The sequence below is a fragment of the Xiphophorus hellerii genome, chromosome 8 (genome assembly GCF_003331165.1).
Source record: "Xiphophorus hellerii strain 12219 chromosome 8, Xiphophorus_hellerii-4.1, whole genome shotgun sequence".
NCBI classification, from domain to species: Eukaryota; Metazoa; Chordata; class Actinopteri; order Cyprinodontiformes; family Poeciliidae; genus Xiphophorus; species Xiphophorus hellerii.
Window position 1 is genome coordinate 27,504,924 of NC_045679.1, and position 71,740 is coordinate 27,576,663.

Sequence of the window (71,740 nt, forward strand, 5' to 3'; positions counted from 1 at the left end):
TCATTTTACAGTCAGGATTCATAAAGGTGAAAAAAGTTCATAAAGATAAAGAACAGCCCTGCTACCATCATTAGATCTCCTTTACTTAACTATTCATCTGATGATGTTTTTAAATATTAAATGATTGATGTTTTGATCAGTTCTTCAGTAGCCTTTTTTTTTTTTTTTTTTTTTTACCAAAGCCTTGTTTCAGATAAGAATATGTCGAAGTAGTGCAATTCTTATTGGGTAAAATTTCTGGCTCTTCCATCCACCTCCTGCTTCCATCCCTCATGAACGTCACGTCTTCTTGTGACGCACCTCACAGGAAACGTGGGGAACGTGACAGGAATCAGTTCCACCAACTGAAGTGAAAAAACTGTTTTATGTAAATTAAGCTCCATGGCTCAAGTGAGATTTATCCGTTTTAATGACTTCCCTATCGTGATTTATTTTATTTTTTTTAAATGTCGAGAACATGTTTTAAGTATTTTATGAAGCGCAAAGACCGAAGAAAGTTTACCGTAACTCGTGCTGTGTGGTGAAAATATCCAATTAACCATGTGTGGCTAAGATTCCACACATGAATAAACCACGAGCTGACCGCCGCGTGGAAACGGCGCGCTGTGATTGGTTCCCTCAGAACGGGCTCTGTATAAATACCCGCTGTGGAGTTGGAGGAGTCACGAAGACCGAGCATCTGGAACCAGCTGTGAACCACACACCGCCTCCTCATCCTCATCTTCATCTTCAACTTCATCAGCAGCGTAGAAGAAGAAGATGCTGCGCCGCTCCGCTCCGCTCCTCCTCCTCTGCTCCCTCTGCCTCGCCTCCGGCTTCCAGATGCCGCCGCAGGAGGCCGCTCCCCGCCGGGCACGCTTCTCCTCCAGCAGTCCGAGTGAGTGTCTGCTCTACCCGCTGCCTCTGGCTGTTCTTCCCGTTCTCCTATTGTTCACTCATTGTTTTGACATTTGTTTTAAAGTTTATATCACAGTCTGGAGAAGTTCACCTTTTACTTGTAAATAATTTTAAGAGCACTATTTTCTAATTAGGAGGACGTCGTCAGGTATGGGTCTAATAAGATGAAGCTCTGCAGTCAAATAATATCTCTTATCTTATGTTATTCTAAGAAATCTACTACATTATCTCTCTGTAATGCAGTGGAAATAATTTCAAGGTCTTATAAGATATAATATAAATAAACAACCCTCTTTACTTGATTAGTCTGCTTATTTAGAATATCCACAGTCGCTGTGGAACCACAAAGCAACCCAGACAATTTAAAGTGGAGTGTGTTTGTCATGTGAAACCTTTTCCTGTAAAACATCTCCTCTGAACGTGTCGCTGCAGCCGATGTGGCCAGATGTTTGAACGGCGCCGTGGCTGTGGGCTGTGGATTCTTCTCCTGCCTTGAAAACTCCACCTGCGACACGGACGGGATGCACGAGATCTGCGAGCTGTTCCTTCACGCTGCGGCCACCTTCAACACAGAAGTGAGTCCCTCCACCCGTTCTGCCAGTTCACCCGGCCGGGTCTCAGTCTGACTCCTGTTGCTGTTCTTCAGGGTAAAACTTTCGTGAAGAAGAGTCTGCAGTGCATTTCCCAGGGCATCTCTAACAAAGTCTTCCAGGCCATCCGCCGCTGTAACGTCTTCCAGACGATGATCGCTGAGGTTCGTAGGCCCAGAAATGTTCATGTAGATGTGAGATTGTCCTCTGAAGCATGACTCTGGTTTTTATCATCATAGGTAAATCACTGGCAGTCATACAAAATCTTACGTTTCTTTTCATTATGTTCCTCTATTTTTATTTACTTTGCTGCTTTGCTTGTAAGCTCCAGGCTGCTGGCTTTGCCACATTCGCAAGATATGTTGCCTCTTTGCTCAGCATGTTAGATATAAACTGTCACTTTTAAATTTGGATGCTGCATCTTAACCTGGTTAATAGTGGATATATCATGTCTTTAAATCCCTCCGTTTCACACGTAAATCATTCATTTATGGTCTACATAAAATAAAACTGCACTGGTGCAGTTTTTAAATGTGATTGAGACATTTAACGCACCGACTCCCCTCCAGGTCACAGAGCGGTCCACTCCACCACATTCGGCCACTTTTGTAGTTTGATAGCAGCGATATGATTATCTACCAGCAGAGAAACTTTTTATTCCAAAGTTGATCAAACATGTCAACAACAGAAGACTAGTCCATCCAACATTACATGTTGGAGCCAAAGTCTGACCCAGAGCAGGAGGATGAAGACAGCCAACCTGCAGAACCACGTATTCAGATGAAAGCATCACAGTGGAGTTATTACTATGTTGACATCCATATCAACTACCTGCAGTATGGAGTGTAGTTTAACTACAGTGTCCATGCATGTCAGATAATAATAATAAAAATAAAATTTTAATGCTATGAAGTAAACAAAGCCTCGACATAATTAAGGAGCTACTGTAGCTATGGGAACGTCAAGAAAGTCACTGCATCCATTTAGGTCATTTTTGTTCCCCAAGACAAAAATGGCAAAAACTAAACCAAATAATTATAATTACAGTTATAGTACAGTTATAACTTTAAGGAGGCAGCTAAAAGCTAGCACACCGCGCTAACAGAAGCAGAAGGCTCAATGCTGCTATCATTCTGTCCTAGTTAAAGTTTGAGTGATATTGTGGTCAATTATACAAACTCATGAATGGCATTGAAAGTCCTGAAACTATGTTGTGTTGCGACTTCAGTCATGGAACCAGGCCCATTTTTATACTTCTGTACTACAAGGGTTTTTTTTAATTACTCTGTTCCCACCTCGTCAAAGGTTCAAGAGGAATGTTACACCACTCTGGACATCTGCACTGTGGCTCGGACAAACCCCGATGCCATCGGAGAGGTGGTGCAGGTTCCCACTCACTTCCCCAACAGGTGAGCTCAGACATCCGTCAGTAAGACATAATGAAGCCACAACTGTAACAATACTGAGCAAAACTTAGTTATCTGATGTCTTACCCCAGACTTATGTAAGTCAAACAGATTCCACATGTCCATTTTTTTTATCTTCTTTTGTTGCATGACTGTCAGTTTTATTTACATTACGTAGCATTAGGAGTTACAGGAGTTTACATAAGCAGAGAGTTCTCTGACTATTCAAATGTGTGCCTGGCAACAGAAAAGACCAACTACAAAACTAAATCACACCAACACACATCTGAGGAGCTCCATTTTGGTTGTAGCCAGTTGGGGTCACTGTTTGCACAGTTTGTCTGAGCATCATACAAGATCCATATGAACAACAGACTGCAAACAACAGAACAACTCAGAGAAATATGGCAGGGGGGAATTAAACTGTGAAAAATGTAATACAATGAACATGTTTTCTACTTGACATATTTACAAAATACTTTCTGCTGTGCTTTATGCTTAAGTTTCTGCTAGTTAAGCTCACTAGCAAAAACATTTAAATGTTGTCTTTAAAGCAACATTTAAAGTTGCTTTAAACTTTAAATGTTGCTTTAAAGACAATATTTAAAGCTGCAGTGTAAAGCTTTTATAAAGAAATATATTACTGTAATTATTACTGTATTTGTTGAAACAAGTATGGTGTGAGACAGACACAATATTGACACAATATTCATATTTTCAGTTTATTCAAAAACTTTTGAAAACCAGGCATCGTGTTAGTTCCACTTCACAATTTTGCTCTACTTTATGTCGATAATAAAACGCCTGATACAGTGAAGTTCACATTTGCAACCTGACAAACTGTGGAAGAGTTGAATGGGCATGAAGACTTTTTGCAAACCACCTCGTGACCCTGAGTCTGCATTGTCTGCTGAAACCACAGGTACTACAGCACGCTGCTGCAGACGCTGCAGGCCTGCGACGAGCAGACGGTGTCAGCGGTGAGGACCGGGGTCATGACCCGCCTGGGGCCCGACATGGAGAGCTTCCTGCAGCTCGTCCAGAACAAGCCCTGCACCCCCAGCTCCGACTCCGCAGCATTCAGCAACCCGGCCAGCTGGAAGAACATGCCCGTGTTCAACATCCAGCCCGGCTTCAGGGGTCGCGACCCCACCCACCTGTTTGCCAAGAGATCAGCGGACACCCAGGGGAATGAGGGAGGGGCCCAAGCTGACGAGTAGATGGCAAAGATCAGAACAAAAAGATTGTTGTGTTGTAATTTGGGGGATTTTTTTGATTCTCTTAGGTCATCCACCAGGTAACTGATGTGATCTTGTTACATCATAATACTCTTATTACAATTGATATTTATTGTCCTAAATTAATTTATTAGGCTGCCATGGTGGTATGTTTAAATTAGACAGAGGATAAGAAGCAGGGTGAGGCGTTCATGCTGGTCATGGAGCTTTTCACTGCCTCGTTTTACTGCTCTACAAATCACTTTACAAGCTGTTTGTTATGTTGAAAAAATGTTTAAATGTCCATCAAAATGTGGGATTCAAGTTGGTTTGTTGGAAAATTAGAAATAAATGCGCTGATATAAACTAATAAATTTGACTGGATTATTTCCACTGAATGTTTTTCATAACATTCACACTGGCAAAAAAAAAAAAGAACCGTATGTTTATAAGAAGTTTATTATTTTTTCTATGTCAGCCATGTTTGGGCTAAAACAGGTTGATAAGAGCACAACGTCCACACATTTACCTGCATTTTCTAATTATACAGAATTCACACTTAAAAACATGTAGCAACTTAGTTTTACCAGAAAATGTGCAGAAATATTTCTGAATCCAGGCAGATTTACGCTCTAACAACATTCTCAGCTTTTCTTTTACTATCAAAGAAGCTAAGCTAATCTCATGTACTTGCAGACATCTGCCACCAGATGACGTACAAACTGTTTCGCTGTCAGTCATTGCACGTCCTATTCATTGTTTTGTTCTTTAAAATGAGGTATTAACAGACGTGCTGAGTTGGCAGATCTCAGTATTCTCTGTGATGAAAAAAATCACAGGTTTTAAGGCCCTGGCTGTTGGTAAATATAAATGATCTCTATAACATCTAGAGCACATGTGTCAAACTCAAGGCCCGTGGGCCAAATCCGGCCCGCCGTAGCTTTTTATGTGGCCCTCTAGATTCTAGACTAAACATTGCGTGTGCTTAAATATTATGTTTTCAATCAAATCAATGCAGTTTTTATCTGTTTACTGCCAAATTATATCAATCATGTCCCTCCAGTGTTTTGAGAATTATCATGGAAATTCACACAAAATCAACAAATCCCCACTTTTTTGTGCTAATACATAATTTGCAGATTATGTATGCCTCAGTCTTAATTTATGTCAGATATAGACCATAATCGACACAGCAAGTAATAAAAAGTCGCATTTATCGTTATAAATAAGCGCAAATATTGCAAATATTTCCAAATTAGTACCACAAACACTTTGATCTTTATTACAAAAATCACAAAAAGAATCACGGAATCCTGGAGGGACTGGAAAGATGTTCAATAATATTATTTAATTTTAAGAATTAATTGATATTTTAACAGTTTGTGTATGGGTTTTATCAATACATTCTGGCACAACAGGCCCTTTTAGAGCATTCATGATCTTGATTTGGCCCAAAACGAAAATGAGTTTGACACCGCTGATCTAGAGCAATATTAGCCTCTTGTATTAATAAAGCAAAAGTTAAACAACAATGTCTATTTTCAGGAAGGACTGATGTACAAACACATATCATTATACCTCTTCTGATTTTACGCTTCTAACATTGTTCAAGTCAACTTCCTCTGTAGAAAATTCTAAAAATATTTAATCAGAAATCACTATATATATAAATATACAAACAAATTATATGAAAGATATTTATAGAACAAAGATTAAGCCAAAGTGAAAAAAATTGATTCACTTTGGAATCACTTCATGTAGAAATGACTCAGCAACTTTTTGCTGTCTGATTTTTTTTTCATTTCTCTGTTAAAATATGTGGAGGTTCTTATTTAAGGACGCCTGTACGTCACAGACTCTGCCAGCCTTTTATTTAAACATCGTAACTGTTTTAAAAGTGTCTCTGCAGCCTGCTGGGAACACCAGAACATGCAAAAGAAATAAAATATTGTGTAAAAGTGCAATATTTTTAGCCAGTCATTTCAGAAATTGAAAATGTCATTTGATAGAGATTCATTAGAGAGTAAAATATTCCTTTTTTTTTTTCATTTTAGCGATTATGACTTACAGGTAAAGGAAACCCAAAATTCAGTGTCTCAGAAAGTAAGAATATCACATCAAACACAGAAAAATATATGTAAATGAACATTTGTAACATTTCTCACAAGTGAATTTAACCGAATCCATAAAGAAATGCAGCTGCCCTGACAGTGACGTGTGTGAAGAAGAAATATGTGACACCTCTGTCTGGGCAGGTTTGGCGCTCAACTGAAGGTGCAAACTGGCCCCACGCCGGCGCTCACTCAGCCATCGGTTGCCGTAGGCAACAACTGACCCATGATGGCTTCTCACCACCATGTTATGGCCCATTACCCCCCGCTCTTCCCTGGGGGGGCGTCCATCTTTCCTTCCATCCCTTGGGCCAGGGCTTGCTGACAGGAAGGTGGGCAGCCGCGTTTCCAGGAATCCCATCAGTGTAGCAGCAGGCTGCTCTGTGTGTTCACTGAAGCGATGGGAGCCACAGCATCACTAATGAAGCGGAGTTCAGGCTGCGGGGACGCTGAGCTGTTCCAGTTAAAGTGTAACTCAGCTCAATAGCGTCATGGAGCCAGCTAAAGCTTCCTGATTTCACTGGAATCAAAGCCTGGAGGAGACATCTCCCATTTTACTCTGACTTTCTCAGGGCAGCAGGCCCTTTAAACCTGCAGTATGTAACTTTCATAAAAATATGTTGTTTTTTCCCACATACTGTCACTACGTCCTCACCGTTTAATAAGAGATGAATAATCCGTGAAAAGTTCATTGTCCTCCACCTCCTCCCTGAGCTGCTACTGTCATCTGAAGACCAAAAGCCACCAATCAGAGCCAGGACGAGGGTCTTAGTGTTGTCGATCAATCTCATGTACTTGCTACTAAATGTGCAAATGGTGGAGAAACAACTTACTGTTACAGAAAAACCGTCGGTCTCCAAGCTAACTAGCCTGACCTCTGGGAGAAGGCAGAGGAGCTTTATTGTTAGCTTTAGTCCTTGTCTTTATTCAGGGACCACTTGCTCTCTGCCATACATGGAAACTTCATTGCTGTGAAACGTATTTGCCCACTACTGATTTTTTTTGTTTGTTTTGGGGGGTTTTGTCACTGACTGTATTTCCATTCACCATAAAATTGCACAAAGTCTGGACCTGCAGTCAGCTGACAATCCATGGCAAGTGCCAATGAAAAACCAAACAACAAAACCTACTCAACTTGCAACGTGATGAAATGTGAAAAAGTTCAAAACTTTTTCAGGGGACAAAACTATGAAACACTGTGATATTTAACAAAAATGAAATATTTATCTTATAGAGGTAAAACTAACTAGAAATTCCCATGAATAAATAAGATCTTCCCAGTTAATGCTAAGACACCTTGCTGTTGCTGTACTAGTGTTAAAACACATGGACATTGCACAAACTTCAGTCGTTAATTTCACTATTTTTACTATTTTACTCTGAATTCCTACATGTCTCAGTTTTATAGTTTGCTGAGGTTCCTGCCACAGCACTTCCTCTGGTAGTAACTCAGCCTTTCATGGCAGTCTGAGAGCTCTGAGGGATGAAATTGATGCCAGGACTGCAGCAAACAGGAAGAAGAGCTCAGCATGAGGCTGCAGCTTAACACACACAGCAGTGGACTGTCAGGCCGGGGGGCTGCAGAGGAAATAAAATGTCACAGACTGGAGCACATGATGGACGATCTCCCACGTTCCTCTTTATGGGAGAAAAGAAAGTGTGGAGCTACAAAAAGGCTACTTAACAATCATTGGGGAGAAGAAGCAGAGCAGTAGAGCAGTTAGATAAAAAAAAAAACGGACTGTGTGACAGTGGAACTCTGCTTCTTGCAATTTGCCTTCTTGGAGCCGACACACACATTGAGAGAGTTTCTGCTGAGGGTAAAAAGCCCTCAAAGTTTATTCCTGAGAATCACACCCACACTACAAATAGCAGCTGTACAACAATCATCAGTGTTTCCATCACAAACGTGCCTTCTATATTCTCACAAAAAAAACAACCACACACACACACACACGCACACGCACCCACACACACACACCCACACACACACCCACACACACACACCCCCACCCACACACACACACACACCCATAAGCTTGTTTACACAAGTCACTAAAAATCATGGCAGCGACGGATGTAAACAGTTACTTGAAATATCTTCATAATTCAGCCATGGTGCCAGCAACAAGCCCCGGCTCCTTGGGAGCTGCACTTTTTGGAAATTGTAGTCTGTGATTTTACAGAGGAATTATGGATTCAACAAGTTAGAGTGACACATAACCTTTTTATGAACTGTGAGATGCTGTGAGAGCTCTGGTGGAACCAGCTGCACGTTATCTGAATAATTAAGTAATTAAATAAATAAACAAACTATCACTTTCCTGCCATTCCTCATTGTAGTTTTCTCCAGTAGTAACATCCGGCTGTTGATCATGTGACTCCTGTAATGCAAATAAAAATGTTCCCATTGCAGTCTTGCTAAGTACATCTACTTTAATACGGCTAAAAAAAAACCCATCTCCTCCTACCACAAATCTATTATAGATGTGAGTTCTTTTTAAATTGGTGTGTTTTCATTAAGCAAACTGATTTTCGTAATGCCAATTTGAGCAATTCTATGTTTGTTTTCTGCTTGCAGGAGACACCATAATCATGGTCCAAGACTTGAGGACAAAACTTGGCTAAACCATATTGATAAAAGGAAACTTAAGCCGAAACTTACAAAAATATTCAGATGATATTCAGTCCTTATGAAAGATGGACAAGAGGCAGAGATCTGGTGGAGCGCTTTGAGTCGTGGTGCGAGATCAATCATCTCATCCTCAATGTGAAGAAAACAGGAGATGATTGTAAACTTCAAGAGAAATATAAGGAATATAAATACTGCGGTGTTCATCTGGACAACAGTCTGGACTGGACAACTGTGAAGCATCAACAAGAAGGAACAGAGCAGGCTGTACTGGGGAAACTTTAGGTGCTTCAGTGTTTGCAGCAGTTGGTGTAGCAGCAACAAGCCAGGGACGTTAGGTGCATCAACACCAGCTCTGCTCAGTCTACTTTAACCCAACTCCAGTCCGTTTGGCTGGATCCTAGTCACCATCCTGAACTCTTGTGTGGTTCGAATGCGTATGTGAACACCGTGTGATCGGTAGAGGTGGGCAAATTGATACAAAATATCGACAATACCAATACCAAGTCGGTATCGGTATCAGATCGATCCTCGCGTGGTGAGATTAATACTTTCGGTCCACGGTTTCTAATTTGTAATTTACTTTATTTTTAGTACTTTTTATCAACTCGACCTAAAAATAAAAATAAAAAAGTTTTGTTTTGATTTATTCTGTCTCACACCATACTTGTTTCTCTAACAAGAGAAATGGCTCATGATCTTTTATCAAAGACAAAAGAGAAATCCTACAACCGCTAAAATCTGACATCACTCCATTGTTGTTTACGTTTTGCAAAGGAAGTTGGGGGTCAGTGTCTTCTTCAGAGGTTTTTGTGTTGTTTCCTTCGGTGGTTTTGGTGCAGCGCCACCACAGACTGAGAGAGGAGTAACAGGTTTTCAAAGGTTTTGGTTTGTTTGATACAGGAAAGAGAACCAGAGCAGCTGGAAATGGAACAGATGTTGCACATTTAGTCTCCAGTTGAGGACAGTCTACATAAACCAGGTCAATAGACAAAAATTAAATGAAATTAAAGAAAAAAATGTTTTGGTATTTGAGAGGAAGTGACTCCAATGACTCATATTTAGCTTTAGGTTAAAACAAATGTTAGAATAATTACGTTTTGTTATCATTCTTACATAAGTAGTTACCAGTTTGTTTTTCATTTAAAGGTTTAGTATTCACACCCCAGAGAGGACGAATTTGCTTTTTCCCTAAACCTTGAAGCTGCAGCTGCTTCTTATCTTGGGTTACTCCTTAAACTGCTTGTGTGTAGAATGTCGTTCTTCCTTGTTTCAGAATAGCCATTCTTTAATTTATCACTCTCCCACATTTCACTCTCGACTCCCTTCTTTCTCCTGCTTAATAAAAAGACAGGCTCTGCTGCAGGGAGTCAGAACGCATGGTAAACACCTTGGAGAAGTGGTTTCTATGTTTTCTCCTTCTGTAGAAGCTTGGTTGAAAACTCATAAATGTTGTCTGTGGTTCTTTCTTTGTATTTAGGTAAACAAAATACCTATCAACGAACAAAAATGAAAACAAGACATGCTTTTCAACATTGGTTTGACGTCTTTTTAATATTGTTTTTAATACTGTCCTTTAGTTATTTTACATCCAACTTAAAGCTCATTGTTTAACAGTAGCAGCCCATGGAGAATAAGTGCAATATGTATTATTTTGTTTTTTACAGAAAAACAAACAGAATAAATCAAAAAAGTATGTTTCTGAGAGTATTTTATGCGTGATGAGTTATTCTGCTGAGGAGCAGGAATCCAACTGTACAAATAAAGAATAATAACTACACAGATTTATCAAAACATGTTGCTGTCCACTTTTCTATCCATTCCACTTCATGTCACTGTAACACAACCAGACAGATACTTAACATGAAACAGACTAATGTGTACAATATTCACACGAAGTACATTATTATAGACACACGGGACAAATGTCCTCCTTCAGTGTCTGAGGTACGTCTTCTCCTTCTGTCCAAGCAGGACGCTGCGTTTCCTGTCTGAGGGAGTCCAGTTCAGTCCAGCTGGTCTTTACATCACACAGCAGTGAAACGGTTCGTCTGAGCTCCGTCGGTCACTCTGCCCGGCGGCCTCATCTGAGGCTGGACCGGGCTGCACAGGAAACAGGAAGTAAACGTTCCCAGGACGACGCCGTCGAGGTACGGTGAGCCTAGGCAGAGCCACAGACCGATGTGTACTGGACCAGAGGGACGGCCAGGTCCAGGTACTCCTGCAAGAAAGAGTTAGAGCTGGCCTTCAACTTTAATAAGGTGACACATTAAAGCGCATTAGCATCATGCAAGTGGCTGGTTTACAAACGGAAAATGAGCTGCATTACATTCTGCCTTGACTGTCAGATAAACTGACCAATCAGAACAGGCTGCGTTGAAATGGATGAAGTAAAGATGAAGAAACTGAAGGTAAACATTTTAAGTTATTGTCACCACTTTGTACAGTAATACCTACAGAAAAACACTTCACCTCCACCAGGAGGAGAATGGAGAACTGTAATTTATCGACAAAAATCCATCAGTTCACAAAGCTAATAAACAGATTCATAAACACAAAAACACAGTACATAAAAAAAATATAATTTCAGTATGTTTTAGTTAGTTTTATAAATGCACAATATAGTTCCGGTTATTTATAGTTTTCCCCCATTAATTACTGTTTTTATTTATTTTACTTATTGAAAATGTTTTTAAAATTTTAGTTTTTGTTATTTTGTTAGCTATGACCAACTTTTCTAATACTAAAAAAACATCTACAGATCTCTGATCTTTGACAAGTTATTAGAACATTCCTGTCTTTGGGGCCATTGGTCGACCTGGTGACTGATATCAAACAGTTCCTGTTGTGTTTGCGAAGAGAAACGACGAGTCGCATCCAATCATGATTATCAACCATAAAGTTAAAAGTTCTTTTCCCTTATCAGGTTAAAATATTCTCTAAAACCTTTAGTGCACGTCACAAAACAATTTAGGTGAATTTATGTTCTATTTGAGGCTGCATATGTAATTTTGACCGAGTGTGGATTCAATAAAGAAAAGTTTACACCCAAGTGTTACATTTAGAAATCATTGAAACTAAATGCTGTGTAATCATCCCCATCCTGGAAAAAAGAGCCATTCAAATAAATCTGACTGCAGCTGAATATAAACAACAATTCCTCCAAAGTTGCAAGTTTGTTACCTGGTTGGCCATATTGGAAAGCGTTCGATCCAAGTCTTCTACAAGCTGCTGGAAGGTGGGCCTCCGTGCTGGAACAGCATGCCAGCATTCCCTCATCATCAGATACCTGAAATATTAAAAATCATAAAGACAGCTGTTTTAGGACATCTGCAGATGGAGTTAAGGAGGAGGGAAGTCAATGTGTGTATGCACTCACAGCTCCTGAGTGCATGCGGAGGGTTTTTCCATGCGGTGTCCCTCCTTCAGCAGCTTAAAGAGCTCCTCCACCGGCACGCCGGGGTAAGGCGAGCCTCCCAGGGTAAAAATCTCCCACAGCAGGACGCCAAAGGACCACCTGCAGCGGCAGCACATAGGATCAACGAGTAGAATGTGGAGATTGAACTGCAAACAGAAGTCCAGGTTTAGAAAAGTGTAACCCTGGAGAGAAACTATCTGATGGAAAAATAATGCTGGGCAAACATAGAATAAAACTGCATAATGACTGAATGCAATTTTAGGCATTTATCTTACTCATTTTTCTTAGTTTCTTTTAAGTAGTTACTGTGGACAGGTTTTCTTACCACATTATGTCTTGCAGGACGTATTTAGCGTGAAACAGACTATGGACCAATTCAGTCCTTTCACTCCCGTTCTTCATCGACTCAACAAGAGAATCTGAACGTTGCCTTAAGAGTGGTGGTGGTTTTTATGTCCTCCTCTTGTAATTTAACCAGTGGTGGGAGTCCATTTATTTCTGAAATTGATTTAGTTAATTACAGGGGCTAATTAATTAATCGATAAAATAAGCTAAATTTTAAATTCAAAAATCCTTTATTGTGCTAAATTATTGAATAAATAAACAATAACAACAAAGATATTTATTGTTGTTATTCATTCAGTTTTCTAGAGTTTCAGGAAGCTCTGATCATTCATGGAGCTTCTTTAGGAAAGTGGACTGTGGATGCTGACATTAGCATTAGCTGCTACACGTTTAGCATTGAGATGCTGTTTTAGGCTTGAATAGTTTTGCTGATAAGCTAGCTTTTTAGAGCAAAACTTGAACACAACTATAGGCTTTTCCAGTTTCCAATCAGACAAATATTAACCCCCAGTGGCCCAAGAGTCGTGGCTTTGCTTGTCCATCCCTGCTGTTTGCGGATGTCGCTTGTGCAGCAGAATCATGTCGTACCAGAAACACGTATACAAAGCTCTGGATTTTTGGAGGTAATAAAAAACAAAAACAAGCAGTTATTTGTGTTAACTTTTTAATGGGTGACTATCCAAGTAATGAATTAACTTAAGTTCCAACCCCAACTTTCACACAACTGTACCTTTAGAGGTCCAAGCAGTAACCAGCCTTGCAGAGATTTGCGTCAGTCTCCTGCTCAATTTTTGAGCTTTAAGAAGCTTGAAAGCACTGATACTTATGACTAACTTCAAAGATGGTATAAAACAAACAAACAAAAAACTAGTAGTAGATAACTCACACATCACTTTGGTGTGTGTATATCCGATCGAACAAGGCTTCAGGAGCCATCCATTTCACGGGTAACCGGCCCTGCAGGCACATTAGCATCCGGTCATACTGTTACTAAGTCTACAACAAGCTTCCTTAAAACAGTCAGGCTTACATTAGTGGTCTTCTTGTAGTAGTCAATGTGATGGATGTCTCGAGCCAGGCCGAAGTCGGCAATCTTCATCACGTTGTCCTCAGTGACCAGCACATTCCTGGCGGCTAAGTCTCTGTGAATACACTGAAACAAAACAGAACCAGTGAATGAATGCTGAAATTGCAAGTTTTATTTTATTATTTTAAGAAATCATTAAGGGAAAGAGAAAGTGTGATCCTTCAGAACCCGACTTTATAAGCTAAGCTCACAGGTTTGTTAGCCAACAAAGCTAACAGAGGCACAAAAACCGACAGGAAGTCGGTTCTGTCTGTCTGCTGCATTTTATCCCTTACTTTGTCTGACCAAGTTGGATGTTTTATGTAATGCAATTGTAAAAACTTGTAGGACTCTATCAATTTTTACTCAACAAAACCAAATGACGAAACATAACAGCCTACAGATTACAGCAAAAAACCGAACTAGACAAATTCTAAGGTTATTTTATTTGTTTGTTTGTGTTGTGTGATTTTCCAGTAGAGCTTTTTAGTGGTTAGACATGTACAATATCTGACACTGGGTTTTTTTTTCTGACCTTTTTTGAAGCAAGGTAAGACATTCCTCGAGCCACTTGGTAAGCAGCAGACACCAGTTCCCTGATCTCCAGACTGCCCAGACTAGCCTGCCGCAGGCCGCTCCAGTACTCCAGCCCGGCGGGCCGGCGAGCGCGCAGATACTCCCTCAGATTCCCCTGAGACGCGTACTCCACCACCACATACAGAGGGCCTGGTCCAGGACACGGTGGCACATCCGGGGGAGAACACACTGGTGAATGAGCAGAACTCTCCCCACGCAACCCAGCCGTTTAAAAACTTCAGCACTCACCGCCCTGAGTGCAGGCGCCCAGGAGGTTAATGATGTTTTTGTGTTTCCCTATCATCTTCATCATCTCCATTTCAGAGATCAGGTCAGACAAGTCCTTCTCTGTGGCGTCCGCTGAGCACAACAACGTGTCAATGATTAGAACATCTGCTGCCGCAGGGGGCAGAACAGATCAGCTGCAGGATGTAACTTTTATTGAAAAAATTTTTTTTTACATATTTGTTAAAATTATAATTATGTTTTAACACTATAATATAAAACAGACAATCTATGGAGAAAAAAAGAATTGAGCTCCTCTGCCTTTTCCCAGTGTTCCCAGTACTAACTGCACCACTCAGTGTAGTGGTGCAGTAACAACCAATCAGAGCCAGGAGGAGGGTCTTACTGCTGTCAATCACTCTCATGCTCACCCCCAGCCACTTTGCTCTCTGAGGCGTACTCCACCACCACATACAGAGGGCCTGATCCAGGGCACGGTGGTGTGCACGGTGGTGTGGTGAAGCAGCTACAGCTACAGCTGCTTCACCACAACGTACTCTGTCACAAATGCTAAGGTTAGTTAGCATGAACAACGATGAAGGAAGACAAACTGTTTTCCTTTAACAGTGAGCTCTGATTGGTTGTTTTTGGTCGGGAGCGGTGTATTTCTTCAGATGGCAATAGTAGCTCAGGGAGAAGGTAGAGGAGATCGATCTTTTCACAGATTACCTGTCTCATATTATACTGTCACAACACTGTGACAGTTTTAATAAATATAAAAAAGAACAACAACATACTTTTGTAAAAGTTACATACTGCAGCTTTAATGAACAAAAATATATAAAAAATAGCTTCTGTCATCTCTCACCTTTGAGCATCTTTACAGCCACTTTGGTTAGACGTGTGGGTTTGTTCTTGTCGACGCCGATAGCCTCAGCCAGCACCACCTGACCAAAGCAGCCCTCTCCCAACGGCTTCCCCAGGGTAAGCCTGAAACAAATGCAGATTTGCCAATAGCTTAGCAGAAAGTCATGAAAGCAAGTCCAACCCTCTGTAGACAACGGGTTGGACACCAATAAGACCTGCAGCATTTAGACTTTTTGCTACAAAGGACCAATGATGAATCTTCTCTAAGGTTGAGGATGATTCTTAAGGGTTACGGTTTTAAGGTCTAGTTCTTAAGGACATTGACTTTATTAATTACATTGTGTTCCGTCTCCATAAGTGGCTCTTCAGCCCATGTCAGTATAAGACTGGATAATGTCTAGATAATGTTTCACTTTCAACACTAAACAACCACATTTTCCAATCACAAAACCTCAATATATTTGTTTTTCTTGAACAGACCAACAGGAAGTAGAGAATAACTGTGAGTGGGAGGAGGATATAATAATTTTAAATTTGGTTTTGTAAAATGCCTCAGTTTCAGGTTGGAGCACCTGACCATCAAATTTTCCAAGTCTTTCCAAAGATCCTCAAATGGTGATCTGCAGATTTAGGTCTGGTTCAGACCTAAATCTGCAGATCACCAGCAGATCAACTCCTTCCACCTTTTTGTTTAGTCCCATACATGTGACGTGGTAAACTGCTGGTGCTTTTTGTAAAATGAAACTTTTGTGGGGTTGGACTGCTTTTGGAGACATTGGGTAAAGACATACCGTTCACGAGGCAGCTCCCATCCAGGATCGTATGGAAGTTCGTACTCCGACACTCCAGCAAGGATGGTGGTGGCAGCACTGGAGAGACGCGACTGATGCATCAAACACATTCCTGACTGCTGGGAGGTCGAGGATTCAACTGAAACCTGCAGAGATAGACGGGTCATGTGAGAGTCTTAGTATCAGATCAGGAAGACAATGAAGAGGTGATCTGAACGCTCACTGCCAGCCAGCCTCACCTGTCTCCTCAGAGGAATGCTCTTGGCTAACTTCTGCACTGCCAGCTGGCTGTTAAAGTCCCTTTTCTTCTGGGCGCAGCAGAGCCTACACATGACTGCGGAGACCGTCAGAATGATGATGACGAAAAACCCCAGGCAGTAGATGAAGATCTCCAAGTATGTCTGCGAGGGCACCGGTGAGGGCAGTAACTCTGAGGAGAGAGAAGTCATGGTGACCGGAGAGGAGATAGTCTGAATTATGGTGTGCATGGGGTTCCATGTAAACATACCATCGACCACAGTGAGCCACGCCGAGTGGTAAGACACTCCAATGGAGTTCTCTGCCAGGCAGGTGTACTCTCCAGCATCATCCAGGGAGACATTCTTCAGAGTCAAAACCTCCATTTCTTTTTCTGTGGTGTTCAAACCTGCAGCCTGACGGCAACATAGATATTAAAACTCCAGATCAGAAACAAACACAGAATGTTGTATGTCTGAAACAGACATACAAACAGCAGCATTCACAGCAGGGGTCTCAAACTCCAGTCCTCGAGGGCCGCAGTCCTGCGGTTTTTAGATGTGCCACAGGTACAAAACACTGGAATGAAATGGCTTAATTACCTCCTCCTTGTGTAGATCAGTTTTCCAGAGTCTTGCTAATGACCTAATTATTCTGTTCAGGTGTGGTGCAGCAGGGGCACATCTAAAAGTTGCAGGACTGCGGCCCTCGAGGACTGGAGTTTGAGAGCCCTGATTCACAGGGTATGCAGGTGGATGTTAACTCTTTAAATTAAAACCTACAGATTACTCAGGAACACAGACACATTTCTCAGAGTTGGTATGGTTAGCTCTACTCTGCTAAAAGAATAGTACAAATCTCAATCTTCAACTTGACTGGTAAATAAATCTTCTGTAATTGAAAAAGAGGCTGAATTGTTTCTCCTCATTATCCCACCACTTCCTACAAACCCAATCTGACTGTCTGCTGACCAGAGAAAGAAAAATGAGACCAGTGCCATGCAGCAGAAACCAGCTCGGCCACCACTACAGTAAATCATTACAGCCCACTGGCATACAAATCCTCTTCTGCACACTGACTGTAACAACAGTGTTATGCTCAGCTTCCACAGAGCGGTAAGGCATGGGCCGGTGCGGTTCGGAGTTCTATTTTATGGTCTGGAGTATTCAGGAGAGCGGCTCCAGCAGCAGTTGGACTCTCACTGGACAGACGGGGTCAAACCCAAATCCTTCAACTTGCCGTCTAATGCAACAACAAACGTGATGCATTTGTATGCCTCATGTCTGTCGAAAGCAAAACCATTTTTCCGTCCCCCAGTCAATAGAATTTGTTGTGTGACATCAGTGGCTCCACCATAACCATACAATTATCTTATAGACCTGTAGCCAGTGCTGCCAAGTCTTCTTATCATCAGCGACTGTGGGCTTGTTTTTTTTTTCCTAAAGTCATTTGCAAATTTAATGAGGTTTCTGGGTTTGTTATTTTTTGAGGGCTGGAATGTTGCAGTCCCTTGAGTAAGCCGGGTGGAGCTGGGGGTGTCATGATGACCCCCACAAGATGCCACCCTAGACAGTTGCCCATGTCACTCTGTGTAGACTCAGTGGAAAACTGAAAGCTCCATCTAACAGCTTGGTTCTCTCTTCACCTCAAGAGACCAATACAGCTTCAATAAATCCACCAAACACTTTCATTGATACACTTAGGGTATCAATGTCTTTGCTAAGCTAAGACATTGATATCCAGCTTTTTCAGTCTGATAAAGCTCAGACTGAAATTTGCTTAATGTCAATTGATGGAAACTAAATTTACAAAAAACACCACCTGTGTGCTTTGCGTACCTTGAGAACCATGACGAATGGGTGTCCGTCTGCTCCCTGTTTGCTGCCATTGACGGTTATGTGTTTGAACCACTGGATGTGAGGCTGCGGGTCACTGAACACTTTGCACACAAACTCCACATTGGTTCCAACAACAGCTGTCTGATTGGCCGGCAGGCCCGCCTGCAGTATGGGCCTGTGAGGAGAACGCTCTGCAGCAGAGACATTTGGACAAACGTCAGAAGAAGGTCAAAAGCTGCACTTAGTAGCACACTTCAAAACGTCCAGTACACTAAAGCATAAAAACTCTATTGGATATAAAAGTAAATATGCTAGGATCAGGAATGTCCTGTGTTGTATTTGCCTAAATCTTTGGAAAGGAAGGCTATTTTCACGCCTAAGGTCTTGGAGGAAGAAAAGTGGAAGATCAGAAGAGATTGGATGAAGGACAGGAGGATATGCAGAAAAGTGGTGTGACACAGGAGGGCACTCGGTACAGAAGGGTCATTCTGATGCCCAGAACATCAACATATCTCACCGATTACGTCCAGAAGGAAGGTGTGTTTCAGGCTGCCATGTACATTCTCCACCACACAGGTGTAGTTCCCTCTATCAGAAGGAACCACTGACTCCATTATGAGCATGTGTTCTCTGAACTGTTAAAGAGCATAAGATTTAATATATCTCTTTAAAACCAGATATACTGTTCCTACTGTAGCTGCGTTTCCATTGACTGTATAATTGCTCAATTTGACAATTTGCAAATAAGTTCGCTTAAGTTTTTTTGAAACATGCCAATTTAAAAAAAAGAGAAAAGATAAGTTTTAGTGTTAGGATGAATTTGTTTTTTGCCCTTATCAAAATTCGCTTTCTTTGCTACATGGAAGCACTTTTTTCACATCACACGAGTCACATGATCAACAACCGGATGTCGGCACTGACTCAAAACGCAAAGAAGAAGAAGACAGGAAGTAGTTGGTGGGATGATGGCGCGGCATGTTTTTTAATGACTTACCACGTGAATAAACTTTTATTGACAAAGTTTTGCGCACGTTTGCAATGGAAACGCAGCTGCTGATGTCAGACAGACCTTGAACCCTCCGATTCGCTGGTCTTTCCTGAACTCCTTCCCGTTCTTGTACCAGCGCAGGCTGGGCTGTGGGTTCCCGGTTGCTTGACAGCGGAACTTGACAGTCCTGCTGGCAGGCACAGCATGGAGCTGCTTTTCCATCTTCTCTGGCATCACCCACTGCGGCGCCAGCGCTAACGAGTAAGATACCACAACATAAACACGATAAGATCAGCCATTCACAGCTCAACTGATTTCAGGCAAAAGTTCGGGAGTCCTAACACCATTGAGGGAATTACGTTGGAGCTTTTCGTTGCTGGTTGACATTTCGTTGGACAGTTTATTTTCCTCTGAGGATGACTCTTCATCTTCTTCGTCTTCAGAAGACTTTGCTGCATCTGTTTTAAAAGAGATTTAGAATAGATTTCTTTAATGAAGAAGTAGGAGAAACAGCCATAAAGGTGTTTTAAGAGAAATAAAAGCAGCTTGAGGATCCACCTCTGACCTCAGTGCAAAGAAACTGTCAGTGCTTTTGCTCAGGCTGCTGCAGGAGACATACGGGCGCTATCGCTAAGCACAGTTACACCCCAACCACTTCACAGAGATCCTCCCCATTAATCTGGACCATAACCAACAAGCTTAAAACACACACATCCTTTCAGCCGGGGGAGAGAGGCCATGTTTTATGTTTAAGATGGTGTCAGTACTCCTTTAAATCACCTTGATGATGTTGCATGTCAGAAGAAAAGGCAAAAACTGAAATTGGAAGAAGTGTGCAAGTTGATTGGTTACCAAGCAGAAAGAATGCAGACTGGAGAACATCCTTACCCAGTTGTGTTTTGATTCATTACAGCAATGTCTTCATCATGTGGACATGGATGATGAATTTCATTGTACATTTTTAATACAAATTAAGCATAATATTATGACGTGCATGGAGTCCCTTGCACAACAGACTGTGTATCCTGACACCTTTCAGTTACCTTTTCAGACATTTGGGTTGCAGTAATGTTGGGTTGAACGCCCCTGTTCTCCTCAAGACACCTCGGCTCCCATCCTGCAGCTGGTTGTTCCTTCCTTGGGACATTTCTGAATAACTTCTGATAGATAATTGTAGCAGTAGTAACATTATAATGTATCGTCTGCAGTCATACTGGTCTGAGTAGAAACCGACTTTTCCAATTGAATTCTGACTTCAGAAGGCTTTGCCCTTAATTTTCTTCAAAGGGGGAAGTTTTATGTATTTTCCAGACACATAGTGCCATTTTATTGCACAATCAAGTAACTTTGTTTCCTTCAGTTGTTATGAAAATCTTATTTATATCAAATATGACTTAAAAGAAAATTGACTTTGCAATTTAACACCTTGAAATTATGTCTCTATTTTAAAACTCCTTCTCTTTCTGAAACTCCGCCTACAGGAACATGGCTCCTTTATTAACCCTTTAACGTTTTTACCAGTGTTGCTCTGAGAAGTATCTCCTATAATGAGCTCAGCAAATGCTCAGTTCCACCAGGTGTTTGCTAATTGCTGCTGGCTAGTCTGAAGGAGCTCTGTGAGGCAGAAGCTTGGAAGCTGCAGCTCCTGAGGAGGAGCTTTGTCCTTGAAGGCGGGGCTAGGTCCGCACAGACATTTGGACAGCTGAATGGTTGCCATGGGACATTCAGGGATTTCATAAACATGCATGAAAGAATCAAAGCAACAGTCCAGGTATGTTTGTGATGAAGGGATAACATTATAACATGAAGTAAAGCTCCAAAAAGTAGATTTTCCATAATACTGCCCTTATAATAGAAACTCTCTTTCTGAGACCAATGTGGTCAATCTCACATTGGTCTCTGCTACAGTCAGCTGGAGCCCAGATGGTCACCAACACTGACCATAGTCACAAATATGCTGCTGAGGTTCTAACACTGACCACTTTCTAGGCATGACCAGAACTTCTGTTTCCCTCTGAATTCAGAGAAGTGGTGTGATTTCAGAAAGCACGCAGCAGAGCAGAGGGAGCTGGGAAATTGAAAGCAGGCCTTGTTTATAAAAGGGGGTTGGAGCAGAGAGACGAGATCTGATGGATTCTTGACTGAGATGAAAACAAGAGTTTACAATGGTGCTACAGACAGTCAGCTGGAGCCCAGATGGTTGGTGAAACACAACCAAATACACACAGGCACGCTAGACGTATACATGCATATTCATAAACAAAGGGAGAGAGGAAGGAGCATAAATGGTGCCTGAAAGTGCAGCTTTATGCTAAGCCGGTTGGCACAGTGAGCCCATAAGAGAGAGCGACAGGGTGCATGTGTTCCTGTGTTCCTGTGTCTGGGCGGAATCTACAGACCATAACCAGCACCCACAGAGCCAAACCATGGTTACGCCATAAAAAAAAGAGAAGAAAAAAAAAGAAAGAAAAATTCCTTTAACCATTTTCAGACGCCTCTGCGCCAAAATCAGCCAAACCTAGAAAAAGTCACCATCCTGTTAAAGAATTCACTCTTTTGGAAGGTTTTTTAGCCCTTTATATAAGAGCACAAACTGGAATACATACAACCACAGCTGAGATCAGACAGGAAAACAAATGAGAGCAGGCGGGCCCTCTGAACGAGAGCCAAACGGTTCGTAAAGAAGCCGAGACCACTTTCAAAAAGAGCTGACTTCAGGACTTCAGTGAGCAGAGGAGCATGGGAAACCAGTTTCAGTGGTGTGAATCCAGAACATGAGGAGATGATTACATTCAATTTGAATTTTATTTTGTCAGACAGCAGAAAGCCGATTCAGTTTTTGTCTCAGATTAGTTTAATTGTCCGTCTCTTCCTACATACAGGTTGAATGGTCAAAGAGGTTCAGCAAAGTAGCTAACTAGTTGGTCCCTGAAATGATTATATATACTGGTAAGTTTTGAAAATCATTTATGTTGTGACACCACTCAGTTCCTTCAGGCAGTTGTGAGGTTCTGATGTCAACTATTAATGCAAATTAACTTATCAATCGCAAATGTTGCGCAAACTTGCAGTTTTCATCAGTCATGACAACTTTTCCGTAAATCTGACCAATCACCTTAACATTTTTAGTATTTTCTTATTTTCTGACCAATCACTGAAACTCAGCAGAATTTTGACCAATCCCCTTCGCCCCCTTCTAATTTAACTTCCTGTTTCACAACATCTCTTGAAAACCTGTGAGATGAAAGCATGAGTGGCGCTAAAGAGCAACATTAATCTTCATAACATTAATCTGAGATGTTCTGAAGGATTGACTTCTACTGTGTCTACAGTTCATGTTAACCTGGATGAGACAATATGGAATTATTCTTTTGCACTTTGACCTCTCCTCAGGACAGGATTTGATTTGTGTAAAGCTGCTCTGTCAAGATGGACCCTGAAAATGTTCACTTTAATCACGAACCATGTTAAAATCCTGTGTCTTTTTTGGGAAGGTCATGTGCAGCGATTTCAACTTTTTGAAAGACGGCGAAAATAAGACTTTAAAGAATTTACCACTTTGGCAAATCAGTAGTTTTAAGGCAACAACAATCACAAAAAACCATCCCGACATCCTGGAGGAACTGAGTAAGCCTAACTGTTGCTCAGCTCAGAGCCTTTATGGAGAACAACGAAGCCATGCAAAACAACTCAATTGGGACTGAATGGTTCATGGAAAAAAAAAAAAAACTCAATGGTTTACTGGTCAAGGTTTGGGACACAGTGAGCTCTGTAATGTGATGCATTTCTGCACTAGTTCCATAGAGAGAGCAGAGCAGCAGGCAGGCCGGTCATGGGAATGCTAAGCAGTAAACACAAAGTGGCCTCAGCAGCAGCGTGCTGTCTGCCAGCGTTTCAGATGCTCTAGTACCGACGTGTGCCTTCAAACAGATTTCCTCTCCTGTTGCTTTTTATGTTGCGCTGAAATGTCTCAGAACTTTAAACACGTGTTAAATCAGACAAAGAAAACCTGAGTGAAGGCAAAATTTGGTTTAAAAATGCTGAATTCTCTTATGAAGGACTGAAGCTATCCCAGCCAGCTTAGCCCTGTGCTTCTAGCTGAACGGTTTTAATTCAGTCACACTGTGCAGAGCAGCATGTCTGAGGCCATGACACAGCATCTATATCAGATTTAATTCCAGACTTCGACTAGGCCGGTCCGTAATCTCCATTTTAGTTTCACTGGTTGATTTGGGCTTCAGATGATTGTCACTAGTATCAGGTTGCTTAACTGCTGATGTCCTTTTTCTGAAATGCCGTGTTGGTGTCACACCGTCTATACATATAACAGGATGCACACCTAAAAAGAGTTCCTCTCTTGTCTCGACAGTCAACAGAATATTTTCCTAAAATACAATTTTTTGGAGAATATGAAATAAGCATTTTTGTTCTTTTGGGTCTGCAGAAATCTTCAGCCTTGGAACCCTTCTATGACTCATAAATATGAACCTTAGCAGAAGCAGTGAGGCCTGCAGAGCTTTAGATATTCTGGGTTTGTTTGTGTAGAATCATACCTTCAATATGAAACTCCTGTCTGTGTTTGGGTCCATTTCTGCCACAAACTGTGTGACAGTTTGTGGCAGAACTAACAGTTTGTACAAAACTAACTTTTCTGTGTGAAATAAAAGAAATCTGTTTTGGTAAAGCTGCAATAGGTAACATTTCTAAAAGTATTTATTTTTTACATATTTGTTCAAACTGTCCCTGTGTGTCCTGGCACCATGGTATGAGACAGATAATCGGTGAAAAGAATTGAGCTCCTGTGCCTCCTCCCTGTGGCCCTCCGGCTCAGAAACAATCATAAGGTCACAGCATAGTGACAGTTGGAACAAATATGTCAAACAAATACATACTGTATGTATTTCTGTAAAAGTGTCCTACTGCAGCTGTAACAATAGCAAGAAAGAGCTGAATGAGACTGTGACCATGTGCAAACACATGTGGTACACATGTGGTTTATGCTAGCAGCAATGCATCCAGCATGTTGTCTCATCTATCAAAACATCCCTGCAAAAGTGTTCAACAGCCTGTTAGAAAAATAAGCAGGACCTCCCAGTTACTGTTGTTTACAGAGCAGAACAAAAAACCACGAACCTGGAACTAAGAACCCGACAGAACTCTGGTTTTTATGGCCAACTTTGCTTTTCTCTGAGTTTTACCCTCAATCTTTAACTAAACTCCATCACGTCAAACAGACAGCTGAATTACTTTATCAGCTGTGGTTTCTGTGCGATAAAGCACACGAAGGCTCTGACCTGTGTCCTTGTCTTCTGTGGCTGGTCTGGACTGGACCTGAACCAGCAGCAGCACCAGGACGCACGGAAGCAGGAAGCAGCGCCGGGAACTCATCACATACGACTGCATCAACTTACTGCGACCTTTGTGCTGCAGAGAGAGGAAAGAGATGATGAAATTAGATCACAATGAGATTAAATGTTCCTACTTTCTGCAGATTTTTCCAGTCTTGAGGCGCAATGGGGTCTTTCAAAAACTTTAGGAACTCCTTTCGTTTTATGGAACAATGAAAATCTCATTTAGGTTATGCAACACACAGACTTCTTCTGATTCTTTCAAGAAACGCTCAGATGCTCAAATGTCTCTGAGTCAATTCCCAGTAAAACCATTAAAACCAGAGGGTCTGCATCCTGTAGCTCAGCTGGTGCTGGTCAAGTATAAACTAATAGTGCATCAGCTGTTCATTTAGAATTTAAGTGCAAATTCTTAATGTCATTATTTATCTGGAGTAACTGTGACCACAGCCAGTGGTTTTTGTCACTATGGAAAAAAAGTTAGTCATTCACCATCATTCACCATCAATGCAGCACAAATTTGGAACAAACTTCCAGAAAACTGTAAAACAGCTGAAACACTGACTTCCTTTAAATCTCGACTAAAAACCCACCTGTTCAGAATTGTATTTGAAACGTAATCAATTACACATTTAATGATGGAACTTGACTTAATGTCATGGTCTGATTGTTGATTCTATGTTGAAATTGCACAAAAATCCGTGAGGGACGGCGGAGTCCCAGAGCGAAATTCCGTGAAAGAGGTGTAGGAGCCTTGTGCCAGAAGCCCATTAAAATGCTGTTTACATCGTTTTAAACTGTGTGATTGTGAGTGGGAATAAAAATAGCAACAGGTATTTTGTTCCATATAACACAGTAGGAGTTTAACAGGTAAACCTTTTATGGATGCAATCTCGACTAAAAATCCACCTGTTCAGAATTGTATTTGAAACGTAATCAATTACAAATTTATTGATTGAACTTGACTTAATGCTGTGTTTTGATTATTGATTCTATGTTGCATTGTGTTTCTGTGTTTGATATGATGTAAAGCACTTTGAAATACCTTGCTGCTGAAATGTGCTATACAAATACGATTTGATTGATTGATTGATTGATTGATTGATTGATTGATTGATTGATTGATTAAAGCTGCCCGGTCCCAGTGGGCTAATGGGACACAAACACATCAATAACATCCTTTACACATAAAGGGTCCTCTCTGGAAGAGCTTCTGAAACATACTGAGCTAATTGAAACACACAATCCTCAGTTTGTCTTCATCACCAAACTAAAATAAATCTGAATAAACATCAAGAACTTTACCAAGCAACTATTTAACAAAATATATCCGTTACAGAAGTCCCAACAGAAAATGTGTTTTGTGAATCTGTGATCCGACATTTTATTAAACCTGTTCCATAATCTCACCTTATCTCCAATATATCTGACCTCACACGGTTCCCATCCACATCTCCACATAAGGCCGGTTTAGGAATGTTTCTGGTCATACTTAGGAAATAGCTCAGCACTCTGTACTGGACTTTCTCACTATAGGGTTGCTGACAATAAAAGTGGAGCATCTTACAGGATATAGTGAGACAAGACGTCATGTTGCCACGATGTTTTTTAAGGAATCGCTTTTCCTCAGGATGTCATTCTGGCATTAAAGTTTTCAAAATAAATGGTGAAAAATTCTAAAAAAAAACAACAACATCCAAACAGATGTGTGTTTTATTTGATTATTTTGACAGATGTCCTTTCAGCGTCATGAAACAAATCCCAGGGTTCACAGAGATTTTGTTCAGAACTGAAGAAATCCCAGCAGGAAACAGGCAGAGAGTGAAGAAAGCTCTGTTTACGCCGTGAACAGAGCTGGTAGAGGCTGTAGAAGGGGGACAGTGAATGACATTCATCATCTTATGAGGCTCATAAACAAAATGAGGACTGTTTGGCCGCCCTCGCCCGAGCGTCTCATTACAGCGTCTGCGCCCGGCGCGCTGCTGCGTGCATGCAGAGCACATGCATGTGGTTGAGGGTGGAGTGTGATGAGCAGAGCAGCGGAGGATGCCAGCTTCATGCAGACATAATTAATACGCTCAACACACACATACACACAGACAGACGCCTGTTTAATTACTGTTGAGTCTTTGTTGTGTCACACAGAAGATTCACAAGTGATCAGGCACCACAGCAGACGCCTTCATTCACGTATTCAGTAAATGCAACTTGCTGCCACCAACTAAATGAAATCTTAAAAGACATTATACAACCACACTATAAAAAACTGGTAAACGTACTGTAGAAATGCAAAGGAATTTTATGATTTTTTACAGGTTTTTTTTCTGTGATTTGTCCTTTACACTTTGCATCATGGGAACAAGAACCTTTAGACAACATTAGCAGCTATCGCTAACCAAAACCAGGAGCATCGACCATTTGGAGCTAGATTTAAGAGTTGGTTTAACCTTTTTGGCACATTTTTGGTAATATAAAATAAATGGCAAATTTGTTTCTGAGTAAAATATTTTGAAATACTAGTAGTTAGTTGACTTTGAGAGACTCACGTCAGCAAGTACAGTATAATATAGGAAATATTTTCCAATCTTATTTTGACAGGACTTCATGGCTCTAGTTTTGGTCTTTACTTCATGGGTCACACGCTCTTTCCACAGGACCCGTTTTTTAGTTTTTAGTTTCAGTTTTACTCAAAAAAAAGTTAGAGCTTAACATGTCATTTTAAAATGCTGTGTTTGCTCGTGGTTGTAAAAGTAAGATGCGGTGACCGCAGCATTTGTTTTTCAAACTCCAAACACCGTCTGCCGTCGTCTCATGATGAGTTACACTTGCTAGCTAGATTTTATTTGACCACCATAAGAAGAATATTTGCCACGTAACTCCCAATAATAAGAGGACTGTGTTATGGCAAAAAAAAAAAAAACTGTTCAACTGTGACCACAACATTTTGGAAAAGCTGCTGCAAAATAAGTAATTTTATGCCAAAACAATCATAAAAAAAAACGTTGAAGCATCCTGGAGGCACTGATCATCTATACCAGCAGAAGAAGATTGAATAAAAGGTCTTGTTAAAAATGCCGGGTCTTGGTAATGTATTAAAACCTAGACGATAATACATAATTTTATTCTTTTTTTTTGCACCTTTAACATCACCAATAACCTGGACATCCCAGCTTAAAACAAGCTTCAGTGTTTTATAGAAATATTTTAAAAACCCAGTGCAAATATAAGCCAGCAGATCTAGTGGATATATTCCAAGCTCCACCTTTGACCAAAAAGCCCCGTCCTCCGCTTTCTACAGCATCGGAGGGATTTCAATTTAAAGCAACATGCATATTACCAAGAACTGGATGTCCCTCCAAAACTGACAAAAAGGTACAGGAAGTGTGTAACACGCACACGCCCACGCAGCCTACCCCACATCATGTCTGGGATGTGGAGTGAGTTGGCAAGATGGAGGCGTTTCCTCAGGATGAAAACATCCAGACCCCATTAAGCTTGACATACTGTTATTTTGAAGTAAAAAGGGAAGTAGTTCCCACATTATATTGATGTTGTATGTATGACAATCTTGGAGGAAAACGTGTTAGGAGCTGAAATATTCTGAAGACTGTTGTTGGGTTCTGTTGATGGTTTCTACATGCTTTCCAGTTCAGACTTCTATATCTTTCAAGTCTTTAATGGGATTTTCTGCTGGTTTTATTGACATTCAAGTACATAACATTTGCCTTCTTTAGGTTTATTGTTGTTTATAAGTCAACAACTGAAACACTGATAGAGCTGGCTTGTGGTTTTGGTATTGGACATCTGAACCAACATGGATTCACTCAAAACTTGGACTGCATTCTGCTGGATTACATACAGATTATTCAAATCCTAGTTTATACACAGAGATGCATTTATTTCATGAAATGCCTTCATTGCATAAAAATGAATTGGAAATAGGATTTCTAATGCTATTTTCAAACCATTGAAATTCAATTTCAATGCTTTTTTGGAATCTAAATCAAATCCAGTTCATGAACCTTTGGTCCAATTGTTAAAATCTAAAAAAAATTATATATTTGTGAGTAAAAAGAAACTCATTACAATGGATGTGATCTTTGAGTGTATTAATAACTGAAAAGGCCAAAGTGATCTATAAGCTGGACAGAAACTCGAGCTGTGATGAGGCAAACTACAGATAATCATAATATACTTTTAAATCAATGTGCGTTGTGTTGACTACAAATCTCCAGGAGAATGAAAACTTTTGCACTGTATAAATGTGTCGATTTCCTGCGTGTCAGACCAAGCACAGTGACACAGCTGTCAGAGCTGCTGCCTCGGAGCCAGAAGGTCCTGGGTTGAAATGTGGGCCGGGCCGAGGCCTTTCTGGTGGACCTGATCCAACTCTCCAGACAAGCACATGAAAAGAGTCGGAGCGGAACGAAGCAATTTGGACTGAAAAGAACTTCCCCGGCTGCACAGCGCAAAAACAAAAAAACCTGCATGGAAAACCTTCTGAGGATTCAGGAGCATTACACAGGCCTAAAAATCTGACGGAGGTAAACAGAAGTCTGACCCCGTCAGTGTCTGTAGGTCCTTGTGTTTTCTCATCTGGGTCCTAAAAGTCTCCATCCTGGTGTAACTCAGTCTGAGCCGGAGCCCTCACCTACACACCAGATTCTGCAGCCGGCTGGCAGCTCCACATAGCTCTCATACTAACATACCAGCTGCTCATGGCTCTCATCCATCCAGGCTGGAAAATATACACACAAGTGCCAAACAGGAAGTGAGGCAGAAGGCTGTAAACCTTCCACAGACTTTGTTTAAACCATCACAGAGAAGAGAGCAAGTCAAGTTTAAAGGGGAACATGGTCCAGGTTTGTTTTGCTTCAGACCCAAAATTCTTTTAGAAGAAAAGTGACTCACCTGTATCATGCAAACTCCACATATTACAGTTCAGCATGAAAAGTGATGATTTAACATCCTGAAATATGGTGGAAATATGGTTATATTTATCTATGTTTAGAAACACAGCCAGTGTTAATAATCAGCTGCAGTTCTGCAGCAGTAAAGCAGGGCTGTTCAAGCATGTCGGAAACATGGACCAAAAAATAAAATAAAAAAAACATTTTTAAAAACTAAAATTTACACAAAGTTTTGAGATTTTTTTTTCTGCTCAACAATAAACTAGCATGTAGTATTTTGATTACACAAAGAAAGTAGATTTCTTTTTGTAGGAAAGGAATTTGTAAATCATTGTAGATCCAAAATTCAAAAGGTTTTCACATGTTTTCCTTAAAGAAAAAAAGGCAAAACCTTTATTCATTTATTTTAAGATTTAGTCCACTCTCGGCAACAAAAACAAGATTTAGGTCAGCTTTGTTTAGAAAGTTTTAATAACGTAATTAAAAGCAGATCTTGGAGCTCTAAAGTCTGCTTCAGTGTAGAAATCAATGAATAGATGTGATCCAATCTACAAAGAAATTAAAGGGAAAGCAGAAAGTTTGGCTGTTAAAGGGGAAGTATTATGTAAAATCTGCCTTTTTGAGCTTTACACAATATTATAATGTTATTCCCTCATCTAAGATTTACCTGGACCGTTGCCTTGATACGTTCATGCATATTTAAGAAATCCTTTAATCTCCATGGCAACCATTCAGCTGTGCAAAACATCTGGGTTTACCTAACCCCGCCTTCAAGATGCAGCTCCTCCTTTATAAGTTTCTGAGCTTCTGCCTCTCAGAGCAGCCCTCCCCAGTGACTCCCCCATTCAGCTCCTTCAGACTAGCCAGCAGCAATCAGCAAACACCTGGTGGAACTGAGCATCTGCTGAGCTCATTATAGGAGCAACGCTGCTAAAAATGTTGTTAAAGGGTTAATAGAGGAGCCATGTTTTGACGACTTCCTGATGGCGGAGTTTCAGAAAGAGCAGGAGATTTTAAAGAGACAGAGGCCCAATTTCAAGCCATTAAATTATAAAGTCCATTTTTTAAAGTAATATTTGATAGCACAATACCTTCAGCAGTAAAAATGCACAAGATGTCTGCAAGATACATAATACTGCTGCTTTAAAAGACAAATAAAATAAAAATAAAATAAATAAAATAAAAAAGCTGACATTTTTGTAAGAAGATTTTAATTTTTGGTCATTGTTTTGTTCTAATTAGAAAAAAAACTTTCCATGTGCATCAACCACCTGCACTGCTGGGATTAATTTAAGTCATTCAGGGGCCACACAAAATCAGTCATGGGACCACAAATGGCCCCTGGCCCGCACTTTGGACACCTCTGCTCTAGAGTCAAATATAGCATATCAAAATATTCATGTTAAATAATGAAGAACATGACAGTAGCATTGCCACAATGCTTCACACGTGTCTCTGTGTTTAGCTAAAGCATTCACCCTGTTTTCAATATTTATTTATTTTTCCTAAAAACATCAGATCATTTAATGGAGACTTAACAGATTGACACAGAGTAGCAGAGCAGGGAAGTGGAAGGAGTTTAATAATAAACAAAAATAAAAACCTAAAGAGTGTGGAAGACATTTGCAGCCATTCCCCCTTTACTCTGATGCTAGAATAAAAATCCAGTGCAACTCATTACCGGGCCAAGACATGGCCGACCAAGAAGAGAATTTCTATACAGAAGCAGCCGTGGTAACCATGGTAACCATGGAGGAGCCGCAGAGATTCACAGCTGTTTCCAGCCAGCTCTCAGACACACATCTGAGCTTCAGCAGAATAAGAGCAACAAGGAAGATATGGTTGGAAAAACGAGCAAGAAATTCTAAAGCTAAGGAAACGTAGAAGAAATATAATGGAGGCAGCATCATGCTGTGGGTAGGATTTTCTGACTGGAGGTGATGAGACGGATGATACCAGGAAAAAAAACCTGCTGGAGGAAGCCAAAGAACAGAGACTGGGGCAGATCTGTCACTTCCAGCAGGACAACACAAGCACAGAGCCAGAGCTGCAGTGGAAGAGTTCAGATCAAAGCATAAACAACTGCTAAAATGGCATAATCAAAGTCCAGACCTAAACCCAACTGAGTCTGTGACAAAACAGCTCTCCATCCAATCTGATCGAGCTGCTCTGAAAAGAGGACCGGCCAACTGTCAGTTTGATGTGTGAAGCTGATGGAGTCATTTGATCTGCAGTGGAGCTGGTTTTTATTGTTATGATCCTGATTTATAAAAATATATTCACATACATGGAAAAGCAAAGCATGCACACTTTCCACTTCAAGATTCTGCGATACTTTGTTGGTCTGTCAGATAAAATCCAAGAAAGCACACAAAGGGTTCTGGTTATGACGAGAGATGATTATTTCATATGTAATACAGCATATTATAATATATAATATAATATAGCTTCATTACCGCCTCTTCCATTTATACTGCGGGACGTTTACTGAAACCAATCTGTCGGTTTTGAGCTGATAAAGTTATTCCCTGAACATCTGGACACTTTTCTGCTCCAGCGGCTCAGATCCATCCGCTCCACCACGGCCCTCCTGCCCGCCTGCAGCCGGCAGTCAGAACCCACTGAGGTCCGAAGATCTCCGGACTGACAGAGGAAGTGATCCGGTCCGCCGAGACAGACCCACCTGTACGAGACGGTCCAGTTGGCAGGATCCGGAGCCCAACACCGAGTTCGTCCGTCCGTACAACCATGAAGTATCAACTTTCCAGAACTACTGCGGAACTCTTGCGGCGGTCCGGACGGGCTTTGTGACCTCCAGCTGGCGGTAAATCCCGGCGGGGTGAGTCCGAGCCAGCCGCTCTTCTAACTCTGGAGAAAAACGTGGGAAAGGCGCCACTGGTAGACAGAGTTGTCTCAATAAATAATGGAACCCAGAAGAAACGCCCACAGTGGGAGTTTCCTCTGGTCAGCGCCCCCCACCCACGCCTCCCAACACGCACACACACGCACACCCCTCCATTATTTCTACCGGGGCCTCCCTCCCAGGAGCCCCTCGCTTCGGGTTTCCTGCTGTTGTGGGGACACACTCTGTGTTTCCACAGCGACTTCAGAGGATTTAGCGACATGTGAGGACAGCGACCTCCAATTTCACCCATCACACACAAACACACGCACCCCCCCCCACCCCCCCACCCCCCCCCACACACAAAATGCTCAGGTACAGAACAGAGACTAAATTACTAAATTATTTCAACATTTGTTCCAATTCCAACGACTTGTTGAAGAACAAAAAGGAAAAAAACCCTGAAATAATAACCTAGTTGCACAAATGAAGAATTTAAAGCAACATTTCATTAAATTTCTATTATTATTATTATTATTATTATTAAATCTGCGGTGGCTTACATTGAATTTGATTATTTGTAAAAACAAATCAGCTGTGACTTTATGTGATTAAATAAAAAAAGACTTTTTGCTACGAAACCAGAGCTAAATCTACAGGGTCACCTGATGAAAACTGTGCACCAGATCCTCACATTGTCAGATCTGGAGATTTTTTATTTTTTTTTAGCAAGACGTTGTGCTGCAGTGCCGAAATAAGCAGGTGGCAAAGACGGTTTAAAGCTGAAATCGAGTCAAATGTGTCAACAAAGTTTTAGTTTAACTAAGGACTAACTTTCTGATGGTCGTGTTGTCTTGCAATCGATCCCAGATTCCTCCTGTCAGATGTCAACGTGCCTTTGAGCAAATGACTTAAACCCAAGGTTATGATGGATCTGTGGATCGGTGTATTAATGTGTCCATGAATGGCTGAATATGGATGTAGTGTCACATGCTTTGACTGGGCTGGAACAGCTCCATTTAAATTTCTAACATTAAAGTTATGCTTTTAATGATTTATTTAAACCAAAATAAATCAACAAACAACTTAAATGAAAAAAAAAACTATCCAAAAAACTTTGTTATATAGAAATTTAAATGAACTAGGTTTTAGCTTTTATGTGAAAAAAACTGTTTTAAGAAATGCTATGAACTATTGCATAAATAGTTTTTTGTGATTAATTGTTTTGGATTGGTAAAAAAAAAAAAAAAAAAAAAAAAAAGAAAAAAGTTCATTTAAATTATTTATTCTTCTCATTTGCTCAAAGTTGAAACAAAAAGTCAAAATGTAAAGTGATGCTGTTGCTTGGAGGAGACGAGGTCTTAACCCAGAGAGCAGGTCAAGCCTGGTGGAGGATGCATGATGCTGTGGGTCACCAGTGGTACATTTGAATTGCAGAATGGGAATTGAATAAAATAATTCACACTTCCGCAGCATTAGGTGTTTCCAAACACACATCCAACATAACACATCAAACATGGAGCCAAGTTAAAGCTCCTTACACAGTCTCTGATCACCTGACCTCTGCTGGACGTTTTTAATGTCGTTTAGCTTCAACAGAAGCATTTTTCTCTGGAATCTGAAGATGTAGAGCTAAACCAGGTTATCATCAACATACGATTTCTGATCTCTCACTTATATCAGAACATATTACATAAAAACATTTTTGCTCAGTTTAACCAAACAGCATCCCTTTGTTTCCCCTTTTTCTTTTCTCAGGCAGCTTCCAATCAATTCCATGTGGAGCCGGTGTCCATGGCAATGTTATCTACAAGCCGCAATGTTATCTACAAAATGTTAAATAAAAGAAAGAAGACATCTTTTGTCCTTTTGTCCATCACTACCCCAGCCTTTCCGATAGAGGATGCTAGTTAAAGTATTGAAGAAGTGAGTAAAATTTACTCACATGTGCTAAAACTCAATTCCTCTTTGTTAGACTTTTGAACTATTTTGCAGACGGGTAAAAATCATCTTTTGTGTCTGAAAGTTGTTGCCATCAGTTTCATTGAGAAATTGGATTTAATAAAAAAGTGTCTGCTCTGTAGCGCTGAGTATTAGCTCCCTCAGAATCACAGAACAAACGTGTGTGTGTGTGTGTTTGTATGCGGGGATGTGTGTGTTTTGGTTTAGTTGAGAGAGACTGCCACACCTCTTATTCTTGAAAGCAGCAGGAAGGGAAAGGATTTCCTCATCTTTAGATTCCTGCTGTTTTTTTTCTGAGCATGATCTGAGAAGGTTTCCAGAGCGTATTGGATCGTTTCATGAAGTCAGTTTTCACTGTAATCATTTCGGTTGCAAAAAGATATTAGCCTCCACCGAATCCAGAGCACAACATTCAGCTCATTACATGCGTGACTGTGTTCACAGGCTAATTCCTGACTATGCCTAAACTTGCCTTGAACAGGAGCCCTGAACCCAGATGCCTCCTGTGGTTAACATTGTGTGGATCTAAGGGATTCCAGACAGATAAACTCATGTGTTTTCTGGATCTTCTTAGTTTCGGGACGTAATGATACACGAAACTCACAAAACCAGACAAGACTTGATATTGAGCTCACGAGAATGTGACGGAATTTTAATATTAATTTAATCATTTGAAGAAGTTCAAAGATCAAACTTATCCTGCAAAAAGACCTCTACAGTACATTTTAATATATTTTCTATCAAAACTGAAACAAAGGTCTTTTTCAAACTTAGGACAGTGCTTCTACTACAGAACATTTCCGTTTCCCAGTTACTATTGCTAGCATGTGCTGTGATTGTGATGAAGCTCCACTAAGTTTTTGAGTAACATTTTTTGTCACTCTGTTGCCATTTATCGTTCCCACTGGAAACCCAAAACACAAACAATTGATTTAAGAGTTGGGACATCTTCAGTTACAGCTTCATCAGGCATTGCATTCATACGCTCTTCCGCTCGATTCAAATCTTACCTACAGCTCAATCTGGGATTTCTCCCATTCGCTTGGATTCCTCCAGTAGAATTTCTACTGAGCCAATCAGCAAACAGAAGAAGTTCTCCATATTTTTTTTATTAAAACTCCTACTGGCACAATTATTTTAACATGAATGTAACTCAATTTGTTTACATTTCTCCTTTTCTTATAAATTTCTAGGAAGTTTTCTGTTGTTGTAATCAATGACCTTTAGGTTCCTTGGTGTCAGACTTGTCCTCCCAAAAAACGTTAGAAATGTCATAGTTGCTTCTTGATGTACATGGCTGCGGTAGAACCAGCTCCCTCTTTATCATTACTCCACATTAATTATTCCTCAAAAACTGCAGATAAAGACTGAAGACTGAAGACAGACTGAAGATCAGAAGAATCCTGAGATGATCTGCACTGTGGAGCCGCTTAATGAATAACCCCAGCATGTGATCTGTGGATTTCGGACGTGCCTGACTCATTTATAACACACTGTGTGTGGTTTGCGGTATGTTGTTCACACACTGGAACTGAAGAGCTGCAGATTTTAGCATTAATAAGCAGCCTGTGATGATTTGACTGATATATTAACAAAAATGAACTTGTGTGTGATTTGCTAAGCTGATGATGGAGGTTGTTTAAATGACGAGGGAAGCTGGAATTCCCTCATCAGGCTGTAAAATGTGGAAATAATTGTTACTCTGGTTTATAAGAGCTGTAGAGAAAACCTTTATGGAATCATGAATCATTTCATATTCTGGCCAGAGTGAGACATGCACAGGAAGTTTCTGTTTGAGTTTTCTGTATCACTTTCCTGTGATCGCAATCAGCTGTTTAGACTGCAGTCTTTTAGCGCTCCATGCAGCTCACACACAGAACACACACAGAACACACACAGTCCTTTTTCATTATCAAGGGACAAAAATCAAATCAGCCTCCATTTTGCAGAACCTGATCTGCATCAGCCTTCAACCAGTCAACAGTCTGTTTTTGCTTAGTTTGTTATGTTTAAATGTTTCAGCAAGTCAAACAAGTTTTAATATCAGCCAGAGATAAATATGAATAACAAAAAGCTGTTTTCAAAGGACAGTTACATTTTTTAGCGAAAAAAGCTATACATGTCATGATGTGTGGTTTTAAAGTGGACCCAGATTCAAAATCCACACTTTTGCATTTGTGGATGTCTCTAGACTGATCTACTGGAGGCGTTGAGTAGATTAGTCAGAACTCCAGCAGCAGCGTTCTGGATCAGCTGCAGCTGGAGGATTGATTTGTTAGGCAGATCTGTAGAGACACTGTTGCAGAAACGAATGTGACTAAAGATAAACGCCAGGAAGATCCTGCTGAAACATTAGTCCTTTAATCCTGGAAATGTTCTTCAGGTGATACAAGGCCAACTTTGTAACTGTCTTTATGTGACTCTGAAGGTTCAGGTCAGAGTCCATCACTGCTCCCAGATTTCAACCTGATCTGTAATTTCCAGCTGAAATAACTGAACTCTGCAGAATCACAGTGATCTACAAATGGAGAAAATTAACAAATGAGAGGACACTGACAGCTCATAACCAACATAACCAGAACAACATCTAAAGAACTGAAGAGCTCAAGCTCATGATTCAACAATCACAAAGAGAGACTGAATAAAATTGCCTAAAAAGGCCACAAACCCTGCTGACCAGAAAGGACACAACATGACTTCTGTTTGACAAAGAAACCAAGCAAACAAACATATTAATCATCCCTCAGGCTGCTTTGCTTCTGATTAATCTGATCGGTTTCATGGATCAGGTAGATTATGCAGCAGGAGACTGGCTCAAAACATATGGTCAATTTAAACCGAAATGATGGTTGTCGAGTGGCCTAGTTAAAGTTCAAACTTCAACTTCATTGGAAAAAAAGGTAAATTTGCGTTTAAAAACCCAACCATGAAGTGGGATTAAAACAATTCCAGAAAGAAGAGAGATCCAAAATGGCTTCCACATTGATGTAAAAGACTCATTGACCAGTTGAGTGAACACTTGTTGCCAAAGGGAGCAAAACTAGTTATTAGATTATTAGATGCATTCCCTCAGGTCATCTCATGTTAAAATTAGTTTTTATCTTCTGGGACATTTAGGCAGAACATTAAAGTCAAATCTGTGAGGGGAAAATGGTCCTTTGTGATGCTGCGTACTGCTCAGCTAGGTGAGTCTCCATCTGACTCATCACAGCTCTCTGTCCCTGCAGCATTAATAACACCAGCTCACACACACAGGCTGAACCCAACAGATGTACTCTGAATTCATCTGCAGACTGGAATAATGTGTGTTTGAGTGTGTCAGGCTGTGAACAATGCATGTGAGTGTTTCCCTCCGGCTGAGTGTTAGTGTGCAACAGAGTACAAAGACCATATTGTGAGAGACGTTCCACCAAACAAAGGAAAAGCAGCGTCTTCTGTCAGACATTCATGCGAGTGGGTGAGATGGGCGCAGACCCCGCATCTTTTTCAGCAATTGGATTGTCATCCACTGAAATTACAAAGTCAGTTACAGTAGAAATGACATTTCACAAACGGAGGAGAAACAGCTCAAGGTAAAATGAAGACCTGGATTTCATACCACACGGCCGTTTTCCAGTTCGGACTCTGCCATTGTCAGCTGGGTTTCCATTGCAAATGTGCATAAAACTTTGTCAATGTTAAGCTAATGTCAAAAAAACACAATTTCTCAAGTGCGGTGTTTCCATAAAATTGGAGGCACAATAAAAAAAAATCACAGGTGAAAAGTCTGTTCACATGATAAGTCATTAAAAAACATGGAACGCCATCAACCTCCAACTGCTTCCTGTTGTCTTCTTCTTCATGGGTTTGTGGCATGAAGAAACCCACACAGTTGTTGATCATGTGACTTGTAATGTGAAATAAGTGTTTCAGTTGCAGTTTTGAAAAATAAAGTTTTATGCAGTCAAAAAACCCACCTCAACCTAACCCAGAGGGTTTTTCAAAATGACCTCGTTTCCATTAAGTGAATTTATTTTGGAAATGTCAAATTGCACGATTGCATGATGAATGCAAACGCAGCTACAGTCGTCGCTGCCCTGGACGTCCCAACAAAAGTGAATGTTATCATATCTTTTCATGTTGCCACCACAAATTTCCATTTATTTTAGCATAATTTCCATCACATTTTATGATGGAAAAACAAAAACAACCTTCAACACATCTAACTAAAGAAACTGTATATCTCTTTTTGACAAGACGTATAAAGATCCATCCATCTGTTGCTTTCTCCCTTGCACTGAGATTGGGTCTCAGATTTAACAGATCCAAATAAATTAGATCTGTCCAGCCCTTCCTGGACATCCCCCACATATTCCCAGGTAAGGAGTGATGGATGCTCCTTCCCATGGGATGTTTCTGCTCGGAAACCTTGAAAGATGAGTTTGCCGGAAAATCTCCTTATCTGCTTCCTCCTCCTCCATCCTCCTATCTTCACCTTTCAGGTCGATTCCTTCTTCACAGCAACATTCTCATATCTGCAGATTAAGCCCTGATCCCTTTATGTACTCTTAAAGGGGCAGTATTATGTGAAATCCACTTTTTTGACATTTATGTCATGTTATAATGTTATACCCTCATCACAAGCATGCATGGAGTGTTGCTTTGATTCTTTCATGCATGTTTAAGAAATTCTTTAATCTCTCATGTCAACCGTCCGGGGTTTCCTAAAGGCTTGGCCTCATTGAGTGAAGCCTTTTCCTCGCAGCTCCTCCTCTGAGCTGCAGTCTCCAAACCGCCTCACAGAGCAGCCCTTTCCCACAACCCCCCCCCTCAGCTCCTTCAGACTAGCTTACAGGGATTAGCAAGCAAGTGATAGAACTGCAATTCTCATCACAGGAACTACTTCTTAGTGAAACACTGGTACAAACTATGTTAAAGGGTTAATAGAGAGATGTTGACGTGATAACTTCCTGAAGGCGGAGTCTCAGAAAGATCAGGAGCATCTTAAAGAGACAGAGGCCCATTTACAATGCATTAAATTACAAAGTCAAATTTCTTTTAAGTCATGTTTGATATTTTACAGCATTTTATGAGAACTGAAAGTAACTATGTTACTTGTTTGTTCTATAAAAATGACAGTACTACTACTACTTCCACTGCATTTATTACGGAAAGAAGCAAAACAAACAGAATACCTAATGGCTCTTATATATATCATTGTCTAATTCTTATTTTTGAGATTATATGGCAATTCAAGAGAATTATTTGCTTAACTAACTAACATGGTGTGGGTATTTTCTTGGATACCATCACTGAACTGGTCAGTGATCCATCCGTTACCCAGTCAGGACTTTTTTGATCCCTCTCACACCAGCCAGAGGATGGTTCTGAAAGCTGGTGAGGAAAACCCACATAAGCGCCATTCCCAGTCCAGCTCATACTTCTGATCCTGTTCTACCAAACATTTCCACCACTTAATGGACCCACCCGGACCTGGGGGCAGAGCCAAAATCCCAGACTCTGGAGAACCAGAGCATTGCCCGGGAATGCCAAGAGATTTTTAAAAACAGATCTGGTCACAAAACTCTGCTCCAACGAACAGGCAAAGAGTTACTGACGACTAAATGTTTCATGTCCCCACTCAGCTTTAGTTGATGTTACTTTAAAAAGTCTGACTTTGGCTATCATCAACCTACTCTGATTGGTCGAAGGTTGGCCATTTCCATGGGAGCCAAGAAACAAGTAAACCTCAGAGAACCTGAAATATGTCAAAACACTGAACTAAACAATACAGACACTCCTCTGACAATTTCAAAGATATGTGTCAGTGCAAAAAGAAAAAAACACATTTTTAAAGTTCAGTGTAATTTGCAGGAAGATTTATTGACAAACTGTACTGTTACAATTTTATAGATACCTTTGGGTAAATTAGTAAGTATCAAACTGGCCTTTACCAGTTTGTCAAAATTAATTTTACAGCTTCTCCTGACAGAATCTGTGGGACGAGGCATTCTGTTAAAACCAGCAGCTTGTTCTGCTCTTCACTTTGTCCAGAGTCTGGACGAATCAGCTGTTAAGAAACGACTGCTTCTTGGAGGCGTGGGCTCTGTTTAAGTTTTACATTTTACTCAGTTGCTAACGTTCAGACATGACAAATGTCACTCACCAGTTTGACATTACGACGCTTCCCGGAAGTTGCCTTTGCTGTAAACAACCATCTTCCATTGTGAAGAGAGAGGAGCTGATCTGAACGAGGCTGTTAATGTTAATTCTTTTTTTTTTAAATTTTTTAAAAAGTGTGGCCAGCATGAACTGAACTTTGCTCACTTCCTCTGCTGCCATCACTAAAACTACAGGCAGACTATAATTCTAAAACAGAGCAGAAATTCAATGTCATCATTCACAACATCTTCTGTTCATTGATTGGCCCAGTCGACATCCTACACAGAAAAATCCAAGTCAATGGGAGAAAGCCCAGGCTGAGCACTGAAGGGAGATGAGAACCAAGCAGAATGGTAATGACCTGGCGTGACATGCTGCTGTTTAAACAGAACTTATTTAATTCACCAGCTACTCTATTCCAATCACTCTAAACCAAATATTTTTGCCTCCTATTCTGGAGATAATCTGTCAACATCTTATCTAGGCTTCAAATCAAAAATGTTGGAATAGCAATGTTGCTGCAATGTTGGGGTTCAGCTTCCTGTCCCAAAGCAGAATCACACTCTGGAGACGAGTCACAAAAGGTGATGAATTTATTACCATGTTCAACACAGAATGTGGAAAATGCAATAAGGAAACACTTTTCCTTTCAGTTTGTGGCTGAGATCACGTCTGGGGGAGAAGAAAGTTAGTTTCCCATTTTGTCAATGGAAGTCCACCGTCATGGTCTCAGTCATGAGCGTGGTCAGTCCCTGCTGGGTCTGACCGTCTGTCTGGGTCCGACCAATACCAGTGATGTCATCAGCACACTTCAGGGAATTAACAGCCAAGACAAGAGGAGTGGGGAGGGAACACAACTCTGAGGGGCACCAGATGCTGCTGCTTCTTGTTTAAGAGAAGAAGCTCCCCACCCCCACCTGTTGCTGCCGGTCAGTCAGGACACTGGGGTCCACTGCTGGGAGCTGAGGGCCACCGCTGGGGGCCACTGCTGGGAGATGGAGGTTTAGCTTCTGGTATTTGCTTAATTTATCTATTTATTTATTCTTTGTTCTGGCATGTTCCTTGTGTTTTCTCTCTCTTTCCCACTTCTACCCAAAATATCTGTATGATCCTAAATTAATTAAAACAAGCAATATTAGAGAAAATGAAAATAATAATAAATTATCAAAAGAAAAGTATCCTAACCCACATAAACGATTCCTTTTTTGCTGTGACACCACTTGGTTGTGTTCTGTGTTTTGTCTTTGTCCTAAATCTATCCATTTAATGTGTACCTCCATTTGTTTTGTTCACTTTCATTTATTTTTTGTTGTTCATTCAAACTAAATTCCAACTAAATGGTTATTTCTTAATTTTTAGTTCTATATCTCCGTTTGTTAGTCTGTCATGTTGGTGGTGTTAAAGGTCGAGCTCAAGTAAACAAACAGCATCTAGAATGAAGTGGTGCAGGAGGAAGAATCTTAGGTCTAGGTCTTTGGTTTGTATGACTGTTACCTTTTATCCCTGCAGATGCACGTGTTTCTGTCTGTTTCATTTTTAATTCTTAACATGCAGTCCCTTTTTTATGAACAGAAGCAATGGCTCATTTAGCAACCTTCTCTCTTGTATTAAGCTAAGAGTGTGTGAAACTCAAAGCCACTCAAGTGCAGATCTCTCAATGTCTTTCAGCCAAAAAACACACAAACACATGGAGCCTCCTCCCTTCATAAAAGCAGAACTTTGAGACAGTCACACCGCAAAGTCAGGAATGTGGAGTTTACATGGGCAGCTTTATTTGGCCTGACGAAAATGTTCCCTCTTTGAGTTCAGAAAGCCACATCACCTTCTCTCTCTCTCTCTCTCAAGGAGAGAGAAAGAAAAAGACTTTAGCTACAAAAGCAGACACACGTGAAGTAGATGTCCAAAAAAAGCTCCATATGTTATTAACATTTAATACTGTTGGTTCCGTCTGTGGTGGGTCAGAGCTGAACACAGGATCTGTGACTAACAGAACAAACAGATTGACTTGAACAGAAATAGTGTATTTTAGCTAATATGGCTCAATCAAAAGGTGGAGTCAAATCCAACAAGGAAGAAAACAACAACTACAAACAACCAGTAGGTAAAAGCTAGAGATAAGTGGATGGAAGTGACTTTTTCTGTTGAAGTGAATTGACATGTTGTGAATTATTGCAATACAAACAAAGTGAACTGAACTGAATTCTATGTAAAAAGCGGAGCGTTTCAGTTTTATGAATTAAAGGAACAGGGAGTTACCCATAGTTCCAGTTCAGAAGTACAGAAAAAAAATACCAGAGTGAGACGCTGATCTTGTCTGAGCAGCTTTGAGTTTATTGCAGGCTGATGTTTATGCAGGTGGGATTCCTGGAACAGTTGTGTGTCTTGACTTAAGATGATAGATCTTCACAAAACAGATCACCATACTAATGCAGTGGGATATCAAATATTCAAGCTTTCCAAGCCTTATTGATAAAGCACTTTAAAACATAGAACCAATGTGTTACTTTCCCTCTGGGATTAATAAAGTTCATTCATTCATTCATTTAAGGCATCATCTACACTTAAAAGATATACTTTAATGTGTCTTTAAAGTAATTTAAGTCTTTTTTTTTTTTAAATAATGTCCAAAAATAATGAGACACTCTTCATGCCACTGAAGTATTATGTTACACTGTAAAGAGCAGGAAGGTGCAGTAATACTGAGTTATTTATCTAAGGCCTAATTGTCACCAAGATAGAGGAGAGAAAACAACTTTTGTTTTTTTTTTTATTGTTTGTTTTTGCTTTTTTTTTAAACACAGATAGGAGAGATTTGTGTGGATAATTTAACTGTTAGGAACAAGAAAACCTGGATTGATATTCTAGTGAGAAATCAAAGTAATTCTGTTTTCAAGAATTGTATTCTTTAAAATCCTCCTATAGTATAAAAACTAGCGCTTCATTCCCTGTTAAAGGTTCATATCTCTGAGTGGGAGGCGGTTGTTCACCTGAGCTAAAAATACTAAAAACAGGCTGTGCGTTTGTAGCGCGGCCTCCTGAGCCGATGGAGCATAAAGCAGGCAGACGATCGACACAGTTTGAAATTGTGACATGGCACCAAATATAACCCAACAAAGAAACAGCCACACACACTTATAACCCAAATACAAAGAGACAAACCAGCACACAAAAATCACTTTAATGAATTCAATAAATCACCTCAAACTGACTAATAGGACAATAAAGAAGCAGATTTTTTTTGACGGTCACTGTGTAAGAGAGCTGCTGCTCATGTTTCTGTGAGGCAGACGGACTTTGTTCCATGACTGTGACCCACTTCTGCATGTGATCTCACATTTGAATGGGCAGCCGTCATTACAGCACCAGTTAACTTTTAATCCTGTTCAGCAAAGTATAATTAAAGCATAAATCCATGCTGTGTCTGCGGACGAACCAGAGAACAACGATAAATGCAGAAGCTCGTCTAACTGCAGTCAAAACATCTGAGAACAACTCATACATCACCGGCTGTGTTTCCATTACTAATGTGCAAAAACCTTTGTCAATATTCCACTAATGTCAAAAAAATACAACCACACAATTGTGGTGTTTCCATTAAATAAGAAACACAATTAAAACATGAATATGTTTGTTCAAGTGATAAATCATTAAAAAAAAAACCTTTAGCACCAAAATCCTGAAACTACTTCCTGTCATCTTCTTCGTTGTTTGAGCCACGGGGCAACATCACGAGTCATTTGATGCAAAAGAAGAGTTTTCATTGCAGCTTTACAAGATAAACCAATTTTGACATAATCAAAAAACAAAAAAACCACACACACACCTCGTCCTAGTGCCATGGAGATTAAAGGGTTTCTCTTTACATTTATTTTTTATCTATATCTATGTATACACACATCACGGACTGTTTTCTTCACACACATACAACCTGTAAATTTTATCTGCCATTATTTATCTTGTATTATATTATATACATATATAATCCATTCCCTAACATTCTTGCATATTCTGTATAATCTGTGCATATACGTAGCTCCCATATTTATATTTATAAACAATATCTATATCTCTTGCTATAACCCCTTATAGTCCATACATACATAGTCTTGTACATCTGTAAATAAATATTTATATCTCGTAGAGCACTTCTGGATAGATGCAAACTACATCTCGTTGCTTGTACTTGGGACAGTGCAATGACAATAAAGTTGAATTCTATTCTATTCTATTCTATTTATTTATTTCGAACTGAAAAAAGTAAAAGCAAGAAAGAAGAAAAAAAATGTTTTATTCAAAACAAATTAATATGCCCAAGTGACATGAAATTTTATATTATCTGTTCCAAAAGGAGCAGGTAGAAGATAGAAGATCTTATGATTTCCTGCCCCTTTCATACTCACCAACTTATAAACAATTAAATGTCCAAACACCAGATCAACATAAATTATTTCCATCTTACATGACATTTAAATCTCACATTCTCATCTTTAGATGTGCAATTATTTAAACACTTTTTATATCATCAATAGCATTTATGATATACAATATGATATGCATATTGATATCATATGACAATATGACATTATTGGGAAATATGTTGTATATGTTATACAACATATTGGGAAATATGTTGTATATGTTATACAGCATATTTCCCAATAAGTTCCTTTTTAAACAGTTTCTTAAACTGGTTTCTATTTGTACTCTTATTGAGCTCATTATTCGATCCATTCCATAAATCTACTCCACACACTGATAAACAAAACTCTTTTAGGTTGTTCTAATACATTGTTTTTTAAAATGTCCTTCTACTCTTAAATTATAACCCCATCCCCCCCCTTTTTTTGACACAAAACATTTTTTGTATATTGTGTGGAATTTGGTGGTTTCTGTGTCTGTTTTTCAGTACCAAACAAGTTCAGCTCCTCAAAAAGCATGCGCCTACTGGAATAACAACCCCATTCATGCAGAGTCAGGCCCAGTTTGTAAATGACCATTTTCAAATAAACAGAGCTGGACCTTTGATTTAAACAAGCCATGTATACAGTGGAGCGTTTACGTCGCCCCTGACAGTCTGCCCACCAGCTTCCTATAGCGCTCAGCCTGCCAAGCCTGATCAGTGTTGGTGTTGGCAGGAAGCACTGCGCTCAGCTGACTGTTTGGCTCCCTGCTCCATGTGACACCAGCCAGCTGCTCAAATGTACTGCTAGCAAAGAACAGAATTCCGCAAAAAGGGTTTAGTTTGGATTTTTGTTTCCAGTTTCAAATTTTTAGGTTCCACAGTTACACTGCAAATACACAAAGTCTTACCAAGTGTTTTTGGTCGAGTTTCTTGTTCACTTTTTGTACACTTGAAATAAGAACAAACTAACTAACAAGTAACTTTTCAGCAACATATAGGAGCTTAATGCCTTAATATTGATGAAAAAGTACTTGTTCTACTATTTTGCTTGTAACATGGGGAAATGTCTTGTTATAAGTGAAATAATCATCAAGTACAACTAGTCCTTTTTTATCAATAATTTTTTCATCAGAATTAAGCTCCTATGTCTGGCTGGAAAGTTACTTTAAGTCAGACTTGTCTTATTTCAAGTGTACTAAGAAACTAGACCACAAATCCTTGATAAGATTTTGGATTTTTTCAGTGTGCTATCTAGAGTCTGGGTTGAGTTTTTACGAGGCTAACTTCTTTTTTATCTTAGGTAAATGTTCATACTTTATGCATTATTGTTATTCTGTACTGAACTGTCACTTTCAGACAAACTGTAGCCTAATATTAGCCCGCATAGCTGCGCTGTGTGATGTGGTTCAATCAAAAATCCTCTGAGAAAGTCAAGTGAATTTAAAAACATCAGATATCATTAACCTGTATCGTGGAGTAACTTCAATTCGGACGTTTTGGTTTTAAAATACTTTGACTGTCTTGTTGCTGAAATCTTCTATACAAATAAATTGATTGATTAAATCAGGGGTCGGCAACCTTTTCTATTCAAAGAGCCATTTGGGACCGCGTCCCAATAAAAAGAAAGCACTTGGAGCCACAACCCATTTTGACGTCATATATATATAAAACCTACTGTATATGCTATGTACAAAAATCGATACTATGTTGCGTTTATGAAATCAACGAACTGCTGCAGAGAACACAAAATTTTATTTCTGCATGTAACAAAACGCATTTTACACTTTGTTGATGCTCAAATTCAAACAAAATACCCTCTGTCTATTTGGGTCTTTGTATTTAAGAAATAAAAATCGAAACTTACCCATGGGCAAGTTTCGACTGAAGGAAAAATAGAAACAGAATGCAGTCACCTGTCCTCCTCTTATTCAGGAGATAAAAATCAAAACTTAGCCAAATATTATCCACCGGCACTGAACGAACCAAGCAAACCTAAAAATGCGCAGTCTGCTTCTGTGTCCCGTAGTACTGTACGGAGCCCTCTAGGGAACATGGGGGACAGTTTTTACTATTAACAAGTTTTTATTATTAAAAACACGACAATCTAATTATGGTAAAGGGCCGCACTGGGTTAACTCGGGGAATCTCATCTGTCCGTGTATCAATCAACTCCAAACCTCTTCTTTGTTCTGCCACAATTATCGATTTATTCCATTTTTTTGATCATGCTCCAAACTTTGCAAGGACTGGCCGCCCCGCTCACCGCTTCCTCATACACACAAAGCCAGTATCCTTCCCATTCATTCCTTGGTGTCGTCACTCCCACGTCGACACACCTAAGTGTCAAAGTCGCCTGCTCCTGTATATCAATAATTACTTATTTCATTCATATGGCTCTTACAGAGCCTCAGTGAAAACTTGTTTATTATTATTAACTGTTTGGTGCAAAACACTTATTGAAAATCGATTTATTTTTTACTGCATGTTTATGTCTGTTAAGGCTAAGATGGAGCGGCACTGAAAGCAGCTCTTTAAACCATTCAGACTACGAACACAACAGAGACACAATCAAAACTGTCAGATGATTTATTACCCGCGATAATAACTCAGAAATAGTCCAAATCATAATGTGTTTTTATTTCTTTCTTACTTACGGAAGGTTTCTGTTTGTATCGTAGGTTTGTGGTGCCTTTCTATCCTAAAGAAAGATATAAAACTTCAGATATTTCACAAAAAGATACTAACATTCATGGAAAAACCTCACATAACCATTAAAGCAGAAAGTACGGCGCCCACCGTAGGAAAGGTTTGCAGTATTCAATTATGCTGCATAACTGACCAGTACAGTATTGCGAGGGAACGCAAAAGTTTTGCAAGGGAACGCAAAAGAAAAAAAATCCCCCATGTCCCCTAGGGGGCTCCGTACGCTTCAGCCTTTCGCATCAGCTCCGAAACGGCCTTTTTTCTCTCCTCTCCCTCTGGATATTTTTTAGCAAAGACAGAGTGTTTGCTCTTGAAATGTCTTTCAACATTTGACTTGTTGTTGTTTGCCAGTCTTTCGCCACATATTAAGCAGACTGGTGAACCAGTTTCATCAGCGGTGAAAGCAAAATGATCTGTCCACGTAGCATTAAATGTTCTGCCATCTTCAGAATGTTTCCTTTTCTTGGATTTATTCATGATGCATCTTCCAGGCAAGGATCAAAAAGTCAATAAATCAGTGCGCTAAAAAAACGCGGTCTGCCAGACATGTGGGGTTCGCCAGGAATGCCTGTCGCACATCAGCGGACATGACGTATATTTTGGGTGCTAAAAATGTTCAAAACTTTTGTTTTAATGTTACAAGTTTACCATAATCTTCAGATCCATCCATCCATCCATCCATCCATCTTCTTCCGCTTATCCGAGGTCGGGTCGCGGGGGTAGCAGCTTCAGAAGGGAGGCCCAGACTTCCCTCTCCCCAGCCACTTCTTCTAGCTCCTCCGGGGGAATCCCGAGGCGTTCCCAGGCCAGCCGAGAGACATAGTCCCTCCAGCGTGTCCTGGGTCTTCCCCGGGGCCTCCTCCCGGTGGGACGTGCCCGGAACACCTCACCAGGGAGGCGTCTAGGAGGCATCCTGACCAGATGCCCGAGCCACCTCAACTGGCTCCTCTCGATGTGAAGGAGCAGCGGCTCTACTCTGAGTCCCTCCCGGATGACTGAGCTTCTCACCCTATCTCTAAGGGAGAGCCCAGCCACCCTACGGAGAAAACCCATTTCGGCCGCTTGTATCCGCGATCTCGTTCTTTCGGTCATGACCCAAAGCTCATGACCATAGATGAGGGTGGGAACGTAGATCGACCGGTAAATCAAGAGCTTCGCTTTTTGGCTCAGCTCTCTCTTCACCACGACGGACCGGTACAGCGCCCGCTTGACAGCAGACGCTGCGCCAATCCGCCTGTCGATCTCCCGCTCCCTTCTTCCCCCATTCGTGAACAAGATCCCGAGATACTTAAACTCCTCCACTTGGGGCAGGACACCCCCCCTGACCCGGAGAAGGCACTCTACCCTTTTCCGGCTCAAGACCATGGCCTCGGATTTGGAGGCACTGATCCTCATCCCGGCCGCGTCACACTCGGCTGCGAACCGCTCCAGCGAGAGCTGCAGATCACGATCTGATGAAGCCAAAAGGACCACATCGTCTGCAAAAAGCAGAGATGAGATCCTAAGGCCACCAAATCGGATCCCCTCAACACCTTGGCTGCGCCTAGAAATTCTGTCCATGAAAGTGATGAACAGAATCGGTGACAAAGGGCAGCCCTGGCGGAGTCCAACTCTCACCGGAAACGAGCCCGACTTACTGCCGGCAATGCGGACCAGACTCTGACACCGGTCATACAGGGACCTGACAGCCCGTATCAAAGGGCCCGGTACCCCATACTCCCGGAGAACCCCCCACAGGGCTCCCCGAGGGACACGGTCGAACGCCTTCTCCAGGTCCACAAAACACATGTAGACTGGTTGGGCGAACTCCCATGCACCCTCCAGGACCCTGCCGAGGGTGTAGAGCTGGTCCAGCGTTCCACGACCAGGACGAAAACCACACTGCTCTTCCTGAATCCGAGGTTCGACTATCCGACGGACCCTCCTCTCCAGGACCCCTGAATAGACCTTGCCAGGGAGGCTTAAGAGTGCGACCCCTCTATAATTGGAGCACACCCTCCGGTCCCCCTTTTTGAACAGGGGGACCACCACCCCAGTCTGCCAATCCAGGGGAACTGCCCCCGATGTCCATGCGACATTGCAGAGTCGCGTCAACCAACACAACCCTACAACATCCAGAGCCTTAAGGAACTCCGGGCGGATCTCATCCACCCCCGGGGCCCTGCCACCGAGGAGCTTTTTAACCACCTCGGCGACCTCGTCCCCAGAGATTGGAGAGCCCAACCCAGAGTCCCCAGGCTCCGCTTCCTCAGTGGAAGGCATGTTGGTGGGATTGAGGAGGTCTTCGAAGTACTCTGCCCACCGGCCCACAACGTCCCGAGTAGAGGTCAGCAGCACACCATCCCCACTATAAACAGTGTTGGTGCTGCACCGCTTCCCCCCCCTGAGACGCCGGATGGTGGACCAGAATCGCCTCGAAGCCGTACGGGAGTCTTTCTCCATGGCCTCTCCAAACTCCTCCCACGCCCGGGTTTTTGCCTCAGCAACCGCCCGAGCCGCATGCCGCTTCGCCCGCCGGTACCCATCAGCTGCTTCCGGAGTCCCACAGGCCAAAAAGGCCCGATAGGACTCCTTCTTCAGCCTGACGGCATCCCTCACCGAAGGTGTCCACCAGCGGGTTCGAGGGTTGCCGCCGCGACAGGCACCGACAACCTTGCGGCCACAGCTCCGATCGGCCGCCTCGACAATGGAGGCACGGAACACGGTCCACTCAGACTCCATGTCCCCCACCTCCCCCGGGACGTGTTCGAAGTTTTGCCGGAGATGGGAGTTAAAGCTCCGTCTCACAGGGGATTCCGCCAGACGTTCCCAGCAGACCCTCACAACACGTTTGGGCCTGCCAGGTCTGACCGGCTTTCGCCCCCACCACCGGAGCCAACTCACCACCAGGTAGTGGTCAGTGGACAGCTCCGCACCTCTCTTCACCCGAGTGTCCAAGACATACGGCCGCAGATCCGATGAAACGATGACAAAGTCGATCATCGAACTGCGGCCTAGGGTGTCCTGGTGCCAAGTGCACATATGGACACCCTTATGCTTGAACATGGTGTTCGTTATGGACAATCCATGGCGAGCACAGAAGTCCAGCAACAGAACACCGCTCGAGTTCAGGTCGGGCGGGCCGTTCCTCCCAACCACGCCCCTCCAGGTCTCACTGTCATTGCCCACGTGAGCGTTGAAGTCCCCCAGCAGAACAAGGGAGTCCCCAGGAGGAGCACTCTCCAGTACCCCCTCTAAGGACTCCAAAAAGGGTGGGTAATCTGAACTGTCGTTCGGCCCGTAAGCACAAACGACAGTCAGAACCCGTCCCCCCACCCGTAGGCGGAGGGATGCTACCCTCTCGTTCACCGGGGTAAACCCCAACGTACAGGCGCCGAGATGGGGAGCAACAAGTATGCCCACTCCTGCCCGACGCCTCTCACCCTGGGCAACTCCAGAGTGGAAGTATGTCCAGCCCCTCTCAAGGAGACTGGTTCCAGAACCAGAGCCGTGCGTCGAGGTGAGACCGACTATTTCTAGCCGGAACCTCTCGACCTCACGCACTAGCTCCGGCTCCTTCCCCACCAGAGAGGTGACATTCCACGTCCCAAGAGCCAGTTTCTGCAACCGAGGATCGGACCGCCAGGGTCCCCTCCCTCTGCTGCCACCCATCCCACACTGCACCCGACCCCTTTGGCCCCTCCCACGGGTGGTGGGCCCATGGGAGGGGGGGCCCATGTTTCCTCTTCGGGCTGAGCCCGGCCGGGCTCCATGGGTAAAAGCCCGGCCACCAGACGCTCGCCATCGTGCCCCCCCTCCAGGCCTGGCTCCAGAGTGGGGCCCCGGTGACCCGCGTCCGGGCGAGGGAACACCAAGTCCAAAGTTTTCCTTCATCATTGGGGTCTTTGGGCTGCTCTTTGTCTGGTCCCTCACCTAGGACCTGTCTGCCTTGGGTGACCCTACCAGGGGCATGAAGCCCCAGACAGCATAGCTCCTAGGATCATTGGGACACTCAAACCCCTCCACCACGATAAGGTGGCAGCCCATGGAGGAGTAATCTTCAGATTTAGAAATTTATTTTAAAATGATTTTAATTCATAATTTTTTAATGATTTAATTTTAATAAAATGTTCTATTTCCCAAAGTCACTGGGAGCCACAACAGAAGGATGAAAGAGCCACACGTGGCTCCGGAGCCATTGGTTGCCGACCCCTGGATTAAATGATTTTCTGAACATGGCGAGTTTGACTGACAGAAAAGCAAAATGCAATAAAATTGCAAAACGGGCAACAGGAAAACAACTCAATGGAATAAAAACAGAAAAGAAAACATAATTTAATCTCGTAGTCATCATTATTATTTGGAGAGCAAGGTGGTCTGATATGTTTGCTTTTGAATCTGTAAAAATGAAACCCAGCGGGATAATTACATTTTTTTCCAACCTTGACCTTGTTGCAGGCCTCTCTGGTGTTGCATCTTCACCACAAACCACCAATCAGGGCCCTCCACCTCCAGCCTGGTAAACACAGAGCCACAACAGGACGCTGTGGTTTCCTAGGAGAGAACAGAAACAGCGGAACCAGCGGTGCATCCCTCCACCATGTTTCTGTTATGGTGTACTCGGACTAACTGTTGAATCCTGGTTCTGTTTACCAGTTCCTGAGTTTACTCTCCAATAATGAACCTGAATGCACCACAGTTGTAAACAGTGGCTTCGGCCAAATCACCTCTTACAAACATGGAGCTGCAGGTTTCGACACAAAACAGGAAGGTCCTTTTTTTTTTTTTTTTTTACTAATTTTACACAAACACCGCGGAAGGAACTGATTATAGCTTCTTTGCTGCCAATAACACACAAAACCAGTTAAACCAGTTAAATTAATATTGTTTTCAACAGACACAGGAGTTTCTCTAGTGGAAGTAACATTTTTAGAACCTTCTTTCTAACCCTTGTTTAAGAATTTGAATTTAAAATATCATGTATAATCCATAAATTAGATAGGCTACGTTAAGTTCACAGTTGATTTCGTCAGGTGCAGGATGGTTTTGATTTAATTGTTCTAATTTCATTATCATTCTGTGTGTCCTCGAATCTGCCTTCGATCAGATCAGCTTTAGTTCTGTTCAGTCTTTCTTAGTGATTCTAATTTATTGTTTCTTTCTGTCTTGTGTCTCATTATTCTTTGTTAGTCTTAGATTCATTTTCTTGTTTTACTCTCTCTCCCTTCAGCCTGCAAACCGTTCGCTAATCAGCCCTGGTTTTTAGGTCCAGCATTCACCCTCAGTGTTTAAACACAGGTTCCTCTCTCAGTCCTTGCTGGTTCCTCCTGTTTCTTCCCCAGTTCACCCTCTTATTTTTATTTTCTTCCTCTGTTTTTGTTCTGCTCAGGCTCCTTGTGTTCTCTGTGATTTTTGTGCAACATTTTTGTTGCGTTTTCTTGTTCAGTACTCATATTTGCAATGAAACACACTCCTTTTCGTTAGATAGCTGTGTTCGCTTTATTGCTAACGTTCAGGTTATAAACTTCTTCACTTCCATTGGTTAGAACAGTGCTGCCTATACACAAGAACTCGCTCTCACTGCCCCCAGTGGACAACAGCAGTACAACATGCACATAAACAGAAAGTGACAGGATACAGAACTTGCCACTGTACTTTTCAAAGTAAATTAGAAAACATGAACACATAACACAAAATAACTCAAAGATAAGTTAAGATGAGAACATATTCTAACAATTTTTATTAAACTTTTATCATCTACTTGCTGCCTCTGTCTCTGCATTTGGGTCACCATTAAAAATCAACAAACCATGATTGATTTCAAGTCAGGTTCATTTCCATGTTATATTTTCAGCAACAAGCCAGTTCAAAGTGTTTTACACAAAGAAGACATATTACTATAATCAATAATGAAACAGTAAACATTACATTTTGTGAAATTCCATCATCAAAATCATCAGCAGTGGCGCAAAAGGTGGCTATGCTGTGTATGCAACGCATAGGGGCGCTGCACTAGAAGGGGCGCAAAAACGATGTGGGGAATTTTGTTTTCTAGTCATCATTTTATGTACTTAACAGCTATTTGTGTATGAAATGGTCAACAACAGAGGAACAGCAGTGATTAGGCGCCCCCCTCCTCTCCTACTAGCCGCTCTACCCTCCCATACAGGTAGCTTGGGCAGCGGCCCTTCTAGAACGCACTGAGGCGCGTTTTTTTTTTTTCCTTTTAAATTCGAATTGTAGCAATGCCTCGACAACAGGGAGCTAAAGATGGGGCGGCAGATAAAACTCCGGGGCACAAAACAGAAAACAGAAGAGGGGGAAGGATAAAGATGTTGGAGAGACGAAGAAAAGCTTTTCAAAGTGGTTGAAAGACAGAAGTAAGCAACGTTACTGTATCAACAAGAGAGTTGTAAATATTCAGGTTAGCTTAAGCTAGCCTAAAATGACAGGTGGTTGTTGTTGTCTCCGCCCCGTATGAGCTCTTTGCACCTGCCGCGCTGACGTCACAACCGCATGCGCAAATGCGGCTCTCTTTTTTCTGCTTTGAGTTACCATGACAGCTAGAAATGATAAAGTCTTATTTCAGACGCAAATAAAACAATACTATGAACTTTGTTGTCTTCCTAATATAATGGGCTTTTAAGTTTTCATGGATTTCCAAGCGGTCCTGAATTAAGAAGACGGTGGCTTGTAAATATTCGTCGCCACCAGTTAAAGCTAACGCTGCACAGCAAAGTTTACAGCCTTCACTTCACTCCGGATCAGCTTCTTCAGCCTAAAGAAGAAGGTAAAGGAGCTTCCTGTGTTATTTCCATGGAATCACTTCTGTATTCAGCCTGAAAGAGTTTATGGGAACGAGAGAGCAGACCAGAGCCAGACAGCCGAGCTACTGATCCGCCTGTACACACTGCTGTAAACACCATCCTGCTTCACAAGAAGCATGCAAAACTAATAAAGCGAAGTAACACGGAGACCTTAAGGAACACGGCCATATTTTTCTAAAAGCAACAACTTTGAACCTGAACCATCAGCTGAACTAGAACTCTGACACCAGAGCTGCTCTACTGTTAAGCTATGGGCTTGTTGTTCCTCAGGCTTCAGAAGCAAAAAGCCTGAACCGTAAAATCCCCCGTTACTTGGTCTCTGACACTAACGACGATAAACGCACGTAATATACTTGAAAATAAGGTAAAAAAACATTGTCCGTTAATGAATGATGAAAAATGTTTAGATACTTAAATAGTACATTTTTACAAGAAAAATGTCTAGCATAAGCTAAAGCTAATGTTAGCCGCAAAGTTTAAAGAAAGTAAAACTCACCTTCGTATTTGTGTATAACGAGGCGAACATCTTAAAACCTTTATCCAGCTTACTTGTTGGGGCTTCGGATCGATGTTCATCATTAATTGTTACCTTGGACAAGCCCTGCAAACACCCAGTGGAACGAGCCTTTTTCAATAGATCTGATACGATTGAGCCGCTTTTCCCCGAACGCGGAAGCTGAGGTGCAAAGAGCCCATCATGCTCGGTCATCGCGGAGAGAGAGAGCGCAGGGGCCGGAGCGAAAGGGAGATAATTACGGAGTAATTCAAATTATGGTGTAGACAATCAGCTAATTGGCGCTTGGTTGATGAGGGAACAAGGTGAGTGTTTTGTTGTGTAAATATATGTTTAGTTTTCCTGCGGAACGTGTAGTTCGCTGTTGAGTGTGACGGTTTTGTTTTGCCACTAGATGGTGCTAATATTCTTTGGTCAACCGTCAACAGTTGAAATACGTTGTATTTCATGACACAGGGATGTTAGAGTTTAATAAATACGTGTATTGTAACACATAATTATAGCATGAGAAATTACATAAGGTAAAAGATTCAATGTTAAGGTAAAAGGTTAGAACAACACTGTTTGAGTTACTAATGGTATTTTATTTGTATATTTTGTAGCTCTTACGGTGTGTTCACACACAAAGGCTGTAGAATAAAGGACAGTGAACCATCAGTTTGAGAGACCATCCTTTCAACTAGGACGCTACAATATGGTCAAATGTATAATCAGCATGTAGATAATGAAGACATGGCACTGAAAACCTAATAATCTGCCAAATATTGCTTTAAAAATGATGGTTAGATTTGTTTTTTGTTAGTCGAACTCCGGTTGGTAGTTAATATTGCAAAAGATAAAATGGGTCTTCTATTATGTGTAACAAGCATGTTAATTAACACTTATTCATATCACATGTATGTGTCGTGTCTCTTATGTTTCTACAAACTCATGTTAAAATAAGTTCTTGTGATTCCTTTCACAAATGTTTCACATATTGTAAAATGTATCAATCAAACTCAACAGGCACGTGCAGGGGGGGGGGGGCGATGGGGGCTTGAGCCCCTTTTTATCCTTGATGCCCCTAGTGCCCTTTTTGAGTTATTGTTTTTCCAAGAATTTGTATTTTTTATTTTTTTAATCTGTATGTCAGAAGGCCTGTTTGTGCCCCTCAGCAATAATATTTAGCTAAATATAATAATTAAGCAAAATAAACTAGTCTGGCTGCCCTCAGTCTAATAATGACTCTCAGAGCCTCCATGTTCCTTCACGGACGGTAATTTATCAGCTGTGATAAATTACAGTCCTTTTTAACTTGTTGAAATGTTTGATAAACCAGTAAATGACCCAGCCTCTAGTGATGGACTGACAAGTTTTTGCAGAGCTGTGGCGAGTCAAAGCAAGTTGTTAAAGGAACATGAGAGGTCATTACTGCAGCAAACAGACTCTGCAGCCTTTTAAGTCCACATTGTTTCTTCATCATGGCATTGTATTTAGAGGACAAAGGTTTGAAGCAAAGTCTAATTAGTGCTAATTATTAACCAGCAGGAAGCATCTCAGTGGTTTGTCACTTCCTCCTCTCAGAGAAACTAGTTCTGGTTCCAAAGCCCACCACCTCCATGGACCCCAGAGGAAAACATCATCAGTCAAAGCCAGAACACATCACATTGCTGCCTCCTTGTGGTTCTTTGTCATTTCACATGAATCTTTAATTTGATAAATTTAATCATCTTAAACAAGACGCGATACATAGTATTCTATAACTAGTAGAAAATTCTTGTTTGCCCTTTAAAGATGAGATTGATGGTGCAGTCTCCTTCTGACTTCCCTTCCTTCCAGTCTTATCTGCTCCAAAGTTTAAACTGTTAAGTTTGAACTTTCCTATAAATAAACTGTAACCTTTTCTATGAAGTGAAGGTTCTCTAGAGCTTTATAGAGAAGGTTCCAGATTATATCCCTTCTACAGAAGGCTAACAGTGGCACAAACCCACAAAATTAATAGGTTATCCGAAGCATTATAATAATTTATCATTTGAAAAAAATAGGAAATTTACATCAACCATTTATTTCAATATATTTTAAAGCTATAGTCCAATCACCTTTTCTACTGTAGTGCGCACCAAAGTTTTAACTGCCCTTTGCACTAAGTTGTTCATATTTCAGGCTACTTATATGTTGACATTTAAAGGGGCAGTATTATGTGTATTGCAGCCACACAGTATCATTGTAAAATTGACTTTATGAGACCGTTAACAGGACGTCGGATCCTCAGTTAGCAACCGGCAAAAACATCTGATTTGAGCAAACCAAGTTTAACCAACACTAACAAGGGATGGGTGAGCCAATCAGCAGCTTTCATACAGTACTGCACTGTCTGGCATAACGTTGTGAAAACAGGACTTTGGAAGATGAAATGATGAGAGACAGATTCACTATCATCGTGGAAGACAAACAAATGTTACAACAATTACAAATGGAACCCAAACGATGCAGACAGCGCTTACAGAAAACTCACCTGACAAAGTGAGATTGAAAAGAAGCAACCAGATGCTAAACACTGACCATGAGGACAGACATGGAGGTGCGTGTCCTGGACATCTAACAACAACCACACAAACTAACCCCTACACAAACAAACTAGACAAAAAGACCATGAAGATGTGGAGGCATCAAAAGGGCTTTGTCTGCAACAGTGCTCAGCGGAGGAGGCTGCATGGCATTACTGGAATAAAACGGGACATTTTGTCAGAAATAAAAAGCTGTATAAAGTCACTCACTACTGCAATAGACTCAGACAACAATGATGAAGACGAGGAGAGTTCATGTGTTAAACACATCAGAACATCTACAGGCAGCAACAATTAGGCAGATTGGATTCATGTTTCTTGATCATGTAATATAAGGTATTATGGGTAAAAGAACTTATTTTAGTATATTTTTGAAATACAGTGAACCCTCGTTTTTTGCAGGGGTTGCGTTCCAAAACCGACCCGTGATAGGCGAAATCCGTGAAGTAGTTACTGTTATTTTTTACAATTATAAAGCATAATTAAAAAACTACTTTGAAACAAAAGAACAAAACCTGTTTTCAGGCCCAAGCATTTTTTTTTAAAGAAATATAACAATGTGTTACAAATAACTACAGGAAAATAATCATTTTAATCATTAGGCGTTTTGAAGTGGTTTTTTTCGAGTTGGTTGTTAGGCGTATTGAACAGTGTTTTTCTTCGAGTTAGTTATTAGGCGTTTTGAAGTGGGTTTTTTTCGAGTTACTTGTTAGGCGTTTTGAAGTGGGTTTTTATCGAGTTAGTTGTTAGGTGTTTTGAACAGTGTTTTTTTTCGAGTTAGTTGTTAGGCGTTTTGAACAGTGTTTTTCTTCGAGTTAGTTGTTAGGCGTTTTGAACAGTGTTTTTCCCGAGTTGGTTGTTAGGCGTTGTGAACAGTGTTTTTCTTCGAGTTAGTTGTTAGGCGTTTTGAACACTGTTTTTCTTTGAGTTGGTTGTTAGGCGTTTTGAACAGTGTTTTTCTTCGAGTTAGTTGTTAGGCATTTTGAACAGTGTTTTTCTTCGAGTTAGTTATTAGGCGATTTGAACACTGTTTTTCTTCGAGTTGGTTGTTAGGCGATTTGAACAGTGTTTTTTTCCCGAGTTAGTTGTTAGGCGTTTTGAACACTGTTTTTCTTCGAGTTGGTTGTTAGGCGTTTTGAACAGTGTTTTTCTTCGAGTTAGTTGTTAGGCGTTTTGAACAGTGTTTTTCTTCGAGTTAGTTGTTAGGCGTTTTGAACACTGTTTTTCTTCGAGTTGGTTGTTAGGCGTTTTGAACAGTGTTTTTCTTCGAGTTGGTTGTTAGGCGTTTTGAACAGTGTTTTTCTTCGAGTTAGTTGTTAGGCGTTTTGAACAGTGTTTTTCTTCGAGTTAGTTGTTAGGCGTTTTGAACACTGTTTTTCTTCGAGTTGGTTGTTAGGCGTTTTGAACAGTGTTTTTCTTCGAGTTAGTTGTTAGGCGTTTTGAACAGTGTTTTTCCCGAGTTGGTTGTTAGGCGTTGTGAACAGTGTTTTTCTTCGAGTTAGCTGTTAGGCGTTTTGAACAGTGTTTTTCCCGAGTTGGTTGTTAGGCGTTGTGAACAGTGTTTTTCTTCGAGTTAGTTGTTAGGCGTTTTGAACACTGTTTTTCTTCGAGTTGGTTGTTAGGCGTTTTGAACAGTGTTTTTCTTCGAGTTGGTTGTTAGGCGTTTTGAACAGTGTTTTTCTTCGAGTTGGTTGTTAGGCGTTTTGAACAGTGTTTTTCTTCGAGTTGGTTGTTAGGCGTTTTGAACAGTGTTTTTCTTCGAGTTGGTTGTTAGGCGTTTTGAACAGTGTTTTTCTTCGAGTTAGTTGTTAGGCGTTTTGAACAGTGTTTTTCTTCGAGTTAGTTGTTAGGCGTTTTGAACACTGTTTTTCTTCGAGTTAGTTGTTAGGCGTTTTGAACAGTGTTTTTCTTCGAGTTAGTTGTTAGGCGTTTTGAACAGTGTTTTTCCCGAGTTGGTTGTTAGGCGTTGTGAACAGTGTTTTTCTTCGAGTTAGTTGTTAGGCGTTGTGAACAGTGTTTTTCTTCGAGTTAGTTGTTAGGCGTTTTGAACACTGTTTTTCTTCGAGTTGGTTGTTAGGCGTTTTGAACACTGTTTTTCTTCGAGTTGGTTGTTAGGCGTTTTGAACACTGTTTTTCTTCGAGTTGGTTGTTAGGCGTTTTGAACAGTGTTTTTCTTCGAGTTATTTGTTAGGCGTTTTGAACAGTGTTTTTCCCGAGTTGGTTGTTAGGCGTTGTGAACAGTGTTTTTCTTCGAGTTAGTTGTTAGGCGTTTTGAACACTGTTTTTCTTCGAGTTGGTTGTTAGGCGTTTTGAACAGTGTTTTTCCCAAGTTGGTTGTTAGGCGTTTTGAACAGTGTTTTTCCCGAGTTGGTTGTTAGGCGTTGTGAACAGTGTTTTTCTTCGAGTTAGTTGTTAGGCGTTTTGAACACTGTTTTTCTTCGAGTTGGTTGTTAGGCGTTTTGAACAGTGTTTTTCTTCGAGTTAGTTGTTAGGCGATTTGAACACTGTTTTTCTTCGAGTTAGTTGTTAGGCGTTTTGAACAGTGTTTTTCTTCGAGTTAGTTGTTAGGCGTTTTGAACAGTGTTTTTCTTCGAGTTAGTTGTTAGGCGTTTGAACACTGTTTTTCTTCGAGTTGGTTGTTAGGCGTTTTGAACAGTGTTTTTCTTCGAGTTAGTTGTTAGGCGTTTTGAACAGTGTTTTTCCCGAGTTGGTTGTTAGGCGTTGTGAACAGTGTTTTTCTTCGAGTTAGTTGTTAGGCGTTTTGAACACTGTTTTTCCCGAGTTGGTTGTTAGGCGTTGTGAACAGTGTTTTTCTTCGAGTTAGTTGTTAGGCGTTTTGAACAGTGTTTTTCTTCGAGTTGGTTGTTAGGCGTTTTGAACAGTGTTTTTCTTCGAGTTAGTTGTTAGGCGTTTTGAACTGTGTTTTTCTTCGAGTTGGTTGTTAGGCGTGAACAGTGTTTTTCTTCGAGTTAGTTGTTAGGCGTTTTGAACAGTGTTTTTCTTAGAGTTGGTTGTTAGGCGTTTTGAACAGTGTTTTTCTTCGAGTTAGTTGTTAGGCGTTTTGAACAGTGTTTTTCTTCGAGTTAGTTGTTAGGCGTTTTGAACAGTGTTTTTCTTCGAGTTAGTTGTTAGGCGTTTTGAACAGTGTTTTTCTTCGAGTTAGTTGTTAGGCGTTTTGAACACTGTTTTTCTTCGAGTTGGTTGTTAGGCGTTTTGAACAGTGTTTTTCTTCGAGTTAGTTGTTAGGCGTTTTGAACAGTGTTTTTCCCGAGTTGGTTGTTAGGCGTTGTGAACAGTGTTTTTCTTCGAGTTAGTTGTTAGGCGTTTTGAACACTGTTTTTCCCGAGTTGGTTGTTAGGCGTTGTGAACAGTGTTTTTCTTCGAGTTAGTTGTTAGGCGTTTTGAACAGTGTTTTTCTTCGAGTTGGTTGTTAGGCGTTTTGAACAGTGTTTTTCTTCGAGTTAGTTGTTAGGCGTTTTTGAACTGTGTTTTTCTTCGAGTTGGTTGTTAGGCGTGAACAGTGTTTTTCTTCGAGTTAGTTGTTAGGCGTTTTGAACAGTGTTTTTCTTAGAGTTGGTTGTTAGGCGTTTTGAACAGTGTTTTTCTTCGAGTTAGTTGTTAGGCGTTTTGAACAGTGTTTTTCTTCGAGTTAGTTGTTAGGCGTTTTGAACAGTGTTTTTCTTCGAGTTGGTTGTTAGGCGTTTTGAACAGTGTTTTTCTTCGAGTTAGTTGTTAGGCGTTTTGAACACTGTTTTTCTTCGAGTTGGTTGTTAGGCGTTTTGAACACTGTTTTTCTTCGAGTTAGTTGTTAGGCGTTTTGAACAGTGTTTTTCTTCGAGTTGGTTGTTAGGCGATTTGAACAGTGTTTTTTTCCCGAGTTGGTTGTTAGGCATTTTGAACAGTGTTTTTCTTCGAGTTAGTTTTTAGGCATTTTGAACAGTGTTTTTCCCAAGTTGGTTGTTAGGCATTTTGAACAGTGTTTTTCCCGAGTTGGTTTTTCGGCGTTGTGAACAGTGTTTTTCTTCGAGTTGGTTGTTAGGCGTTTTGAACAGTGTTTTTCTTCGAGTTAGTTGTTAGGCGTTTTGAACACTGTTTTTCTTCGAGTTAGTTGTTAGGCGTTGTGAACAGTGTTTTTCTTCGAGTTAGTTGTTAGGCGTTTTGAACACTGTTTTTCTTCGAGTTGGTTGTTAGGCGTTTTGAACAGTGTTTTTCCCAAGTTGGTTGTTAGGCGTTTTGAACAGTGTTTTTCCCGAGTTGGTTGTTAGGCGTTGTGAACAGTGTTTTTCTTCGAGTTAGTTGTTAGGCGTTTTGAACACTGTTTTTCTTCGAGTTGGTTGTTAGGCGTTTTGAACAGTGTTTTTCTTCGAGTTAGTTGTTAGGCGATTTGAACACTGTTTTTCTTCGAGTTGGTTGTTAGGCGATTTGAACAGTGTTTTTTTCCCGAGTTGGTTGTTAGGCATTTTGAACAGTGTTTTTCTTCGAGTTAGTTGTTAGGCGTTTTGAACACTGTTTTTCTTCGAGTTGGTTGTTAGGCGTTTTGAACACTGTTTTTCTTCGAGTTGGTTGTTAGGCGTTTTGAACAGTGTTTTTCTTCGAGTTAGTTGTTAGGCGTTTTGAACAGTGTTTTTCCCGAGTTGGTTGTTAGGCGTTGTGAACAGTGTTTTTCTTCGAGTTAGTTGTTAGGCGTTTTGAACACTGTTTTACCCGAGTTGGTTGTTAGGCGTTGTGAACAGTGTTTTTCTTCGAGTTAGTTGTTAGGCGTTTTGAACAGTGTTTTTCTTCGAGTTGGTTGTTAGGCGTTTTGAACAGTGTTTTTCTTCGAGTTAGTTGTTAGGCGTTTTGAACTGTGTTTTTCTTCGAGTTGGTTGTTAGGCGTGAACAGTGTTTTTCTTCGAGTTAGTTGTTAGGCGTTTTGAACAGTGTTTTTCTTAGAGTTGGTTGTTAGGCGTTTTGAACAGTGTTTTTCTTCGAGTTAGTTGTTAGGCGTTTTGAACAGTGTTTTTCTTCGAGTTAGTTGTTAGGCGTTTTGAACAGTGTTTTTCTTCGAGTTGGTTGTTAGGCGTTTTGAACAGTGTTTTTCTTCGAGTTAGTTGTTAGGCGTTTTGAACACTGTTTTTCTTCGAGTTGGTTGTTAGGCGTTTTGAACACTGTTTTTCTTCGAGTTAGTTGTTAGGCGTTTTGAACAGTGTTTTTCTTCGAGTTGGTTGTTAGGCGATTTGAACAGTGTTTTTTTCCCGAGTTGGTTGTTAGGCATTTTGAACAGTGTTTTTCTTCGAGTTAGTTTTTAGGCATTTTGAACAGTGTTTTTCCCAAGTTGGTTGTTAGGCATTTTGAACAGTGTTTTTCCCGAGTTGGTTTTTCGGCGTTTTGAACAGTGTTTTTCCCGAGTTGGTTGTTAGGCGTTGTGAACAGTGTTTTTCTTCGAGTTAGTTGTTAGGCGTTTTGAACACTGTTTTTCTTCGAGTTGGTTGTTAGGCATTTTGAACAGTGTTTTTCTTCGAGTTAGTTGTTAGGTGTTTTGAACACTGTTTTTTTCCGAGTTGGTTGTTAGGCGATTTGAACAGTGTTTTGTTTTTAGTTGGTCGCTAGGCGATTTGAACATTGTTTTTTTTAACAAGTTGGTCTTTAGGCGTTTTGAACAGTGTTTTATTTTTCGAGTTTGACAAATTGTGACTCGCGTATTTCACTGCGCCTCTGACTGACGCTGCGGCCTGACTCCGCTCTCTAGTGCCTGTGGTGCAGGTGTGTTTTTTCGAGAGAAGAACATAGTTATCGGTAGTTGTTGTCGCTCATTTTTCTTCTGGGCGAAAGTATTTGCCAAGCTGTATTGCGTATATTTAAATACCATAACTTTATTGGCACACATGTAGAGACGAAGCGCGGAGACTGTTTAGCCAATCAGGAAGTAGAACACAATGCGTTGTGACAAAAAAAAACACACAAAAATCCGCGAAGCAGCGAGGCCATGAAAGTTAAACCGCGTTATATCGGGGGTTCATTGTAACTGGATAGCATTTTATTGCTTTTGATTCATTCAGATTTCAACACGTATTTATGAAAATGTACTGAACAGGAACATGCACCCTTTCTCTCTAATCATTACTTTTCATGTGAGTTCCTGCTTTTCACTGATGCTTCAACTGTAGTCATTGGTTTTACACTACAGCAGATGAATGATACAAATTTGGAAAATGTAATTGTCTGTGATAGCCAAAAACTGTTTTGGAATTTTATGCTCAAATAACAGGACTCACTTTGCAAAAATAAAGAAGTGATTGCCCGAGCAGAGGCACTGAGGGAGTTTCCAAAACTTGTTGTTGGTGACTGTCTCTGTCAGCAGGTTCTGCATCGCCCTGGTGATCCTGTTATACAGACTGTTATCCCAAGTGATCTGAAAAAGGAACTGCTTGACCATTCTCTTGCTATACATTCTGATGCAGTAAAGACAATGACCTGAAGACAAGACCTGATTACAATGTCCTCAGGCCAGATGCTACTGGCCATACATGTCTCTAGATAGAACTGAATGCTGTTTACAATGTGGTGTGTGCACCTGATGGATCTGATACTTGACTACCCACGATGGGCTCCATTTCTAGGGGCTCCTCAGACTGTTTAACACCAGGCTCTGGTTTAACACAAGGCCCTGACACAACATTAATTCCCTGAAGGGATCTCAGAAACTTGTGTCCTTAAAACAGTTTTTTAAAATTATTACAGGATATAAATACAGACCAGCCTATATTGTAAAGACATTCAGCATAGTAAACATTAAAACTGCTGCAGTACAGTAGTTCATCAATCATTAACCTACACATGCCTGTGTAACAGATACTAGCTGTTCATATTTCTGAACATCACAACCTTAACAAAGCACATAGGAGATAAAAAGAACTCCTTATGCTACATTTGAAATGTCAGCTCATGCTACCAGTAAAGATGTTTCGTGTCGACAGTAGTGTAAAGAAACAAGATGTTTCGGCATTCATCGGAGAGCTGAACAGGAAGTAGTAGGTGGAGGTTTCATCAAGCTCTCTGACATGTGAGGAGGGGTCAGTACCTCCTCAACGATGGCTCCCTTCACGTTGGAGCCTCTCAGGTTGGCATCCTGAAGATCACATCCAGACAGGTCACAGTTCTGGAGAAAAATAACTGTTGCGCAGATCTGCTCATGTGTTCAGATGTGGGTGCATAAACACACACATTAGTGTGCCAGGCTGCAGCACTTCGCAGCAGGTGAAAGAAATCTGGTCCAATTAGCAGCACCCTGAACTGAGGTCATATAAGGAATCCACCAAGCATTTGGCTGGTTTTCCAACAGAGCTGAGGAAGGCAAACACCGTCTCCAAAGCAGCATTTCATAGGAAAAGGACTTCAATTAACAAGGAGTACCGGTAAGCCGTACACTGGAGCCAGTTGAAATGTAATTTGACTTTGGTTTTGCATTTGATAAAAAGAAATGCAGAATTTATTGAAGGAACAGTTTGCACCGCTAGGCTTTTGATAGTTTGGCTCTATTAATGCATATTTAAGATATTTACTGTAAAACTTATGTACTGAAAAAAAAGAAAAAAGTAATTCTAAAATGTCTGGATTAGTTGATTCAACGAAACACAGAATTCAATAATTTAATACTTTAATTCATGGTTAGACTTGTGAAAGAATCTATGTCTAAGGTTAAAAATGGAATTGATCATTAAGATAAATTATTAACTTTAAACCAAATGTTTAAAATGTATGTTAAAAAATTTTGTATGTGTTTTTGTAGGTTTTAAACATCATCAATGATTCACACTCACTGGTGAAAATAAAAAAAGATTGAGTGAAATCCTGAAGTCTCGTCAAGTCCTCCTTTTCAAGTGTGGGAAGCCATGAAATTATAGAACACTTGACAATAACATCCGTTCAACAGTTTAGAGAAGAGCAATTAACTTCATGGTGACAAGGTCTTCTCAAAAAATCAATCACATTTTTAAAGAAGTACTCCATGATTATGTTGTTTATTAGAATAGAATGGACGATAATAGATCTATTGACAGGGACTTTATACATTAGTGGAATTGGTGCATGTTAGCTAAAGGGCTCTTTTTTATCTGGAAGATAATATGCACAACAATTATAATCAGTGGTAGGACTCAATTCAATTTTTTTTATAAAGTTAACTGCAGGGTCTGTGATTAATTGTAATTTGTAAAAAAAAATCCTTGCTGCTGAGTTGAACACAAGTACATTTATTGTTTTTAATCTTTTGCATGTTATTAAGCCATCAGATTGGTGCAAAGTGCTGCTACAGCCATTCACTTTCTACTGTTCCAGGAACCTCTGATCATTGAATCTGTTGGACTTTAGCATTGAGATGTTATTTTAGAATTGAATGGCTTCACTGACAGACTAACTTGTGTTAGGTCAACTGTTTGACCCAAGTCATACAGTTCAAAGGCAAAACTACCAAATACTGAGGAAATGTATGTAAACTTCTGATTTTGAAGACATTAATAAATAAGTCACCAATATATTCTCTCTCATTAATGTGCCACTTAGCAACTATAAACAATTTTAGTAATTCTAACGGACCTGAAACAAAGTTTTCGGCTGCTTTGTTGCCGACACACAATGACAGACGGTCTTTTTGGGTTCTTTACTTTTCCATTGGCGGTGCTCTCGTTAACAAACAGCGTGACAAAGTCAAATCAACAGACAGTTTTATTTAAATAATACGACGGAGTACTACGGTTAAGTTCATATTTTAAATTGCGAGAATAAAGTCATAACATTATATGAATAAAGTTGTATTAACAGAATAAAGACGTAATATTTCCATAAAAAAGTGAAATTACGAGAATAAAGTAAGTTTATTTTTGTAATCTGACTCGCATGGATATTGTTGCGACTTAATTCTCGTACGACTTTTGTCTCGTAATATAACATTCTCGTAATAAAAAAATCTTAATCTAGCTCTGTTTACAAGTTTGTTAAAATATTAACTTGAAAGTCTGTTGCAAAAGTATTCGTTTGAACCTTTTTTACTGTGTCTTAAATCAACAAACCTCGTGAATTGTATTAGGCCTGTAAGATAGACGAGACTAAAAATCTGCATAATTATGTAGTGGGGGAAAAAAAGAATACACGTTTCACATTTTTACATACAGAAAAGTGGCGTGAATTTGTATTCCTATTCAGTATTCTGAATGAACATTTTGTAGAACCACCATTCGCTGCAGCTGCAGTTCTTTGTGCTTCTGGAGTGAAATGTTTTAAATGTTTTCTTTGTAAAGTCAATGGATTTATTCAGAGACATATATAAACAACAAAAACCCCACACTACATGTACAGGGAAGCTCTTCATCTTTATTTGGCAAAAATTTTAATGGTATTTAAAGCATCTGGGCTAGAAACAATGAGGTGGGAATATAGCAGGCAGTGCTTTTTGTTTTCCTCATTTACAGCAATTTAAATCCAGCAATAAACTCATTCAAGAAAGTACATGGCTGCCTCTGTGATCTGTACATTAGACTGAGACAACTGGATGACACAAAAAGAGAAGGCATGATAAAACCAGGAGCACAGAGGTCAGCATAAAATCCATTGATCATGTTAACATTGTGTATATTATATTCAATCAGGAAAAAAACTAATGATTGTCCCTGGTTGTTAGGCGTTTTGAACAGTGTTTTTCTTCGAGTTGGTTGTTAGGCGTTTTGAACAGTGTTTTTCTTCGAGTTAGTTGTTAGGCGTTTTGAACACTGTTTTTCTTCGAGTTGGTTGTTAGGCGTTTTGAACAGTGTTTTTCTTCGAGTTAGTTGTTAGGCGTTTTGAACAGTGTTTTTCCCGAGTTGGTTGTTAGGCGTTGTGAACAGTGTTTTTCTTCGAGTTAGTTGTTAGGCGTTTTGAACAGTGTTTTTCCCGAGTTGGTTGTTAGGCGTTGTGAACAGTGTTTTTCTTCGAGTTAGTTGTTAGGCGTTTTGAACAGTGTTTTTCCCGAGTTGGTTGTTAGGCGTTGTGAACAGTGTTTTTCTTCGAGTTAGTTGTTAGGCGTTTTGAACACTGTTTTTCTTCGAGTTGGTTGTTAGGCGTTTTGAACAGTGTTTTTCTTCGAGTTGGTTGTTAGGCGTTTTGAACAGTGTTTTTCTTCGAGTTAGTTGTTAGGCGTTTTGAACAGTGTTTTTCTTCGAGTTGGTTGTTAGGCGTTTTGAACAGTGTTTTTCTTCGAGTTGGTTGTTAGGCGTTTTGAACACTGTTTTTCTTAGAGTTAGTTGTTAGGCGTTTTGAACACTGTTTTTCTTCGAGTTCGTTGTTAGGCGTTTTGAACAGTGTTTTTCTTCGAGTTAGTTGTTAGGCGTTTTGAACAGTGTTTTTCTTCGAGTTAGTTGTTAGGCGTTTTGAACAGTGTTTTTCTGCGAGTTAGTTATTAGGCATTTTGAACAGTGTTTTTATTCGAGTTGGTTGTTAGGCGTTTTGAACAGTGTTTTTCTTCGAGTTGGTTGTTAGGCGTTTTGAACAGTGTTTTTCTTCGAGTTAGTTGTTAGGCGATTTGAACACTGTTTTTCTTCGAGTTGGTTGTTAGGCGATTTGAACAGTGTTTTTTTTCCCCGAGTTGGTTGTTAGGCATTTTGAACAGTGTTTTTCTTCGAGTTGGTTGTTAGGCGTTTTGAACAGTGTTTTTCTTCGAGTTAGTTGTTAGGCATTTTGAACAGTGTTTTTCTTCGAGTTAGTTATTAGGCGATTTGAACACTGTTTTTCTACGAGTTGGTTGTTAGACGATTTGAACAGTGTTTTTTTCCCGAGTTGGTTGTTAGGCATTTTGAACAGTGTTTTTCTTCGAGTTAGTTGTTAGGCGTTTTGAACAGTGTTTTTCTTCGAGTTGGTTGTTAGGCGTTTTGAACAGTGTTTTTCTTCGAGTTGGTTGTTAGGCGTTTTGAACAGTGTTTTTCTTCGAGTTCGTTGTTAGGCGTTTTGAACAGTGTTTTTCTTCGAGTTAGTTGTTAGGCGTTTTGAACAGTGTTTTTCTTCGAGTTAGTTGTTAGGCGTTTTGAACAGTGTTTTTCTGCGAGTTGGTTGTTAGGCGTTTTGAACAGTGTTTTTCTTCGAGTTAGTTGTTAGGCGATTTGAACACTGTTTTTCTTCGAGTTGGTTGTTAGGCGATTTGAACAGTGTTTTTCTTCGAGTTGGTTGTTAGGCGTTTTGAACAGTGTTTTTCTTCGAGTTAGTTGTTAGGCGTTTTGAACACTGTTTTTCTTCGAGTTAGTTGTTAGGCGTTTTGAACACTGTTTTTCTTCGAGTTGGTTGTTAGGCGTTTTGAACAGTGTTTTTCTTCGAGTTAGTTGTTAGGCGTTTTGAACACTGTTTTTCTTCGAGTTGGTTGTTAGGCGTTTTGAACAGTGTTTTTCTGCGAGTTGGTTGTTAGGCGTTTTGAACAGTGTTTTTCTTCGAGTTAGTTGTTAGGCGATTTGAACACTGTTTTTCTTCGAGTTGGTTGTTAGGCGATTTGAACAGTGTTTTTCTTCGAGTTGGTTGTTAGGCGTTTTGAACAGTGTTTTTTTTCGAGTTATTTGTTAGGCGTTTTGAACACTGTTTTCTTCGAGTAGTTGTTAGGCGTTTTACGTGTTTCTTCGAGTTAGTTGTTAGGCGTTTTGAACACTGTTTTTCTTCGAGTTGGTTGTTAGGCGTTTTGAACAGTGTTTTTCTTCGAGTTAGTTGTTAGGCGTTTTGAACACTGTTTTTCTTCGAGTTGGTTGTTAGGCGTTTTGAACAGTGTTTTTCTTCGAGTTAGTTGTTAGGCGTTTTGAACAGTGTTTTTCTTCGAGTTGGTTGTTAGGCGTTTTGAACAGTGTTTTTCTTCGAGTTAGTTGTTAGGCGTTTTGAACTGTGTTTTTCTTCGAGTTGGTTGTTAGGCGTTTTGAACAGTGTTTTTCTTCGAGTTAGTTGTTAGGCGATTTGAACAGTGTTTTTCTTCGAGTTGGTTATAAGGCGATTTGAACAGTGTTTTTTTCCCGAGTTGGTTGTTAGGCATTTTGAACAGTGTTTTTCTTCGAGTTAGTTGTTAGGCGTTTTGAACAGTGTTTTTCTTCGAGTTAGTTGTTAGGCGTTTTGAACAGTGTTTTTCCCGACTTGGTTGTTGGGCGTTGTGAACAGTGTTTTTCTTCGAGTTGGTTGTTAGGCGATTTGAACAGTGTTTTTTTTCCCCGAGTTGGTTGTTAGGCATTTTGAACAGTGTTTTTCTTCGAGTTAGTTGTTAGGCGTTTTGAACACTGTTTTTCTTCGAGTTGGTTGTTAGGCGTTTTGAACAGTGTTTTTCTTCGAGTTAGTTGTTAAGCATTTTGAACAGTGTTTTTCCCAAGTTGGTTGTTAGGCATTTTGAACAGTGTTTTTCCCGAGTTGGTTGTTAGGCGTTTTGAACAGTGTTTTTCTTCGAGTTGGTTGTTAGGCGTTTTGAACAGTGTTTTTCTTCGAGTTGGTTGTTAGGCGTTTTGAACAGTGTTTTTCTTCGAGTTAGTTGTTAGGCGTTTTGAACACTGTTTTTCTTCGAGTTGGTTGTTAGGCGTTTTGAACAGTGTTTTTCTTCGAGTTGGTTGTTAGGCGTTTTGAACAGTGTTTTTCTTCGAGTTGGTTGTTAGGCGTTTTGAACAGTGTTTTTCTTCGAGTTGGTTGTTAGGCGTTTTGAACAGTGTTTTTCTTCGAGTTAGTTGTTAGGCGTTTTGAACAGTGTTTTTCTCGAGTTGGTTGTTAGGCGTTTGAACAGTGTTTTCTTCGAGTTAGTTGTTAGGCGTTTGAACAGTGTTTTTCTTCGAGTTGGTTGTTAGGCGTTTTGAACAGTGTTTTTCTTCGAGTTGGTTGTTAGGCGTTTTGAACAGTGTTTTTCTTCGAGTTGGTTGTTAGGCGTTTTGAACAGTGTTTTTCTTCGAGTTGGTTGTTAGGCGTTTGAACAGTGTTTTTCTTCGAGTTGGTTGTTAGGCGTTTTGAACAGTGTTTTCTTCGAGTTGGTTGTTAGGCGTTTTGAACAGTGTTTTCTTCGAGTTAGTTGTTAGGCGTTTTGAACAGTTTTTTTCGAGTTGGTTGTTAGGCGTTTTGAACAGTGTTTTTCTTCGAGTTAGTTGTTAGGCGTTTTGAACAGTGTTTTTCCGAGTTGGTTGTTAGGCGTTTTGAACAGTGTTTTTCTTCGAGTTGGTTGTTAGGCGTTTGAACAGTGTTTTTCTTCGAGTTTGTTAGGCGTTTTGAACAGTGTTTTCTTCGAGTTGGTTGTTAGGCGTTTTGAACAGTTTTTCTTCGAGTTGGTTGTTAGGCGTTTTGAACAGTGTTTTCTTCGAGTTGAGTTGTTGTTAGGCGTTTTGAACAGTGTTTTTCTTCGAGTTAGTTGTTAGGCGTTTTGAACAGTGTTTTTCTTCGAGTTGGTTGTTAGGCGTTTTGAACAGTGTTTTCTTCGAGTTGGTTGTTAGGCGTTTTGAACAGTGTTTTTCCGAGTTGGTTGTTAGGCGTTTTGAACAGTGTTTTTCTTCGAGTTGGTTGTTAGGCGTTTTGAACAGTGTTTTTTCGAGTTGGTTGTTAGGCGTTTTGAACAGTGTTTTTCTTCGAGTGGTTGTTAGGCGTTTGAACAGTGTTTTTCCGAGTTGGTTGTTAGGCGTTTTGAACAGTGTTTTTCTTCGAGTTAGTTGTTAGGCGTTTGAACAGTGTTTTTCTTCGAGTTAGTTGTTAGGCGTTTTGAACAGTGTTTTCTTCGAGTTGGTTGTTAGGCGTTTTGAACAGTGTTTTTCTTCGAGTTGGTTGTTAGGCGTTTTGAACATGTTTTTCTTCGAGTTGGTTGTTAGGCGTTTTGAACAGTTTTTCTTCGAGTTGGTTGTTAGGCGTTTTGAACAGTGTTTTTCTTCGAGTTAGTTGTTAGGCGTTTTGAACAGTTTTTCTTCGAGTTGGTTGTTAGGCGTTTTGACACAGTGTTTTTCTTCGAGTTAGTTGTTAGGCGTTTTTGAACACTGTTTTTCTTCGAGTTGGTTGTTAGGCGTTTTGAACAGTGTTTTTCTTCGAGTTGTTGTAGGCGTTTGAACTGTGTTTTTCTTCGAGTTGGTTGTTAGGCGTTTTGAACAGTGTTTTTCTTCGAGTTAGTTGTTAGGCGATTTGAACAGTGTTTTTCTTCGAGTTGGTTATAAGGCGATTTTGAACAGTGTTTTTTTCCCGAGTGTTTGTTAGGCCTTTTGAACAGTGTTTTTCTTCGAGTTAGTTGTTAGGCGTTTTGAACGTGTTTTTTCTTCGAGTTGGTTGTTAGGCGTTTTGAACAGTGTTTTTCTTCGAGTTAGTTGTTAGGCGATTTGAACAGTGTTTTTTCTTCGAGTTGGTTATAAGGCGATTTGAACAGTTGTTTTTTCCCGAGTTG

At 40.6% G+C, this 71,740-nt stretch overlaps 2 protein-coding genes across 2 annotated transcripts; one reads left to right on the forward strand and one right to left on the reverse strand.

Moving 5' to 3' along the window:
• Positions 1-641: 641 nt before the first annotated feature.
• On the forward strand, positions 642-4,476 carry stc1l (stanniocalcin 1, like). The gene is made up of 5 exons (XM_032570491.1): positions 642-877; positions 1,330-1,472; positions 1,544-1,651; positions 2,793-2,896; positions 3,816-4,476. Exons 1-5 carry the CDS (start codon positions 760-762, stop codon positions 4,111-4,113), a joined length of 771 nt encoding a protein of 256 aa, XP_032426382.1. The 5' UTR covers positions 642-759; the 3' UTR covers positions 4,114-4,476.
• A 5,911-nt stretch (positions 4,477-10,387) lies between these two features.
• LOC116724736 (fibroblast growth factor receptor 1-A-like) lies at positions 10,388-32,383 on the reverse strand. The gene is made up of 17 exons (XM_032570451.1): positions 32,146-32,383; positions 24,499-24,628; positions 19,564-19,662; positions 19,286-19,458; positions 18,734-18,851; positions 18,217-18,407; positions 16,650-16,794; positions 16,381-16,571; positions 16,142-16,287; positions 15,352-15,473; positions 14,508-14,618; positions 14,218-14,408; positions 13,647-13,769; positions 13,503-13,573; positions 12,233-12,370; positions 12,037-12,142; positions 10,388-11,074 (listed from the first exon to the last, which is right to left on the reverse strand). The coding sequence occupies exons 2-17, from the start codon at positions 24,605-24,607 to the stop codon at positions 11,015-11,017; spliced, it is 2,094 nt and encodes a 697-aa protein (XP_032426342.1). The 5' UTR covers positions 24,608-24,628; positions 32,146-32,383; the 3' UTR covers positions 10,388-11,014.
• Between the last annotated feature and the right edge of the window lie 39,357 nt (positions 32,384-71,740).

Coding starts and splice junctions, on each gene's coding strand:
- stc1l (XM_032570491.1), top strand. CDS start 760: ATGCTGCGCCGCTCCGCTCCGCTCCTCCTCCTCTGCTCCCTCTGCCTC. Junction 1,652..2,792: donor TCCAGACGATGATCGCTGAG/GTTCGTAGGCCC, acceptor ACCTCGTCAAAG/GTTCAAGAGGAATGTTACAC. Junction 2,897..3,815: donor CCCACTCACTTCCCCAACAG/GTGAGCTCAGAC, acceptor CTGAAACCACAG/GTACTACAGCACGCTGCTGC.
- LOC116724736 (XM_032570451.1), bottom strand. CDS start 24,607: ATGCAGTCGTATGTGATGAGTTCCCGGCGCTGCTTCCTGCTTCCGTGC. Junction 18,408..18,733: donor CTTCCTTCTGGACGTAATCG/GTGAGATATGTT, acceptor TCTCTGCTGCAG/AGCGTTCTCCTCACAGGCCC. Junction 14,619..15,351: donor GGCTGTAAAGATGCTCAAAG/GTGAGAGATGAC, acceptor TGTTGTGCTCAG/CGGACGCCACAGAGAAGGAC.